The 60,948-nt window shown below is 31.5% G+C and overlaps 4 protein-coding genes and 1 long non-coding RNA gene across 5 annotated transcripts; 1 reads left to right on the top strand and 4 right to left on the bottom strand.

The window, feature by feature from the left end:
• Window positions 1–3,540: 3,540 nt before the first annotated feature.
• On the top strand, window positions 3,541–5,236 carry LOC107606850 (uncharacterized). Its single transcript, XM_016308863.2, has 2 exons — window positions 3,541–4,688; window positions 4,888–5,236. The coding sequence occupies exons 1-2, from the start codon at window positions 3,541–3,543 to the stop codon at window positions 5,234–5,236; spliced, it is 1,497 nt and encodes a 498-aa protein (XP_016164349.2).
• A 5,445-nt stretch (window positions 5,237–10,681) lies between these two features.
• On the bottom strand, window positions 10,682–17,436 carry LOC148550522 (uncharacterized). Its single transcript, XM_088494526.1, has 13 exons — window positions 17,322–17,436; window positions 16,555–16,644; window positions 16,237–16,407; window positions 16,030–16,132; window positions 15,766–15,938; window positions 15,577–15,654; window positions 15,035–15,473; window positions 14,258–14,950; window positions 14,022–14,215; window positions 13,372–13,943; window positions 13,053–13,287; window positions 12,439–12,765; window positions 10,682–12,348 (listed from the first exon to the last, which is right to left on the bottom strand). The coding sequence occupies exons 1-13, from the start codon at window positions 17,434–17,436 to the stop codon at window positions 10,682–10,684; spliced, it is 4,857 nt and encodes a 1,618-aa protein (XP_088350652.1).
• Window positions 17,437–20,887: 3,451 nt separating this feature from the next.
• Window positions 20,888–23,140, bottom strand: LOC148550521 (replication protein A 70 kDa DNA-binding subunit D-like). Its single transcript, XM_088494525.1, has 7 exons — window positions 22,882–23,140; window positions 22,674–22,770; window positions 22,463–22,584; window positions 21,805–21,889; window positions 21,601–21,715; window positions 21,370–21,524; window positions 20,888–20,975 (listed from the first exon to the last, which is right to left on the bottom strand). Exons 1-7 carry the CDS (start codon window positions 23,138–23,140, stop codon window positions 20,888–20,890), a joined length of 921 nt encoding a protein of 306 aa, XP_088350651.1.
• A 1,822-nt stretch (window positions 23,141–24,962) lies between these two features.
• Window positions 24,963–26,487, bottom strand: LOC110264894 (uncharacterized). Its single transcript, XR_015892103.1, has 3 exons — window positions 26,279–26,487; window positions 25,920–26,045; window positions 24,963–25,108 (listed from the first exon to the last, which is right to left on the bottom strand). It is a non-coding gene; the product is annotated as an uncharacterized LOC110264894 (long non-coding RNA).
• A 775-nt stretch (window positions 26,488–27,262) lies between these two features.
• On the bottom strand, window positions 27,263–33,061 carry LOC107606844 (replication protein A 70 kDa DNA-binding subunit D-like). The gene is made up of 14 exons (XM_088493935.1): window positions 32,827–33,061; window positions 32,512–32,641; window positions 31,361–31,447; window positions 31,049–31,193; window positions 30,688–30,955; window positions 30,011–30,107; window positions 29,784–29,911; window positions 29,604–29,688; window positions 29,368–29,500; window positions 29,089–29,246; window positions 28,204–28,327; window positions 27,918–28,100; window positions 27,750–27,815; window positions 27,263–27,636 (listed from the first exon to the last, which is right to left on the bottom strand). Exons 4-14 carry the CDS (start codon window positions 31,085–31,087, stop codon window positions 27,487–27,489), a joined length of 1,431 nt encoding a protein of 476 aa, XP_088350061.1. The 5' UTR covers window positions 31,088–31,193; window positions 31,361–31,447; window positions 32,512–32,641; window positions 32,827–33,061; the 3' UTR covers window positions 27,263–27,486.
• Between the last annotated feature and the right edge of the window lie 27,887 nt (window positions 33,062–60,948).

The following is a 60,948-nucleotide window of genomic DNA, read 5'->3' as shown; positions in this document are numbered from 1 at the left end:
TTCAAACCACCATAACTTTTGATCTAGAGCTCCGATTGCCGCTCCGTTTGCGGCCACGCGTTCACCGCGGAGAGCTCTACAAAACCCATACAACTAATCTTGAGGTAAGCCACGTGCTTCTGTTCGAAATTCCAGCCCTTATTTTCGAGTTTCATGGGTAAAATGTTGAGATTTTGGGTTCTTTGATGTTATAGGACCCAACTCCCTTGAAGGAGAAGGTTAATGTTGTCTCCTTGGACCTTGGGTGTGGTAAGATTCTCAACCCTAGTGTGATTTTTTTGTTCTATGATGTTTGGGTTTTGAGATGTTGTGTATGGGTATGATGATTGTGGCTTAGGTTGTGTATATGTGAATATTGGAGCTTGATTGGTGATTTTGGAAAGCTTGGAAGAGGGTTTTGTGTGATAAAATCTGTTCTTGGAGGTGTTGATACCTTGAGAGCTTGTGGACAAGTGGTTTGGAAGTGCTCCGGTTGAGCTTGGGGAATCGGCTAAGGTATGGTTTTAGTTTCCCGTATCTAATATGTAATGTGGTAGGAAATACTTAGGCTAGAGGCCCTAAGATAGGCATTGAATTGTTGGTGTTGTTGAATGGTTGAAATATATGATGTGTTCATATATGTGATTATGAATATTGATGCCTTGATTGTGTGAAATATGAGAAATGCATGTTGTGATATATGCTTGATGGATGATTGAGGTTGAATTGATGGGTGGTACCATGTTGATGGTGAGTATGATGTTGATTATGTATAATGATGGTTAATTGGAAATGGTATTATTGGAAATTGGGATGAGGAAGGATGTATGACATGATATTGTGTTTGTCCTTTAGCCATTTGATTGAGAAGTGTTAAAATGGTTGGATGTGGTTTTGGAAACCTTGGTAAAGTGTCAATGTGTGAGTTGAGGATGGCTTGTTGTTGATTTTGGTACATTTTGAATGATTTCAAAAAGAAGGATTGAAATTGGCATGTTTGATTGATTTTGAAAAGAGTTGAAAGTGGCTTGTTTTGAAAATGGCACCTTGTGGTTTTGTATGAAAACATGGTTTTTGGGCATACTTTGACGGGACGTAACTTGGACTACGGATCTCTGATTTGTGCCAAATCTGTTTAGAAATGAAATTGGATCCAGGATGTCCATGCCGTTCGAAGAACGAGTGAAAAACGATTTAAAATGAGGAAGTTATGTCCGTCGGAAGATTGGGGTTTGAATCTGTAAATTCTGCAGCTTTTAACTTAGAAAATTTTTAGCAGAATGACCCCTCGCGCATAGGCGCACTTGGTGCGTACGCGCCGTTCTTCGAGAAAGCGCCATCCACGCGTGCGCGTGGAGTGCGCGTACGCGTGGACCTGTTTTCATCCCAAAGTTGATTTTTGAGTTTTAAAAGCCAAATTTCATACTTCTAAGCCTCCGATCTCACCACTTATGTCTTAAATCATTATGATATGCCTAGCATGAGAAAAAGGGCTAGTGAATGTGGTAACTTGCGAGTGAAGCAAGGGAAAAAATGAATGATCATTGAGGATCAAAGATGATTATGTGAGATGCGGAGAATGGCGGTGGAAGTGCTTGTTGTGCCATGGGCCGAAGGGCCGTAATTGTTAATGAATTGGCTGGTTATGGATTTAACCGTGAGCCGGATGGCTAGATTATTGCCGTGTTACGGCGGAGCCATGTTTATGGCCAAGTATAAATGCATATATGATGTTGATTGAATTGTGAAGGTTTGCACTTCCACCATTGGAGATGAGGGTTTCCCTGGGTAGTAGCAATGGCTAGCCACCATGTGCTCCAGGTTGAGACTCGAAGCTCTTTTGACCCTATGTCGTAAGTGTGGCCGGGCACTGTGAAAGGCCCGGATGAGCTCGCCCCCATAAATATTCACCAGTGATGGTGATGGATAAATATTCACCAGTGATGGTGATGGATAAATATTCACCAGTGAGGGTGATGGATATGGATCATGATTATGATCAAGTTTATGATGAGTATAACTCGAGTTGGGGATGCACGACAGAGAGACAGTCCAATGGTTAACTACCAGGACTTGTCGGGTTGGCTCTATAACCGACAGATGATATCATCAGCCACTAGGGACAGGCATTCATCATATGCATACTATGTGAATTGTTTGAGATTGCCTATTTGACTGCATATTACTTGCTAATTGTCTAAATGTCTTAACTGCTCCTATTTGTATATTCTTTGTCTGATATAACTGTGTTTGCTATAATATACTCCTGCTGGTAGTTGGGAGGTTTGAAGGAATTGGAAAGGGAAGTATTAGTTAGACTGAAGAATCTTTAGTCAGATACCCTTATATGGTTTAGCTTGTTTATAAGCTTTGATATTATCTAGAGGAAGTTCTAGGATTGCCTTTGGCTTTCCTCTATTATTATGTATTATATATGTGGAAGCTGTTACCGTGCTGGGGACCTCTGGTTCTCACCCATGCGGATTTTGTGGTTTTCAGATGCAGGACGCGAGGCTTCTCGTTGAGGCATGCTGGAGACTTCTGGATTAGCGAAGATCCTTTGTTCTTGGGACTCTGTTTTGGTTTATATATCTTGTTTAGATACTTTTATCTCCATTAAATAATACAAACTGTGATGACTCCTTCTAGAGGGGATTTTGGAGAATAGGTTGTATGTATTTGTGTCCCTTTGGGTTTCCTTTGGGGTTTCCTTATTTTATTATATGTATATATTATTATGCTCGGACCGGTTATCTTCGCAGCCGGATTTTGAGTCTTGATATTCCCGTTTTTGACACTCTTTATATATATGATCTTGCGTTAGCTTATCCTTTGCTCGTTACGTTATCGATCGGAGTGTTGCGCGTTTGAGTTACGGTTTTTGTTTACCCCTTTTTCTTCAAAGGCTCCTAGTTATAATCAATCATTCATACTATATACGTACTAAATTTTTGTTTTAGAGGTCGTAATACCTTGCCATCTCTGAATTATGACTTAAGCATAAGTCTCTGTATGGTAGGGTGTTACAGCTTCAAACTACACTACCTACTCCAAAGACATGTACCCACTGTGACGCATGTCTATTTGTAACAGCCCAGACCATCCACTAGCATGATATTGCCTGCTTTGACACACAAGGCCTCACGGTTTTTCCTTTGACGATAGGGATGATAGCCGAAGCCCCCCCACACTCACTCGTCAAAATGCGTCATGCTAGGGAGAGGTATCCACACCCTTATAAGGCATGCTTCGGCTATCATCCCTATCGTCAAAGGCAAAACCGTGAGGCATTGTGTGCCAAAGCGGACAATATCGTGCTAGCGGGTGGTCTGAACTGTTACAGATGGTATCAGAGTCGGAGCCCGGATTGATGTGCCAGCCAGGGCACTGGGCTCCCTTAGGGTTAAAACTCCACAGGATCGTCTGGATCTAACAACTAGGATTTTCAGTGCCGAATTCGAACAATTAAAGGAGGATGTAATTACCAAGGGTGTATTGGAAAAGGTGAAAAGTTATATTTATGTCACCGAGTTTCAGAAAAGAGGATTGCCACACGTACATATGTTGCTAATCCTAGAAAACAATGACAAGTTGAGTGATCCTGACCAATATGATAGTTTGGTTCGAGCGGAAATACCATGTAAAGAAGCAGAACCACACTTACATGAGGCAGTGCTAAGGCATATGGTCCATGGTTCTTGCAAAACACTTAATCAATCTTCACCACGCATGAAAAATGGTCAATGTAAACGCAACTATCCAAAAGAGTTTGTAGCAGAGACACGACGAGGTGATGACTCGTATCCTCAATATTGGAGGCAATTTGATACTCCAATCCCTATAAACCAAAATGTCACAATTGATTATAGATGGGTAGTTTCGTACAACCCTTGGCTACTACTGAAGTATGATTGCCATATCAATGTAGAGATATGTAGCAGTATCAAGAGTATAAAGTATCTATACAAGTATTGCTATAAGGGACCAGATTGTGTTGCAATGGAGGTTCACAGAAGTTCTCATTATGATGAGGTGAAACAGTTTATTGATGCAAGATGGATTGCTGCTCCAGAGGCATGCTGGAGAATATTCAAATTCAACCTTTACCGAATGTACCCATCAGTTGAAAGGTTGCAGGTTCGTTTGCCAAATCAACATCAAGTGAGCTTTTATGAGCACCAAACTATTTCTGAAATAGTTAATGATGAATATTTTTCAAGAACAATGCTCACTGAATTCTTTGCACTTAATCGGGTCGATGACCAACAATCTAGGCATCTTTTGTATAGGGAAATCTCAGAATATTACAGTTGGCACAACAAGGAAAAAGAATGGCGTCGACGCAGGTCACAAAAGAGGGCTATCGGTCGGGTCTATACTGTTTCACCAACAGAAGGAGAAAAATTCTATTTGTGTATTCTATTGTCAAATGTAAGAGGACCAACTGGTTGGGATGATTTGCTAACGGTGAATGGTGTCCAATATTCGTCCTTTAAGCAATCCGCTCAGTATCGAAGACTGTTAGAGAGTGATAGCAGTATAAGATCATGTTTGGTTGAGGCTTCCATGTTAAGAATACCATGTGCTTTAAGAAGGTTGTTTGCCACGATCTTAATTTTTTGTGAGCCAACAGATGTAAGAAGGTTGTGGGACGAGTTTCTTTCATACATGGTAGATGATTATCCATCAACAAGCACTACAGACAAATCGTTTGCTTAGAGATTTAAATGACATCCTCCTACAACATGGAAAACATATTGCACAATACAATTAACCAGCTCTAACCTCGGACAACGACAATAACAACTTGATGTCTAGAATTATTCAAGAAGAGATGTCCATCAAAGTTCCTCGAGAAGATCTGTATTCTATAGAAAGATTGAATCATGACTAGTCTGTCGCTTTCAGGTGCATTATGAATACAATTGATCGAAGAAAAAGTGGAGTGTTTTTCGTTGATGGACCAGGCGGAGCAGGTAAAACATTTCTTTACAGAGTTATAATTGCAGACTTAAGAAGTAAAGGACATATTGCCTTGGTAACTACGTCATCAGGAATAGCTGCAACTTTATTGCCTGGTGGTCGAACAGCTCATTCTAGATTTAAGATCACAATCAATATAGAGCCATCCTCCATGTGCAATATAAGTAAACAATCTAATCTCGCAAAACTGATTAAGCAAACGACAGCGATAATTTGGGATGAAGCGCCAATGGCTAATAAAGAGACAATGGAATCATTGAACCGCACATTGTGAGACATCTTAGAAAACAATAATCCATTTGGAGGGAAGGTGATGGTTATGGGAGGGGATTTCCGCCAAGTACTACCTGTTGTGCAGAAAGGAAGTAAGTCGCAAATGATTTCAGGCTTCTATTGTTAAATCACATTTGTGGGCATTCACCAAAATTCTCCACTTGCGACAAAATATGCGATCTCTTAATGATCATAATTTTGCGGAGTATCTTATGCGCATAGGGGATGGGATTGAGCCTACCATATGTGAGGACTTGGTACAAACAGAAGCACACATGGCAATACCATGGGAAGGTGAGGCAACATTATACAAATTAATAGAAGAAACCTTTCCAAATTTGCAATCTCATGGGTGGGATGCATCTTATATGGTGGAGAGAGTGATATTGACACCCAAAAATCATGATGTGCAATAGCTTAATGATATAGTCATCAACCAATTTCCGGGTGACGAACAAATTTTAGCATCCTTTGATGAAGTAGAAGGAGATACAAATAATCTGTATCAACAAGAATATCTTAACTCGATCTCCATAGGTGGATTGCCACCTCATATGTTGAAGGTAAAAAAAGGTGCTCCTTTGATGTTACGGAGAAACATAGATCCTAAGGCAGGCTTATGCAATGGCACAAGGCTACCGTGTCGAGGAACTTTTCAAAACATGTTAGATGTGAAAATTTTAACAGGCCATCACTTTGGACAAAGAGCTTTTCTGCCTCGGATAAAACACAAAACAACTGAGAACACAGGATTACCCTTTGTGCTTATTAGGAAGCAATTTCCTGTAAGGTTGAATTTTGCCTTAACGATAAAAAAATCACAAGGGCAAACTATCCCTAAGATAGGGATCTATCTCCCTAAACATGTGTTCAGCCATGGTCAATTATACGTTGCTCTATCTCGAAATGTTTCTTAGTCAACCACAAAAATCTTAGTCAAAGAAGGAACAATAGATGGAAAAAGCGGACAATTCACAAAGAATGTAGTGTTAAAAGAAATTTTGTTACCTGCACCTCAGGTAATTTATGTGCTTAGCAAATACGTGAGCCTTTTTACAAATATAATCGTGTATTATGTAATTTTATCATTACAATATCAATATTGGAATAGATAGTTTTGTTCACTAATTTTAACAACTAATGACTAAGATTTTTAACAGATAAATTGATATCAAGAGAGCTCATCGGCATATTAAAAGAGATAAGCGAAAGGAACTAGAACCTCTACTTTACCCAACAGGTATGCACCAACTACGATTCACATAAATTATAAAAATTATATCATACATCCTTAAAATATATCATTATTGGTTTTTTAAGAAATTATAGTTTACAATGTTTATATTTACTTTGAAAAAAATTCAAAATTTGATTTCATTAAATGTTGCAATCAATTTTATAATTTTAGCAATAAAATTATAAAAACTAAAATTTTAAAACCAATAAAAGGTAGAAGTATGTCTTATTTGGAATGTATCATTACTTAATTCTAAAGTAATATATAAAACACTACTGAAATACATTGTGATACATATATGCAATAAATTACAGGGAACAAGATTCCAATCGTTATGGAGTACATGGAAGGATGAGCAATCAATTGCATCAATGAGACCAATCGACAATAAAGTAAGGTTTGCAACATTAATGACAGTGACAATTGCATTGATGATACATATTTTTGTTTTAGTGTTATTGATCAAACGTGAAATTGACTCAGGTTCATCCACTCAAAATTTATTCTATTGGTTGGGGAGGTACAGTTAAAGCAGACAAAACTCAATTATGGAAGATGGTAAAAAGAGAAATATTGGATCAAAAGAATAAAAGGTAATGCAATAAACTTTTATTACATAATAAATATTTCCGTCTATTTCGTCATATATGCCAATTATGTTAAAACTTTAATTTTTTTTTCAGCCATGAACTTAGAAGAACACAACTAACTCATTTCGATACAAAACAATATCATTGCAGGTAATTGTTATTAACAAAAAAATACTTAACAAAAAAAGATGTAATATCATTTAATTTACTTTTTGTCAATGATAAACAAGGATTAAAGTAATTTCTTTTGTCCTTTCAGAAAGTTCAATACAAAACAAGATATCACAATTCTACAGGTTTCAATTGAATTCTTCTCTATAATAAGGAATCAATTTAATTGAATAAAGCTGAAGTGTTTATATAGTTATTTTTATGATAAACAAAATCTGACAGTTTTTCAATATGCAAGAAGTTATTGACAAGGAGATGTATGATGAATTACGAAGAATTTTTTTCAGGTACACAATCTTTGTATTCTCCTAATTTTTTCATTAATTCTCTTATAGTTTGATATTTAAAAACGAAAAAAATAAGCATATTCATTTCTTCTATCTTTCCACTATTTGTAGAAAAATGAAGGCCTCTTCAGATTCAGAATCATATTTTGGCCTATCACTTAAAAAAGAAGAAGACAAACATGAATATCCATGATATTTAGGCAAAATTAATCTTTTGTAAATAACTAACATGCATTTTAGTCTATACATATACTCTTTTTAAATTAGGATAACATTTTTGTCGTTATTTCTTGAACTATACATTTTTCTGATAATATATACATGTATCTTTATTGTGTGCTTTTATAATTTAGCATTTTAAAGGTTTTTTATAGTAATTTTACTCTCAACAAAATATCATATAAATAAAGCTACGTTAATTTTAAAATGATAAAAAAATATTTATCTGACAAATTTAAATGGTGAATGATATATTAACACCAACACTAAAATATGATATAAATAAGATCACGTCAATATTAAAATAAAAAAAAAGGTGATCTAATAAATTTGAAAAACGAATAATATATTTTAAAAATAAAATTAATTTCTTCAAAACAATAAAAAAGCGGCTGAAAGTACCTATTGAACCGTTATTCTCTCATAACGACGTTAAATACGTTTTTTTATATCATTTTAGTCAGATACACCACTACAAACCCAATATTAAAAAAAAAAAAAAGGTTTCATCTTATGTTACTCATTAATAATTTGAAAAGAATAACGATAATTATAAAATCTCATATTATCTAATAAAAACTCGATCATTTTTATAAATATAAGACAATCACCACTTCTTACATTAGATTTTTGTAAGAATTATATTTATTCGTCCACTTATTCTAGAGACCTAGTAGTAGATATTAGATAGTATGAATTTCCCTCTTTATTAATGTGTAGCACATGTTCTTATTATTACATTTGTTGTGACATAATCGTGTTTAATTAATACTATTGTAGCTTTTCTTCTGTATACACCAATTTGAAAGTTAACTTATGCATGACATTTAATCATTTTTGTTCGGATCCAGAAAAATACCATAAAAATGTAACAAAGTAGACTGAACCAAAAAGAAAAAATGGAAAAAGTAGGGAAAAGTTGTAATCAATAAACACCTACATACCATTTTGGTGGGAAACGGTCAACGGTCAACAATGAAATAATCAATTTGACAATAATATCACTTCAATGTATAATCACTATAGTGAATGGCTGAGTGCCAACTAATTGCATAGTATATATAATTATATATTGCTTCTAGAGTCAGTACACCCATTTTTTTCTTTGTTTTCCAGTTAAGATCATTGATTAAATTATTGAAGGCTAAGTCCATATGTAATAAACTGGTGAACATAACAGGTTTTTTTTTTTTTTTTTTTTGGCAGGGTTGAACATAACAGCTTAACCCTACAAGAAAATTACAATTATAATCAATTGAAAACTATTTTATTAAAATCATCACTTATATGAAAATGCCTTTATGTAAAAATGATAAAGCAATATATGATGAACACATGTTATAATAGTAGTTAAATATATTAAATAATCTAATAGTTTTTAATTATTATTTTTATATACTATTTTTATGTAAATAATTACCTTCTATCAAAACCTAAATCATTAGAATTGACGAGTGAAGATCCTCCCTACGTAGTATAAACACTATAAACTATAAATAAAGGAAATATTTGAAAAAAAAATTGGTCTTCGAAAATTTTGAATTTTAAGACTACGTTTGTTTTCGAGAACAGAATAGAATAAGACACTGAAAACAGGATAGAATAAATTATAAAAATTATAAAAATTAACAAAAATATTGAAAGAAAAAATAAAAAATAAGTTGTGTTCCTTGTTAGTATCTTCGTGTCCTTCCTGTCAGAATGAACACAAAATATATTAATTCAGTATCTCTAGACACATTATCTTTATCTATGTTTTCTCTATTAAACATAATTTTATGTCTCTATATTCATGTCTCAATATCCTATTTCTGCAAATAAATACAGCCTAAAATACAAGGGACTGAGTGAGCTGATAAATTTTACTCTCTTTTTGTGTTTGGTTGGTCTTGGTCAATTTTTTCCCCTTGAGAGTCAATTATAGAAGTTGTGAAGTTGGACTTGTTGTTGACTTGTATGACTAGTCCAAAATCAAAGTAGGCTCAGATTCATTCATATTCAGCTCCCCCTTCCTTGTCAAGTCCCATTCATTTCAATATCATAATTCTCCTAATCAATCTTCAAGGCAAAACATGATTACTCATTAGATCATATATCATATGGATGGAATAAAGGAATCTCATACAATGTTTATTTCATTCTATCATATATAGTTTAAGATATTTTTTCTTGATCAATATTAAATTTATTTTTATTGAAATGATGGTAATGAAATGGTCACAATAAAATGATTTATTTTGAAAGGGAACTATGAGCTCTTTTTTTTTTTTAAATAAAAGTCTCAATATATATTTATTATTATACAAATATAAGCAATTATTTTTAGTCCTAAAATTGTCCCAAACACAGTTGGTCAATGATTTTATTTAAATAGTCAATTAAGATTAACTTTCTTATTGAAGATTTGACTAGTTTGCCTAACAAAAACTGTGCATTCATGACGGTCCAAACAGAAAACAACACTGAGAGTGATTGGGTCTTAAAAAGGAAAAAGGACAATAAATAATGATAGGAGATTTCCCGGAAGCTAGCCTACAGTAATTTGCATTCATATTATCAAATTCTACTAGCTAAATCATGATGATGATTATTATTATTATTATTATTTTATGCAATGTTAATTTATCACATTTTTTTTTACCAGCTGTGTCGCCTCACAGCCCTTATTTAAAACATATGATGCCTTTATTCCATGTAGTATTATTAATTACTAGTGTATAAACCCGTGTTCAGCACGGAAAATTTATAAAAGTAAGAAAAAAATTTATATGCTTCGATACTTAAAACAAAAATACGAAATAATTATTATTTTAAGATATTTATAAAATTATTATCAAAATCAAAGTTTAACTTAAAAAAGGAAGTAATAATTATTTTATATATTTTAAAATAAAATAATTATACACTGATACAGAATTTAAAATAAAATTAAAATATTTACATTAGAATACTATTTTTTCAAAGACTTCTCTATAAACAACATTGATAGTTGAATTTGCAGACATTCCTACGTGATTCATAAGTAAAACTTTTAAACCTCTCTTACTCTTAACTCTTGAAAGTGCCACATATAGTTGGCCATGTGTAAAAACTGGTCCGGGCAAGTACAATCCAACATGAGATAAAGTTTGTCCCTGAGACTTATTAATTGTCATGGCAAACGATACTATTATGGGAAACTGTCTTCGTTGGAATCTAACTGGGACAGTTTCATTTGTTGGTACCATATTCATTCTTGGAATCAAAGCAATATGACCAACATTATTACCCGTTAAGACTTCGCATTCTATGACATGATTTCCAAGCTTCCTAACTTGTAGCCTTGTACCATTACAAAGACCACTGGATTGGTCAATATTCCTCAGTAACATCACCGGAACACCAACCTTGAGTATTAATTTATGTGGAGGTAAACCAGAGCAATTTATGCTATTCAGTAATTCAGGACCATAGAGATCTAGTTGACTCTCCATATTCCCTTCATCCATACATATGGAATCCGAACTAAGATATAATTTTTCTCCTCCAGGAATGATAGCCATCAGATGGTTGTTGACCTCTTCAACGATGTCTAGTGTGGGAGCCAGTATAGTTCTTGTTTTGAAAAAATCCTTTGAGGATATGTTTTCCAGAATATTTGGATAAGAAAAATGAACTAACTCATCAAATGCCTGGTCCGAAGAAGGAATAACAATATCTCCTGGAAGACATATCTCAGATTCACCATCCATATTGTCACCTATTAGACCATCACCAACTTTCAATAACCACTCACCAAATTGCTCTGTCTCGTCTTGATCTGAAGCAGTCGTCCCTACAGAGAGTCTCATGTTTTTTGTTAGTTTGAGCACCTGGCAAAACTTCCAAAGGTAAGACGAATTCACTGTTGAATGAACGATATCTTGTCTCGATCCTCGTGGAATGACAGGAAGAATTTGTCTAAAGTCTCCACCTAGTACAACTACTTTTCCTCCAAAGGGCAAATCTTTGTTATATGTTGGAGAACACCTCATGATGTCACCCAAGCATTTGTCAAGCGCTTCATAGCAGTACCTACTAACCATTGGGGCCTCATCCCAAATTATAAGTTTGGCTTTCAACAGTAACATTGCTTGAGGGGAACCAGGTTTGATGTTACATACAGAATCCTCAGTTATATTCAGCGGTATTTTGAACCTTGAGTGTGCCGTTCTTCCATTGGGAAGAAGTAAAGATGCAATACTACTCGAAGCAACGTTTAACACTATATCACCCCTTGAGCGAATCTCAGCAGACATAAGGTTCCAGAGAAATGTTTTTCCAGTACCTCCATGACCATACACAAAGAAAAAACCCCCTTCATCATAATACACAGCTGTAACAATTTTATCGAATGCATATCTCTGCTCAGGTGTTGCGATGGCTAACATATCTGAGGCATTTTTCTTTAAATCATCCCTGTTAAAGTTTAGCTCTTCCCTTATAACCCTTTCGGTTAACAAAGAATTATCAACTTCAGTTGCTAAAGGCATAGGAGGATAGTCTTTCAAGGTCTTACCATAGGAATGTAAGATCTTGTCTATATCCATTAAGCACAACTGCTTAATCTCATCATCTGACATTGTTAACTCTGCATATTATACGATACCATAAAAATTCAATCAAACTAAAAATGATCAATAAGAAAGAACTTTTATCATTGTAATTAATAGAAACTCACCACTCATGTTCATCACGACTCTCTGTTGATACAAAATATCATCTGAGAGTTCATGCCAACATCTATCCCAAACATGTTCTGGTCTTGAGATATTGTTGGATGTTAATAGAATGACAAATAACCTCCTAACATATGATCCTGAGGCCCATGAGCTTGCTTCCTTAATTGCATCAATGAATTCTTTGTCATCTTGCAAGAGTCCAAGGGCGAAGCATGCATCTCTATACGTAGCATAAATTATTCCTCCAACTGTTCTTATATCTCGAAAACTCGTACATCCTCCTTGAGTATTCAAGAGAAGTCGTTGGTAATATTCTTCGGTATTTGCTGCAAAAAACTTAGTTAAAATCCCACTTTTAAGTTGTTAAATGGATTAAGCTACGCTATTTTAATTATTATGTAGCTTCACATCCGCTTAAGAATAATTTTTCTAAAAAATATTGAAAAATAAAAAATCGTATAATCTACAAATTATAACTGTTGAAAGTTATATGAACATTTATTTTCTAGTGTAGATAAATTGAATAAAATGGATATGGGGTACAGGCTGTTAAGATTTTAAATTTAAATCCTTAAATAAGTAAGATCAAAATTGAATGTAAACTCGTCATTACCTGCAGGTACATGAGTCAACCTTCCAATTGCGAAGCCTTTCTTTCGAGGAAACCACTTTGAAGAATCGTCCTTCCAAACAAACTTGGTTGGAAACTCAGCATAAGTCAGACTTTGAGCATAAGGATATGACATGTTCGCTTCCATCCATCCCAAAAACATGGACCTATGAGATATTGCTCTTTCGACGATATCATTCACATTAGAAGTTTCACCATAAACCACAGGTTGCTCATCCTCCAAATGGAATGGAAGTCTAATCACAAATGGTTCTTTCTCTTGGATTTCGTATCCAAATAGACGCTAGACTGCCTCACATGCCGAAATATATCTACAATCATAGTAATTCCTAATTTCGTCAACAACTTGTGTGGCTTCTGACGGATCACCAGCATTGTATAGAGTAGCTGTTACGCGGTCATTACCCTTGTGTACATACTTAAACAGATACTTAATAGGACTTGTTTGGCATGTGTATTCCACATTTATGTGGCACCCGAACTTGAGCAACAATTCTGGATTATACGGAACAATGAACTTATTGTCTAGTACACATTCCCTTTTCTTCACTGTTCGACCGTTATCAGTACGCCTATATTTGGGAAATCCGGCCTCATCAATGAGTGTTCGCTGTCTAAACTCTTTAGGATAGAACTTTGAACAGGATCCATTCTTCATGCAAGGTGAATTCTTGTTGTATGGACCACATGGACCATGTACCATGTAATTTTGAACAGCTCTATGTAGATTTGGCCTTTCATTTTCATCAGGAATCTCAGCTGTTATATGTTTGTCTATGTCATCTGGTGTTTGTGGCTTGAACTCGTTACTCATGAATAAAAGGATATGTGCATGCGGAAGCCCTCTCTTTTGAAACTCTACAGTACAAACGTCTGAAAATTGAAAAAGACAAATGAGCAAAGCATTACAACATAGGATTTTAATAAAGCGTTGCATAAACACAGACTTACATCCCAAAATTTTGCCAAAGATTTTTCCCTCTTTGAGGTCATCTATCAAACCATCAAGCTTGATCTTGAAAACTCGACACAATATATCAGGACGGTCTTCTGCCTTCAATCCAATGGAAGTCACTTCTCTTCTTATCTCATCCCATTCAGGGTTACAGGTCATGGTGATAAAATAGCTAGGATATCCTGCATATCTGCAAATTGCAAACGCATCTTTACAATTATTCATCATATACCTAGGTCCACCGGTAAAAGTACTGGGAAGTATTATTCTTTTCCCAAGCCTTGCAGCATCTACATCCCCGTTTATAAGACTTTCATGCAGACATTTGTATTTATCAACCCTCAACTGTGGTTGTTTACACCTAAAGAATTTTAACCTCTCTGATTCCACCATTGTGTAGGCATCTACCAGAAACTGTTGGAATAATCTCTTTGATCTCAGAATTAACGGAGATTCACCCGTCCTTTTCTGTAGTCGAAAAGCAAAGAATTGTCGCAAAGTGATTGTTTTGTTTTTCTTTGTAGGTCTAGCGGAGATAGAATCTGATGTTGCAATACCCAAACGAAATCCATCCTCCCCATACGGAAACAACAATGGATATTGCAAGGCTAAATAAGATGGATGAAAAACATCAATCCGCTGGAGCTTTCTAGATTGACTCTCTATAATAATATCTCTATCATTACTAAGTTGTTCGACATCGCCAACAATCAATGCAGCCACTTCAGATGCAGATGGCAAGTTGTATGTCCTGCCATCTGTAGTCCTTTTACTAATCAACTTAAGCTTTATGTTTGTGCAATTTTCCTGTTGGTATCTATCTCTTGCATAGCGAAAACTCTTTGCCAAACTATTATATCTATCTAGCATGTTTCTTAATATTGCCACAATTTTCCTATCTCGCTCATTTATAGCTTCATTGGAACTGCGAAAAAAAAATAAAATTTATGTTATTTTCTCTCACAGATAAGAAATAACTAAAAAATTTGACTGATTGCATGAAAATTACCGAAGTGTGCCTATTCGATTATCAATCTCATTTTCTGTGTCATAGATATATAGCTGGACAAATGTTAGTCGCAAACTATCAGGAGGAAGTAAGCTACCAATGCTATGGTAGTTTTGACCCCCAAGCTTAAAAATTGGAGGAGCAGTCCCATTGTTCACCCCACGGTCAATTTTTCCAGCCATTGATGTAAAACAAAACATTGAATTAAATGTCCTTATATTTTTTAGGAAATGAATACTTCTTTGATCTCCTCCAGTATGAAGCTGAATGAGCTCATCAGGAGGCACAAAAAGTAGAGGAAGCTCAATCTTTCCTTCCATACAACATAATGAAAACTTTGGTTGGGGTGACTGTTTGGATTTAGCAAGCCTTTCTCCAGACCACATCCATGCTTTACAGTGTTGACATTGATAAATAGGATTTCCTATATCCCATACATCTGTCGAATGAACTCTCTTTAGCTACTCAGTTGTCATACCGATACAATTTAGTCCATGATGTACACAGATGCAAATAAGCATACAGATAAAAATTTTACATACCGTCTAAGATTTCTGAGGACGGTATAAAATTATCTTCCATATCCACATCCAACATTGAATCATCATAACCATTCAAAACTACAGTAAAAAAATTATAAAAAATGCAAACATAATCATTTTGATGTATTACTAATAATTCATATATCTTGTAAACTACAAACTTAAATTCTTGATATAGTGAGAAATTACCTTCATCATCAACTAAAGGGTCAACACGTTGGCCACTGTGTGTGTCAGCACTTGGTAGATGTGTCTTAACAGTCGATAAATTTACATCTTCATAAAGTTGTGCCAAATTAATAGACACCGAAGCAACAACAGAGGAAGATTGTCCTTTTTGCACCCCAATCATAGTAGAACTTCTTTTCAAAAAAGTTAAATTTCATTCAAATAAACCATAGAAACTATAGAAAAAAAAGAATATAATAATGACGACTATCTTTTCTAAATTACCTTTCTATTAGGCACGATCGGTGGAAACCGGAGTGTGATGGAAGCTGATTTTGTGAAACGACTTCGGTTAGATTATTGACGGGTCCTTGTACACTGGAGTATGCTAGAATTGTAATAAATCTATGTTATATAAATGATTTCCGATGAAGTATAATTTTTGTTAAATATTGGTGTATGAATCATTTGGCAATCATTCACTATACGTACTATTTGTTAACACGGACAGTGGAGTTCTTGTCAATGAAGGATCCGTCTGTAGAGTTAAAGATTTAGATCTTATCTCTGATGTAGAAGGTCTTACATAATTAGGAGGAGTATTTTCCTGTCCAAAAATTTCATGCGAGGCACAGTGTATACCATGCATAGATAGTTGCTTCCCTATGAATGAGTAATGAGAAATATATAGAAAATTTTCATCATTAAACCGATATAAATTAAATTTAGATAAATATGAGTCAATTACAGTGAAAAAAATGTCACATTTATCTTTACTGGATTGTAAACTGAGAATATTAGATGAGGTACCAATTTCTCGACACACTGTTCTTTGACTTGTAGTAATATGATGCACATTTTTATGTACGTCAAAATTTGTATTATTGTTGTTCTTCGACACTGTTAAGTCAAAAAAATAAATGAAACACAAATAATAATTATTCAATTAACTAATCTCGTATTTGATTTTATATAATTTTAGTAGTATACTTTCGTAGTTAAAATTTTTTTTGTATTGGTTTAGCTTTATTGAATTATTTTTTAAATTATTAAACTAAATCAATGAGTATTCATATCATATTATTCAAAATATAACCAATCATCAGTTAAAAATAAATACAATGCAATTTAAATAACAAATAAAACTCTAAATTTAAATATAATTTTAAAATTTCAATTTATTTAAATCGAGTTAAATAGATATACACAAAAGCATCAAATTTTATATTTTCCCAATTAATATAGAGTTTTATGTATTAATTTAGGATAAATAGTATATTATTTTAAATTATGATAGAGTATATTTTAAATAATATTAAATAATTAATTAACCTAAATAGTATATGAAGATTTGAAGATTGCATAGTTTTTATGTAATTTATAGCTTATTAAATATGAGTTTAAAAAAAATTATAAAGATGAATAGTTATTTTTAGTTTTTAAATCACTAAACTAAAATATTTAAAAAAATTATGTATAGTACAAACTACTTCGCTAATATTCTCAACAATAATAATAGTTTAAACTGTAATTCCCATAAAAAATAGAAATTAAAGAAGTTTTAGAAGAACACCTACCAAAAGCACCAAAGAAAGCAGACTCATTATCATCAAGTCTTTTTCGTTTTCTTGCCAAAATTATCTTTCGTCTTAACCTTGCAACCTTCGATTGTGTGATTGGAGTGGGATACATTATCGTTGTTAAGTCACTTATCTACAATATACTTCTTCCGCAACAATGAGCTACGAATACAAATTTTCAAATTTTAATACTTATTTTGAAATTAAATTTTGAATATCCATTAACTCACAATACTGATTATTTATTGATTAATTTATGAGGTATCAATTTTTACTTAAAAAATAAAAAACTTAATTTTTAAATATGTAAAAATATATTAACAGTGACTTTTAATTCACAAATTAATAATCTAATTAAAATGGATATATATATATATATATATATATATATATATATATATATATATATAACATTATATATTATTAAATAATTGATTGAAAATATACACTCCTGCACGACAATTTTTAAATTTGAATTTAGAAGTATTCAATAAATCACATTTTTTAATCAACCTATAACACAAAAATTAGTTAAAGACAAAATATTCAACACAGAATAATTTTAGTCATTTAAAATTTAAATATTAAAAATTAGATTACGTATTAAAAATTAAATACAACTTTGTGGTATGCTTCAATAATAATAATAATAATAATAATAATAATAATAATAATAATATACTTTTAAAAGGTGGTACTGCATGTTCTCCGTGATATGTAATTTTTAAATTTATTTTATAAATAATAAAATATATAATTTTGGATAATTACATTGAGTGAATAATAAAAATTAGTATCCAAATTAACAAACTTTAACCTATCTGATAAAAGAAAATGAAACTTACATAAAACATATAAAAATTACATAAAACATAGTGTATTATGTAGTAACAGTATTTTTAGAGAGTGTATAATAATCTTTTTTTTTTCAAATATTTAACAATTAAGCTATATTATATTAATTCTTTTCAATTACTAAACTAATAAGTTTATAACACGTGAACAGTAAAAAAATAAAATTGTAAAGAAGTTGAACAAAATAAAACCAAAACACTAATCAATAGAAGACTAATCAACACTTAAAAAATTTATTTGAAATGAAAAAAAATAAATAAAACTTACATAAAGATGTGGTGCAATGTGCAACAGTAACACCTTCAAAAGGATATCTAATAATCAAATATTGAATATGAAAGATTATATGTAATTGTAGAGTTCTTATATAGAGCTATTGTATTTTGGGCTGGGCTAAAATATTAATGTGTATATGTTATAATTTGTTGGAAAGAATCAAAGATATTATTTTATTTTAAATTAATAGTTTTCTTTTTTGAACGAAATAAAAAGTTTCTATTTACGGAGTCATAAATATAATATAACATACTTTAATGAGTCACAACAGCATACAACACCAACACCCTAACAATCACTCTCATTCAGTAATTTCTCTCATTTAATAATATGTTTTATTTGATAATTATACGTTCAATGATTAACTAATAATAAATTAAAAGCACTTTTTATTAATGTTATTATTTTATTTCGAAAAAATTCATATACTAATTTTTATTTGCAGATTTTGAGTTTAGGTTGAAGAATTTAGAATATAATTAATATATATCGGTCCCATGTCATAATTGCTTAAAACTTGTGCCATTTTCTTCGTGAACCACTCCTATTTCTGAATATTTTTCTGATCTCTAAACAACTTCATGAATCAAAATTTTTCTCTAAATCTCGATTTTAAGCGGGGGGGAGAGGAGGGAGAGTGGAGGGTCACTGTTGTCAAAATAGAGACAACGGGCAGCAACTCTCCCACATCATCTAACTGTGTGTTACCAGGAGAAAGAAGAGAGTTTTTATCAACAGAGAGAAAAAAAAATTTTAAGTAATAATATAATTGGAATAATTCCACAAAATTATATAATTTATTTAATTAATTTTATTAAAAATCAAGACAATTAAACATAAGTCACCTAATATAAAATTAATAGTTCAGTATTAGAATCTTAAAATAATGCTACATGAGAATATAATCGAATATTGAAATTTTATTATTCTTAAAATTGATAATGAAACCTTTTTATTTCATTATTTTATTTTTCATAAAATTATTTCATTATTTTATTTTTCATAAAATTTTTTTCTAAGAATAAGTTGAAAATAGCATATAATAAATAAGTGACTCTATTAATTAGAAGTTGGTAAAATCGCTATCCTTCGAGTTAATTCTAAATTATAAAATTGGAAGAAAAAAAAGTGTTAAGTGTAGTGGAATTTTGGAATCCATGTTGAACATTTAAAAAAAAAAAAAACACCACCAAGAAGCTTAAATGATTGTATCTTCTTTAAAATACGATGATTGATCCCACCCAAATAATAATAACTTGAGGAGTAAGGTCGCTGAACGCCAATGACTATTGTTTGATATACAGGTCAATTAGTCAATTACTTTCTTGTTCTTTTTAGTCAATTACAGAAATAGCAGATATAATCATATAGTCAAAAAATCTGTATTCTAAAAGTATTCAATAAATTTTAATAAAAAAAATAACATCTAAAATAATAATTATATATATATATATATATATATATATACACGCTAACAATACCCATAATTATCTAATTATATATTAGAGTCATGTTTGACTTGTATCAAAATAAAAAGAAAGTATTTTCAATGTCATTAGCATGTCCCAAAAAACATAGATAATTAAATAAAACAAAACAACAATTATTTAATATAAAATATTTTAAAATTTGAATAGTATCTATTCTCTCAATAAACATTAGTCATAGCCAAGACTCTACCAAACCTTTAAAACATGCTCCTTTATCTCCATTACATGAAAAACCTCATGTTTCACAGCAGCTACTTTTTAATGGAAGGAGCACCAGACATGTTGAACTCATCCAACAGACGTTTCAAACAAAATAAAACAAAAAAGTATAATTAAGATTTTAACCAAAAAATAAATTCCAAAAATATAAAAGAGGCCATATAAGTGAAGACTAAATGAATACCCTCACAACAGGTTTTTTAATAACAGACAAATTTTCCACAATTGGATCAGGTGACTCATCACAAACAGAACATCCATCTTCACCTCGAGGCTACATAAAAAAACAATGAAAAAAATAAATAAACAGAATCTCATATTTGGCAAATTAATCCTTAATATACATAGTCTAAAAATTAACAAAAAATAAAGAAGAAATCATACATGCATAGGGTTAATAGGACCAGCACGGGGTACACCAGATTTTACTGGGCCTTGAGTGTCCCTCCACCTCGGTAAATTGGAAGAATCAGAACGTATCACCGATACATCATAAGAATCGCACCATCCAGTAGTTTCTACTTCGACCTTGAATAGAAACTCCTTATCAAGGAAAAACTCATTAAAACCAGTAGGATCTTTGCTTGCTTTCCCTTTTTCCTACACCAAAAATTTTACATTTATATCGTTTTAAATAAACAAACATATCTTATTGACAATCATAACGTGTTCAACGAAATTGGTTTCACGTACATTCAACTCTTTCACCATCTCAGTACAGGTTCATCCGAATAGTGCTGCGACCTCTTTATCGAACACAACAAAGTTCGTTGTACCAGTACCATCAAAAACCAACAAATTCAATTTATACCTGTTTTTTTTTTAATTCAAAAACATCAATTAACACCTGGCCTATCACCCTTTAGTTACAACAAAATCATAAAAATGATATTCAACATAATTTAGATGCTCAAACACAATTTTTTTTTAGATTTATCAGTTTTCTAGATTTTAGCCTAGCAAAGGAGACTTTGGTATAAAAGTGTTGTAGTTATATGAATTTTTTTCTGTGCACTCTATCTTTGTTTGCCAGCTTTTTTTTGTGGCTAAACCAGATTTCCATCGACCAAAGCAGTTTTTGTTTTTAATAAATATTAGTATTAAGCCAGATATTGCTAAATCATTAAAAATCAACATAATCAATTAGTTAACTATATTGCATTTTTATGAAAAGATTGCACAAATAAATCTAATTAGAGTAATACCTGTCAACCACATTATTCACGTCCCTATTACAGCCATCGCAGAAGTATTCATCCGCATTAGCTTCTGCCTTCACGCTGCAAACACATGATTTATACCACCAACTTGGAACGGGTTCAACATCAAGAACAGTGGCCCGAACAACATAGAATCCAACCTATATAGGAACAGTTTGAAAGTTTTAAAAAAAAATTAACCAAACGAAAAAAAGTAGTTTTATATAAAGCACTCACATCCGCAGCAGCACGTAACTCCTTTATTGTCTTCCTCCCAATAGAATATAAAACTTCATCTTCATCAAGATATGCTGATTTGCCAGAAACCACAGACAGGTACTGCGAGATCTCTCTATAGTACACACTACTTATCAATCACGATGCCACAAAAATACAGCCAATATGCACAACCATAAATAATTCACAATATTGTTACAATACCTTTTTCGAAGCATCAAAGCCTCAGGAATATCTGGATTTATCAAGAGTCTAGTACCATACATAATGTTCTGCACAATATTGGTACCTATATATAACAATCATTGTTTAAATGAGTTGTACAATTATACATGACAGAAGAATTATCGAATGGAAGGTAACCAAAAGTGTACTTAGATTTAAAAAAATAACTATAACCTACCGTGAACCTAATTAATTATTAAAACTTTTTATTTTAGCAATGACATATTAAAAAAATATTCAATGCAAATATAAAATAATAAAAAGTATTATATAATAACAGAAATATAGTTTAAAATTATATATTGATTAATTAATTCTCGAGTAATTCAACATAGGATTTACAATCAACGAAGAAAAAAAAACTGCTGATACCTCGTTTATCCAATTTTATATAATAATAGTTTGTATCACTTCAACCAATTAAATTTTAGAAATTAAAAACAAAAAAGAGAATTTCCAATGATATTTAAAAAAATCTCTACTTATCTCAACTGTTTTTACTATATGAAAATATTGATGGCATAATCTTCCTTCTAATGACAACCTTTCATGAGCCACCCATTTTGCATCTCAATAATTAGTAGAAATAGTTACAATAAGAATATAATTATTTGATAGTAATCAAATACTCACGTACCTCCAGCATTTTTTACTCTTACAAATTGAAAAATAACTATTGGCAGTTGTTGATCGCCCGATGCTAGAAAATCCTTGATCCGGTCCACTATCTCTCCAAGAACAACAATATTAAGCCGTAAACTGTATAGAAATGCAAATTATTTAGAAAATAAAAGATTACTTATTTAAACATATTAAGTGGTGAGTAAGGATTGTTGGAAAAAACGCACCCGTCATTCTCAATATGAATGACCATCATGTTAATAAGTTTACCATCGTTCATGTATTTCCTCTCACCCTCCACGCCGGCCATAACTCCAGCAACGTCTTAAATAAATATCAAACAGAAAAATGTACCCAAATCACACCTTTTAGTGATATTTTGTCATAATTAAAAAAAAAATCAACTTGTGTACTTGCCATAAATTATACACTTACCAACCAAAAAAGGATGATGAGGAGAGTATCCCATAATTTCCCTAAAAGGAACTAACTTAATACCATATAACGGTATTGCATCACAGAAAGAGGGTAAGACAGTAGTTCTATCTTGAAAAAATAACCGAAATTGATGCGATGTTGTGCGATACAACCCACAGTTGTTGTTAACTCCAAAATATGTAAAAACATACACAGTTCCTTCCGATATCAATGACTCGAACACAGATATCAAATCCTCACCTACAGAAGCATGCATAGTTGTTCCCTATTTTTTCACAAAGAAAAAAATTTTATTATTCACTTTCTATAGGATCTCATTGTGGCATGACTTCATCATATTGAAGATAAAGTTGCTTCATATATATTAAAAATAAAAATATAAAATACTGTTAATAAATAGTTATGGCCTAGAATTAATATATATCGGTCCCATGTCATAATTGTTTAAAACTTGTGCCATCTTCTTCGTGAACCACTCCTATTTTTGAATATTTTTCTGATCTCTAAACAACTTCATGAATCAAAATTTTTCTCTAAATCTCGATCTTAAGGGGGGGAGGAGGGAAAGTGGAGAGTCACTGTTGTCAAAGTAGAGACAACGGCAGCAACTCTCCCACATCATCTAACTGTGTGTTACCAGGAGAAAGAAGAGAGTTTTTATCAACAGAGAAAAAAAAAATTTTTAAGTAATAATATAATTGGAATAATTCCACAAAAATATATAATTTATTTAATTAATTTTATTAAAAATCAAGACAATTAAACATAAGTCACCTTTAATAAAATTAATAGTTCAGTATTAGAATCTTAAAATAATGCTACATGAGAATATAATCGAATATTGAAATTTTATTATTCTTAAAATTGATAATGAAACCTTTTTATTTGATTATTTTATTTTTCATAAAATTTTTTTCATTAAGAATAAGTTGAAAATAGCATATAATAAATAAGTGACTCTATTAATTAGAAGTTGGTAAAATCGCTATCCTTCGAGTTAATACTAAATTATAAAATTGGAAGAAAAAAAAAGTGTTAAGTGTACTGGTATTTTGGAATCCACGTTGAACATTTAAAAAAAAAAAAACACCACCAAGAAGCTTAAATGATTGTATCTTCTTTAAAATACGATGATTGATCCCCACCCAAATAATAATAACTTGAGGAGTAAGGTCGCTGAACGCCAATGACTATTGTTTGATATACAGGTCAATTAGTCAATTACTTTCTTGTTCTTTTAGTCAATTACAGAAATAGCAGATATAATCATATAGTCAAAAAATCTGTATTCTAAAAGTATTCAATAAATTTTAATAAAAAAAATAACATCTAAAATAATATATATATATATATATATATATATTATACGCTAACAATACCCATAATTATCTAATTATATATTAGAGTTATGTTTGACTTGTATCAAAATAAAAAGAAAGTACTTTCAATGTCATTAGCATGTACCAAAAAACATAGATAATTAAAAAAAAAACAAAACAGAGCCAATAACAAATTGAAGAAAAATTTTACTAAATAATACAATTTTTTTTAGTCCTATACCTATAACAAAAAATGACGCATCAGCCAATTCAAATGAAACACACTAAATATAAACATATTATGTAATACAATCATATTGATAAATTATTTTGGCTTATAAAATTATATTTCCTTAATAAAATTCTTTAATGCAGAATTTAAACCAAAATAAGACACATTAATTTTTAAAGCATTATTTAATTATTATAGGACATTATAAGGATAATAATTAAAATTATATAAATTTTCTTATGAAACAAAATTTAAATGAAACAATATTTAACAGAGTTAAAATTTAAATCTTTTTTTACTGTAAAATATTCTTTTATAAAAAATTTTCTTGCTTTTCTTGCAAAGAAATATATAATTGGGTTTTATTCTTGTTCAGTTTTTAATTGAATGGTCACAAGAAAATCTTAAAATTGTTGAGATTGAAATTGTAATAATTATGAGTGAGAAACATACAAATGTGGGACTATGTGTATAAAAATAGAGAAATAATTGTATGGATAAATAAATTAGAAGTACCTGCTCATCCATCAATACCATTTCAATAGAGCTACTGGACTTGGGGTCTTTGAATTTTGGTAAAGACCAGAGTCTGATTACTCTGACATGAATCTTCCAGCTCTCTTTTGGCGGTGCAATCATCTCTAACAAATCATATTGTCTATCCATTTTTTCTCTAGATAAAAAAATAAGAGCAAACGTAAATTATAGCAAGTATGTATGATAACAACATAAGACCATACTTCCTAGGCTTTTATAGCAACTAAGAAGAGGTATATTTTTTGGGTAAATCACTTTAAAATTAGACTGCATCCAAAATCATATTTTTTCCATAATCCAAAAGAAGAAAAAATCTGTCTTGATAATTTAAAAAATAAAAAAAGATTTGAATTGAAAATACCGCTCTTATTCTATATCATAAATACTGTTAATTAAAAGTAAATTGAGTAAAAAAAGATATGAAAATAACAGCTGAATTCATGTCTTCCTTTAAGAAAATATATATATATATATATATATAATAATACCCATAATATATGTATCAGAAAAATCAATAATATATACGTGTACAGTAATACATATAAAGAAAGATATTGTATTATTTTATTTCGAAAAAAATCTCATAATTTTATTGTTATTTTCTAAACCATGTATCATACGTAGCAAATTTAAGATAATTTTATCCAAATCATATGCCTTTTTTATGAGCTTAAATTATTAGAAAAAATAATTTTATAACATAGTATCATATTTTTTATAATTTAAAATTTGAGGTATTGATTTTTATTGAATCCAAAAAAAATATTGCAACATAAGACAAATAAAAAAAATAATATATAAGATTTAAACAAAATAAAAAAATTACGTGAAAAGACGTATTAAAAGAGGAATCAATTGTATGATAAATTTAATTATATATGGGTCGCATGCAATTTGGGATTAGGGTTTTAAATTACATATATTAATGAATTAGTTCAGAGACTTACCATGGTTACAACCAAGGTTCTGAGAACAGGGAAAGGACCCAAGAAAGGATCCATCGGGAAGCTGTTGTTAGGACTGGGCATGTTTGTGTGCAAGTGTTTCAAGTTATTGGTTTTTTTCTCTATAATCTAAAACACAAAACATACAACGGTGAGCTGAATAATCAAATAATAATCTACAAATTTTACAAAAACACAAAGCAGCAGCAGTACAACAGATCCAGAACCCCAAAATCAAATAATCATTCAACGATTTCAACAAAACAAAATCCTATAATCATTCAATAATTTGTTGATTTTAGAAGAGAGATCCAGAGAATAAAATGAAAATCGAAGAATAGGTGCACACCAAAGCCACTGACCTTTGAGATAATGACGCCGAGACGACAGCGACAAGACGACCGCGAGCAACAGGAAGAATCCGACGGAGGATGGGCGCCGAGTGATGAAGAAGACATCAAATAGGGGATCTGACCTGGAAAAACACCGACAGTACAAAGAGAAACTCTTCGGACAGCCACGGACGGCGGCAACCGGTCACTCCGTTTGGCGGCAGTGGAGGCTAGCTAGGGTTTTCTCTTCTTGTTATCTTTGAATGAAAGAATGAATAAAGGTAACAAAAGAGAGGAGGGAGACCAGCATGCAGTAAGTGTTATTCCTTTTTTGTTTTCTTTTGTTTTATTTATCTATTCTAATTTATAAAAGTAACAAAAGAGAGGAGGGAGACCAGCTAACGTGTTCTTGTTTTCTTTTGTTTTCTTTATTTATTCTAATTCCCTTTCTGTTTTCTTTATTCTAATTCCCTTTTTATTTTCTTTTGTTTTCTCTATTCATTCTAATTTATAAAGAGACTACTTGTGATTGATCAGATTCTCTACACTTATTTTGATAAACGAAAAAATTGATTAAAAAAAGTTCTCATTTCTGTTCATTGAATAGATTCTATCTATTTTAAAATAATTGTTGTTTTAATTTTAATTTTTAGATTCATTAAAAAATTAAAATATGCATTTTAAATTAAAATAAAAGCCATACCTATTTTAAAACTGAAGAAGTATATGATAATGATAATAATAATGATGATGAATGAGCAAATAATTTCAGTAATGCATGATTTATTCCCAAGTTCTCAAAGTAATAATCATATCCATGAGAGAGGGGATTCCAATGCAAGGTTCAAGATATTCCAAAACCAAACATGTTGTGCATAGTTGAATCTCACTCAACTCTCCTTGCAATTGCCAACATATTATCACCACCACCAATATTACACTTATTTCTTCAACGGACTTTCATTTTTTTATATAATTATTTAAATACTAATAATAACAATAACTATTTATTAAAAGAAAACACACTCAAAATCTTGGATTAAATAAACAAATATACGAAACAACTCTTGTATCAAGTTATAAGAGATAAATTAATGTCAACACAAAAATTCTGAAAAATAAACTGCTCATATATTGTAGATCCTAATAACTCTCAAACAACCATAGTTCATTCAAATAATAGTTTAAATAAATTATTCTCCTATATTTTAAATCGAACTGTGTAGAGGCGTGTTGATTTAGTCCTCCCCCACAACCCACTTCCCTTTCTTAGATTTGGATGAAACTGACTCCTCTCCAATCTCTTCAATATGTTTCTTAGCTCCGAGAATCTTAGAATTATGTTTCTCATCAACTGCAGGAGATGGAGTTGGCTCACTCTCACAAGCCTGGGATATGCCATCATGTACCAATAAATATAAGAATAATAATATTTTAATTACTATGTAAAAATTAATAACATCACTGTAACAATTTAAATTGGAAATCATTTGACACAAACCTTAGAAGTGTTGTATGGACCAGTAGACAAACTCAATAGTTCAGAATTTTCATGGGACAAAAGGCCCTACAAAACAATTGATTCAATAAAAAGATATCATCAAAATCTAGTTGATCTGTTTTTCTAATACAAAAACAAAAGAAAAAGTTATTAGACAGAGGGGATTACAGTGTCGGGATTGTATTTATCCAAGAAGGCAGAGACCAGAGAATTCTCATTAGTCATTCTCAGCACATGAATCGCATATGGTTCATAAGAGTTCAGATTCCTCATCTTGAGTTGCACTTTGAAGATGAACTTAATATCCCTAAGCTTATTAATCTCTTCGGGACAGGAATTTTTCTCAACACCCTTCACAGTTAGGGAAAAAAAACTTCATTCATGCTCTCATAAGTAATAAAAATTAAGGTATAGTCCAGACTATTAACACAAAAAAATGAATATGACATCAAACCTTAGTCACACAAGACTGCCTAAGGTCCTTAGCAGAAACTCCAAGAAACTTTGCAGCTTCTCCATCGAACAAAACAAAAGAGGCAGCATCGGTGTGGTCTATCACCCTTATGTGGATGATGTACCTATTATTCACCAAAAAATATATAATCCAAGAACAACACACTACATAAATCTTACCAATAATCAGTGTCTATACTATGCTATTACTGAATTGGATGCAAATAATTTTTTAATAGCTTACCCAAGAGTCTCCATCCCACAAGGAAGAATAAAACGTATCAAATGGAATTAAAAAAATCTAAAAGCAAGTGACCCCGTGAACAAATCAAAGCTAAATAAACCAGTAGCCAATAAATTTTTTTATATTTCCCTTGTGAATCAGAATCCAAAAACACAGAAATAGCAAGCCACAAAAGTAACTTTGCAATGTGATTTCAATAATAGTTAATCTAAATCTCCAACCCCACATTCACACAATTATCACCGACTGACCATAACAAAAGCAAAAATTATGAGCAGTGCCTTTTAATTAAAAAAAAATTACTAATCAAGTAGAATTTTACAACATGTAATCAAGAAAAAAATAATAATCATGAACAGTGTAAAACTTCACATCAAACTCAAAAACAACACATAAGATTCTATATTCGATCTGGAAACTCAGAAAGGGGAATTATCCAAGAGTCTTCATCCCACAAGCGAGAATAGTTTAAAATAATCCTTATTATATATAATTCATAAAAAATGTTATAAAAATACCTATTAGAATAATAATAATTTAATAGTGTATGAGCAAATAATACAAATGCATAGATTACACCATTATCTTCGAGGACAAAGAGTATATAATGTGTGAATGTTAAAGAAGTATCGTGAGTCATACCTTGGCTCATAGAACCCGTAGTCTCTAATGCAATTGGGACAAAAATATTTTTTATCAAGTTCCTTCAAGCCACGACGACACTTCTTACATCCTTTGTACCACCAACCAAATTCAGTCTCAACTTCTTTAATCGTCCCGGCTGTAACAAATACAGCATCCTAAAATCGATGGATGGGAGGGTACAACACATCAATTGAGATTATGATCCAACAAACATTAGAACTAATACAATAAAAAAATACAATAAAAAAAGGAAAACTAATAAAGAAAGAATTTTACCTGATTATGCTCCTTTATCTCTGCAATTGTTTTGTAGACTGACAGACGCAAAAAATCCTCCTCATCTGAAACAGGTTGACCACAGACCAGCGGCATTATGCCTTGTCCGTCAACAGGATCCAATTTGTTCACCCTTGCATTTTTAAATCAGAAATTATGAAATTTGTCAATAGTTTAATAATCAAAAGCATTGTATAAATAATCTGCTGACCACAATACTGATCTATACACTGTACCTCGCAAAGAAATCCCTGGCAGCTGGAAACTCAACATTGATAAACAGTTTTGAATTGTAGTTTGTGTTAGATACACCCATGACCCCTACAAAAGACATAACAAAACAAAGAAAATACCATAAGCATATGATGACAGAAAACATGCATTTAAATACCAGTAAAATAAACAAATAAACAAACCACTATAAAATTTCATCTTGCCCATTTGGAGAATAACCACATAGGTAAGACACGGGTGTTCCTCTAGATATTTGAGCAATTCAAAAGCAAAAGACTGCCACAACGTTACCCTTAATTTCTGTCCACCCCTATAAGAAATAGCAATTCTTGTAGATTAAAGAGAGACACAAAATTCCAAAATAAGATTTTAAAACAAAAGCCACTATCAAAAAGATATTAAGTATTACTCAAGATCATCAAGTTCTATGGTGATATAACTTGACGGCTTCCCGTCCCGTGTGAATTCGACCAAGTTACCCTTAGAAGCAAGCTGACCTATCACATCTACAAAATAAAAGCACCAATCTATTGATTAACAAAACTCTATATGCCCAAATTTTTCTCTTTGGAATCAACGCATTTTATTCATGTTGAAATCAGATCCCTTTAATTCTCTTAAAAATAAAAATAATAAAAACTGTTAATAAATAGTTAGGGCCTAGAAATCGAAGTTCCTGAAGAAACAAAATTATAGGACATTATAAAGATAATACACAAAATTATATAAATATTTTTATTAAACAAAATTCAAATGAAACAATATTTAACTGAGTTACAAATTATATTATTTCTTAATATAAAATTACAGCAAGGGAATATTTGTTACAGAAAGGGAATAATAAAAAAATTCTTCCTTAATATAATATCTCAATGAAACAAATTTTAGATTAATATTATATGAATCTACAATAGTTGAGACTTGAGAGGAATAGTAACAACCATCAATTGAATCCATATCTGTCCACTATATGCTCATAATAAAAAAAGACAGCAAATGGTGCAAAACAATATATAGGATTAAAAAATTAGACTTTAAAGAATTAAACAACACATGCATCATAGATTAATCTAACAAAGTACTTACCAACTAAATAACCATCTTCTTTAGACTCTGATTGAATTGTTTTGAACAGAACAAAATTAAATCCGTTCAATGGAACTGAAGAATCTTGTACCGGACGCACAATCGTGTCCCTCTTGAAATGGATCCTAAATTCGTGTCTAGTAGGCTTGAACTTGATGGTATTCAAAGCAACTCCAAAATTAGTGACCACGTACACGTTGCCCTCAGCGAGTAAGCCCTCGAAGATAGGAACAAATATGTCTTTTACAGTGCATTGAATTGTATCTCCCTGAATGCATTAATTTTATAGAGTCATAAATAAATGAGGTTTATTGCTCAGTCATTACCAAAATAAATCTGAAATGAAAAGAGAAAATTTTACCTCTTCATCAAGGACAACCATCTCAATAGGTGCCTTCATCCCAGATCTTGCAAATTGAGAAACGGTCCAAAGTCTAATGACACGTACTTTGAGCTTCCACACCTTATGCGCTGGACCAGCATTGATACACTTGATGAGATCATACCTAAAAATCAAAGACCTCATATTTAGTGAAAGATAAAAAAAAACTTATTGTGAAACAATCCACATGGCAGTAAACAGTCTCACCTAGCTGCCATTGCTACCTGCCACTACAAAATTACTTAAATAAACTGAATTTCAGTGTAGATAAAGAACAAATGTGGTGATCACCTATGCCAAATTTATAGAGTCACAGCACTGTTCAGCCCCAGTATTGGTAAGGATTGCAAGAATCTTTACGTTCCTATCAAAATCCAGCTAAAAAAAGGGAAAGTGTTTAGACTATTCAGGATTAAAGAATCTGAATCATATCAATAAAATCAATAAATCAATAAATCAATAAATAAAATAAAATTCAAAATTAGGTTAGAAATCAACGGCCAACATTTAATGTGTTCCATTTACATGGCAAACTGGAGTTTAATTCTGAAAAATCAAAATAAGAAGCAATATATGCTGAAGAGGAAATCACCATATTTACATACATTAGTAATGTAAAAATGAATTTTCTACTTAATATACTAAAACTGAATAAGTAATGTAAAAATGAATTTTTTTAAATTATATTAAGTAAAAAATTCTGAATAAAATATATTATATATTAGTAATGTAAAAATGAATTTTTTTAAAATTAATTTTTTATTTAAAATTAATTTGGCTTATTAACCTAAACAAAATTTTTTTTAATTAAACTTAGATTTATTTTTTTTGTTAATCTTAACCATATGTATTCCTACATATTAATAATAAATTTAAAAATAAAATAATTATATTTATAAATTTTATTTTAATATAAATACTAATATATTTTTTTATTAAATTTTTTTGCCTCTTCAAATATTTTTTTCAAGTTCCGTCTGTACTCCTACGTACTCTCATTTTTTATTATATTAATTTGTATTTAATATAGAAAATTTGGAATCATAAGCTATTTTAATTTCAAGAGGTACAGACTAAAGGCGTTATGAGAATTAAATTTGATATATAGCACCAATTTTTTGTTTCCTAATCTGATATAATTTCCAAAAGATTTGTTATCAGTACCTTCCATATATGACCAAAGATTGTGTTGAGAGGATAGTATCATATTTTCTATAATTTAAAATCTGAGGAATTGATTTTTATTGACTCCAAAAAAAATATTGCAACATAAGACAAATAAAAAAAATATATAAGATTTAGACAAAACAAAAAAAATTAAGTGAAAAGACGTATTAAAAATAGGATCAATTGTATGATAAAATTAGTTACATATGGGTCGCATGCAATTTGGGATTAGGGTTTTAAATTACATACATTGATTAATTAGTTTAGAGACTTACCATGATTACAGCCAAGGTTCTGAGAACAGGGGAAGGACCCAACCAAGGATTCATTGGGAAGCTGCTGTTAGGACTGGGCATGTTTGTGTGCAAGTGTTCCAAGTAATTGGTTTTTTTTGTTCCGTGTAATCTAAAACACAAAACACACAAAGCAGCATCAGTACAACAGAGCCAGAACTCATAAATCAAATAATCGTTCAAAGATTTCAGCAAAACGCAAAACCCTATAATCATTCAATAAATTGTTGATTTCAGAACAGAAATTCAGAGAATAAAATGAAAATCGAAGAACAGGTGCACACCAAAGCCACTGACCTTCGAGATAATGACGCCGAGACGACGGCGACAAAGCGACCACGAGCAACAGGAAGAATCAGACCCAGGATGGGCGCCGAGTGATGAAGAAGACATCAAATAGGGGATCTGACTTGGAAAACACCGACAGTACATAAGAAAGACTCCTCGGACAGCCACGGACGGCGGCAACCAGTCACTCCGTTCGGCGGCGGAGGCTAGCTAGGGTTTTTCCTTTTTGTTTTCTTTGAATGAAGAAATGACTGAAAGTAAGAAAAGAGAAGAGGAAGACCAGCAATCAGTAACGCACCGACATCGCATTAGGCAAACCGAATGTATACCGGTCCGGTCCAATTAATGTATTTAAGTCAAAGGATTATAAATTAATGTATTATAAATTAATGTATTATAAATTAATGTTAATTGATATGTAGTAGATAAACCAATTTAATTAGAATAAATAACAATTTATTTATTTTATTTTAAACTTTTATTTTACTTTAGACTTTATAAATAAAAAGATTAATTCACTAATAGAACGAATTATAATTAATGTAGTATAATTAATTAAATAATATAAATGATAATAAATTATCTAAATTATATTAATTATAATATTTAAATATATAATTAAATCAAATCAAATCAAATAAATTAAATCGGGAAACACTCTCAGAAGCATGCCACATCAGCTTCATCATTAAGTGCAGATATCCGATTTTTATATAATAGAATAGATGTTACATATTTGTGAAAATCTCTTGAATTTTTATGATTTTATTTAATAAAAACAAATATTTAAATATTATGATAAAAAATTAGAAAATAAATAAATAATTAAATTCTAAAAATATTTAAAATTAGTATTTAAAAATATCTAGATTATTAACTAAAAATATTTAAGATATATAATATTTAAAAAGAATAATTTAAAAATTATGATGTATCAACTCTATAAATAAATTATCATAAAACTCATTATAATCAAGTGAACAAATATTCAAGTTTCACAATATTTTTGTACTTTTTCTTTATTAACTTATTAATAACATAATTTTTAAAATTTTCTAATTATTCATCAAAACTATTCAATCATCAAAACTATATATCATTTCTACTCTTGTTATAACATTCAAATTCCTAATCCACTAAACTAATTTTAAACTATTTCATAAAATTAACCACTATTATATATTTAATTATTTTTTGTTTTGGTCGTAATAATTTAATTACTTATAGTTACAAGTTTTGATATCCCAGGAGCTACATGTTCGTGCGGAAACATATGAATATTTTTTTCTTCGTTGCTTGTATTATATCGAATGAATAATTTTATATTTAATGAAATCAAAACACACTTATTTCTTTTGACTTCTCATTAAAATAATTATCAAGATTTTATTTATAATCATAATAATATAACCCGGGGGCTAGTGGGAGATTATTTTAATTTGAGCCTATTACCGCTGCTTAAATTACCTAGCTAGACTCTATCGATCAACCCTGGTGCGTTAAACAGTTTAAACTTCATAAATAATTAATTAGTTTAATAATTTCAAATTTTCAATTATATTTGTGCCATACATAGTAGTATAGTGCATTAGTACCTAGCTATTTGTCTTGAATAGCTAGGTTGCTAGATAAAACCAACTAGATTTACTAAAAGGTCTCGTCAGAAAAAGCATGAGTGATATATATACCAAATGATTTAGTTAAGGCACATACCAATACTCGATTGTTGGCTTGAATTTTGACAAAAAACTTGCAAAAAAACAATTATTAAATAAATAAAAGGAAGCAGCTGATTCACGGAACTTTTCGTTTCCTATAAATAAATATTTTGGTGTACTTGGTTTCGTACCAACATTTTTGTTGTTGTTCCAATTAATTCCATGTTCCATACTAAGGTTAAACATGCTGTCAAAATGTAGCTTCTCATGTTTCATGTGTTACAATCTATGATACACGAATACTGGCACGGATACAGAATACGATATAATACGAGATACGTTAACATGCGAATTTTAAAATCTTATAAGCACGGAGACACGCATACATATAAAATATAAAGTATTTTTTAGATAAATCGTAATGATATTTTGATATTTTATTGATGTTTTATTTTAAATAAATCGTAATGATATTTTATTGATATTTTGATATTTTATTGATATTAAAATATACACACCGGTGAAGAATTTTTTATTTTTGATTAAGACACGGTTTGGACACAACAGACATGCGTGTCGGATGAATATCGATGAGTGTCGTGTCCAAAATATGTCCAACACACGGACACGGCAACTCAGCGAAGTGTCCATACTTCATAGGCCACAAGCTATGACGATGCACGGACACTGATAAGCAGTGACGAATCCAGAAAATTTTGATAGTGGGGGCAAATTAATATATATATATAAAATAAAAATATTATGTATACATAAAAATTAGTTATCAAATTATTTATTAATCATTATATATTCGTATATAAATATATGTATTATTTAATTTACTTTTAATGTATATTTTTTATTTCAATATATATACACAGATAATTATTTTGATGTAAATATAACATGGTTAGTTTTTATAATATCTAATTTTACAAATTAAAACACTAAAATAATCATTTATAAATAGGGTAAAGTATATTTTTTGTCTTTAAAGTTTGACAAAAGTTTTAAAAATATCCCTAAGTTTTATTTTGTTTCAATTTTGTCCCAGAAGTTTTCGATTTGCATCAAATATACCCCCTGACGGCTAATTTTTCAAAAAATTTAAGATCGATTCAACAACAATTTCATAAGAACAACCCCTCAATACAAGCAAGTCAAGCATAATTTTCATGCATTATTGTTATATTGGTCTTAAATATTTTGAAAATTTAGCCTCCGGGGGTATATTTGATGCAAATCAAAAACTTCTGGAACAAAATTGAAGCAAAATAAAACTTAGGGGTATTTTTAAAACTTTTGCCAAACTTCAGGGACAAAAAATATACTTTACCCTTATAAATATCTGTCTTTTTATATAGGATAATGCTACATATTCATATTTTTTTGTTAATCAAGTCCAATCAAATTTGTCTAAGACAACAAAAATCAGTTATGACTAATATTATTTTAAGTTTTATTGTTTAACTTGGTTAGACTTAGTTTATAAAAAGAGTTGGATGTGTAGTCTTTTTTTACATATATATAAGTAAATACTTATTTAAAAATTTACTTCTTATACAATTAGAAGTCAATTCTTATTGAGATTCATAGTTAAAAAAGTTCTTTCAATTAATGTAGTTATAGAAAAAAAATTAAAACTAATATAAAAAAAAGATAAATAACACTCTTTCGAGTTGATTTCTAAGAAAAAATACAAATTTTATTTAAATTGAGAATTGATCATTCTAATGACATCTAATATGAAATTTTTAAATTGACTATGAAATACCAAAAGTTGGGTAAAAAATTATTGTGGATCAAATTTAATAATTTAGTGGGGGCGAATAAATATTATTATCATATACTACTCAAAAAAATTTCAAATCGTAGTGGGGGCGATTGCCCCCACACTCATATACATGCATCCATCCCTGCTGATAAGGATACGGAACACAATACGATATAGAACACGCCTAAAATCTTATAAGATACAGGGACACGTATACATATAAAATATAAAATATTTTTTAAATAAATTGTAATGATATTTTGATATTTTATTGATATTAAAATATAAATTAATTTTTTAATTATTTTTAATGTCTTATTTTAATTATATTAAGTATTTAAATTTTTTTTCTTTTAATAAATAATAATATATAATTATATACTATATCTAAATTTATTTCAAGAATATATGTTAAGAATAAGATTGGACATACTAACACGTGATTATATTTATGTTACAATAGTACAAAGGGTTTAGGAAAGAAAAGAAAAAGAATATTTTAGAATAGTATCATATTGATTTCTTATATTATTTGATTACAAGGTTCTACCCAATATATAGACTATGAGTACGCTAATTATAGAATAATATCCTAATAAATTACATTGATTTTTTTTTCTATCCTCTTCCTTATTATTTGATATTTTCTTATTTTGTTCCCTATATAATTATGATATTCTAATAATTTAGGTGTGTCCAAACGTGTTTGAAAATTTTTTTTAATTTTTTATTAAGACACAGTTGGACACAATAGATACCTGTGTCGGACGAGTGTTGGTAAGTGTTGTGTCCGAAATGCGTCCGATACGCAAACACGACAACTCAGCAAAGTGTCCGTACTTCATAGGTCACAATATAATAGTCTTTTTGAGTTGAAAACAAATATAGACGTTATATTAAAAATAATATTTTTTTGACAAATTATTATTGAACTCTTCGATAAATTAGTATTCGATAAATAATAAATAGGATAAACTACTAATTCTACTCATTAATATTTATAATAATGACAAATATATTCACACACAAAAAAAAAAAGTAAAATTAACCTTGTACCCATAAATAATTAGATTCTATTGGCCAAATTACCTAAATTCTAAAAAATATTAAAAATTTTTATATTATTGCTCTCTAATCTCATATTCACTTTAATCATATTCTCCTCCTAATATCTAATCCTCCTTCTCTTTCACTACCACTACCACTCATACTCAAACTAATCTAGCTATTGCATAACAACAACTACTTTGTGAGACAGTGATTCTTGAAAAAATAATTTATAGCTATGAATTTGTGAACGCTGACAAAAGTATCCATAAAAAAAAGAAACTAACATTATACCCATAAAAGATGGGTTTCGTGTGACAAAAGTACCCAAATCTTAAGTTTTTGTTGACTTTTTAATAAAATTTTCAAATTATTCCCACTATTTATCTCCAACCTCAACTACTCCACCCCCTATCTCTTCTTTTTCAAATCTCAAATTTTCATAATCTTCCATTGCCATCACCTTAACCACCTTCTCCTTCTCTACTACTCCACCACTGCATCACTATAACGATATTGATATCAACTATCTCAATCCTTCCACCCCCATCAACCCCATCTTCTTCCTTCTCTACTGTCACAATCATAATCACATCATCCTTCAAAAAAAAAATATCAAGGGAAGGATGATGAAGAGATATGGAGGAATTTTGGGTACCTTGGAGAAGGTGGCGCCATTGACGATATTGGAGTTAATGGAGGAGAGATCGATGCCAATTATGCTGCGGAGAGCAAGGATAGTGATCAAGCCACAAAGATTAGGGGTGATGAGGTACCACTATTACCACATTTCTCTCTCTCTCTCTCTCTCGTTGTTTCTTTTTTTTTTATGATTTTATCTATTTCTAACTTTAATTTGCTTCTCTTTCATCTCATTGTTGTTGTTAGAGAATGTGTGTGGATTCTGACAGTGGTGAGGTAGTGTGGTGGGTAGTGAAGTACAATGTTAGAGTTGATGTAGAGGTGGGTGTGATGGGAAGTGATGAAAAAAGGGTGATGAGGACAGGTTGCATAGTGTGATGGAAAGGGAATGGAGTTTCGCTAGGGGATGAGGGATAAGATTTGGAGCTCTCAGTAAAATTAGAGAAAGAAGATTTCGTGTGTTACCTTATAGGAACTCGAGTTGAGGAAGTTGAAATCGCCATAAGGAAAGAGTACATCATTCTCTCTAGCAAGATTTGAGAAGGTGACAAACCAAAGTCAGAGTATTAGGATAAAGGGCGGAGTAGTAGAGAAGAGAAAAGGTGATTAAGATGGTGGTAAGAGGGATGTGAAATTTTGAAATTTGAAAAAAAAAAAGAAAAAGAAAAGAGATGGTGGTAGAGTTAAGGTTGAAGATAAAGGGTGAAGGTAATTGAAAAATTTATTAAAAAGCTAACAAAAATCTAGATTTCGGGTACTTTTATCACACATAACCCATCTTTTATGGGTATAACATTAATTTTCTTCTTTGATGGATACTTTTGTCAGCGTTCGCAAAGTTTATAGATACAAATGGTTATTTTTCTATGATTCTAAGGTGAAACTTTGAAATGCTATTAGCAATGAAACGCTATTAACAATGAGTATAAAAAGCAATAATTAAGGCAACGATTTGAGACCTTTTTAACAAACTTGTGAATATCTTCTTCTAACATAGGAGATTGAAGAGAAGAAATAGGAATGCATTGTTGTTGTGAAAGGGAGAGAGTGGAGATATTGAGAATGAGGATCTTGTATTTGGTGTCAAATTTTTCAATGACTTCCCCTCCAAAACCACTCTCCAATTTGACAGAGAAAGGGTCTCTGGTACCGAAATTGCTCAAGAACTCGTTAGTGTAAAAAACGTGAGTGGTTACTTGGGAAGAGGAAGAATAATAACTCATTTGGAGAGAGAATGAAGTGTTGTGGTGAGGGGTGTGAAGGAAACATGGGTTGATTGGGTGGAGAGGAAAGACAATGTTTGTAATGGTCATATATGTATCTACAAATTTGACTCAGTTTTGTGCTTAATTTCATTAGGGGATTGAAAGATCTATATGTTGTTCATGATGTATTTTGTTGATTTTTGAGATGCCCTAGTGTCACTAGAAAGACTGTTTGTATACCCATTATTCTGATAGTGGAAGATTTTACTGGATTAGGTCCCGTGAGTTTTTTGCCCCTCTTTTCGGGGTTTTTCCAGATTAAAATTCTGGTATCTGATTATTTAATTTCTGCCATTATATTTGTTGCTTGGAGTATCTTTGGTATTGCCTATTTAATCGCACAGGTTGTGGGAAAATTATTTCTAGTGCTTCCGCTATTAGACAGGTTCTTGTTTTAAACCTGTGTTGAGTTTTTCCAACAAAGTAGTATCTAGAGCTTTGGTTGTTTATCTCTATGCTGATTAAATGGAGGAATATACTCATGGACCAAATATGGTCAAATTGAATTCCCAAAATTATTCAATTTGGAAGACCCTCATAGGAGATATGTTGTATAGTAAGGACTTGTATGATCCTGTGGAGGGAGATAAATCCAAAGGTACTAAATCCGATGCTGAATGGAAGAAGCTAAATCGGAAGGCAGTTGCTTTGATTAGGCAATGGCTTGATCTTAGCATGTATCCACATGTTGACATCGAAATGAATGCCGAGAAGATGTGGAACAAATTGAAAGAGTTATATGAGAGGAAGAATGTGCAAAACAAAGCATTCTTGATTAGGAAGCTTGTCAATATGAAGTACACTGAAGGTAAATCAATGCCGGAGTACTTGAGCATTTTTCAGGAGATGGTGAACCAACTGACAAATAATGAAATCACTTTGAATGATGAGTTGCAAGCCTTGTTGTTGTTGAGTTCGTTGCCTGATAGTTGGGAAGTTCTGGTTGTGACACTGACTAACTCAGCTCCAGATGGAAAGTTGACGTTGGCAATGATTAAAGAGAGTATGTTGAATGAAGAATCCAGAAGAAAAAGTGAGGTTTGACTAATGCCTCCTCTCAGTCAGAAGCACTTGTTTCAGAATCACGGAGGAGAACTCAAAGTAGAAAACCTCACACTTCTGATAAGTCAGAGAGTCGAAGCAAGTCAAGAGGAAAGTACAAGCCAAGAAAGGAGTTCATTTTTCACCATTGTGACAAGTCGGGGCATATCAAGAGGTATTATAGGTTCTTGAAAAGAGAACAATCATGGGAAAGAAACGAAGACAAATGTAAAGATAGTGGTAAAGAGACTGCTGCTATTGTTTATGAAGATGTTCTTATCACATATGATGAAACTTATGTGAATCTTGTCTGTGATGATTCCACGTGGATTATGGACTTTGGTGCCTCATGTCATGTTACTCCAAAACGTGAAGTTTTCACTTCTTATACTGCTGGAAATTTTGGTAAGATCAAATTGGGAGATAAAGGAGTGTGTGATATCATTGGTATGGGTAATATGTGGCTTGAAACTAACATGGGATGCAAGTTACAGTTGAAGAATGTTAGGCATGCACCAGATATGTGGTTCAATCTTATTTCTGTGAAGGCATTGGATCAAGAGGGGTATTGCATTTCCTTTGGTAGTGGAAAATGCAAGATTACCAAAGGGGCTCTCATTGTTGCTAAAGAAGACAATAGTCTCACTACTCTCTACTCGTTGCAAGCAAAGTTATGCAAAGAAGAGGTGAATATAACTGATGATTCCTCTTTTGATTTGTGGCATATACGTCTTGGTCACTTGAGCGAGAAAGGACTAGGCGTCTTAGCCAAGAAGCACTCACTTCCCGTGAAAGGTACAACTTTAAATACTTGCACTCATTGTTTTGTTGAAAAGCATGCTAGAGTATCATTTCATAATTCTGGACCTCATAGGAGATCACATGTTCTAGATTTAGTTCACACTGATGTTTGCACTATGGATGCTAAGAGACTAGGTGGTCATCATATTTTGTTATTTTTATTGATGATTATTCTCGAAAAGTGTGGGCTTTTGTTTTGAAATGTAAAGACCAGGTGCTCGGTACCTTCAAACACTTTCATGCAAGTGTTGAAAGAGAAACAAGAAGGAAATTGAAATGTGTTCGAGCAGATAATGGTGGTGAATACAGGGGTCCGTTTAAAGAGTATTGTAAATGACATGGGATAAAGCTTGAGAAGACGGTTCCTAAGACTCTTCAACATGATGGAGTTGCTAAGAGAATGAATCGTACTATCAATGATAGAAGCAGGTGTATGCTTTCTCATGCAAAGTTACCTAAATCCTTTTGGGGTGAAGCGATGAGGACTGCAGCAGATCTGATCAACCTTTCTCCTTCAGTTCCACTTAATGGTGATGTTCTAGAGAAAGTTTGGAGAGGAAAAGATGTCTCCTATAGTCACTTGAGATTGTTCGGCTGCAGAGCTTTTGTTCACATTCCAAGAGATGAAACGTCCAAATTGGATGGAAAGTCAAAGCAGTGTATCTTCATGGGTTATGGTCACGAAGACTTTGGTTACAGATTATGGGATCTGGTGAGCAAGAAGATAATTAGAAGCCGAGATATGATTTTTCTTGAAGACCAAACTATTGAAGATCTTGAGAAGACAAATAAGCCAACAATAACTGTTAGACGTTCTGCTAATGATAAACCTGGTCCTTCCAATAGACCTCCTATTGACGGGGAAGATGTACAAGTTGATAATGATGGTGATGATTTGCATGATGAACCTACACCTCAACCTGAGGTGCTAGATGTTGAAGACTTGAAGTTCCACTTGAACTACCAGTTGAGCCTCAATTGAGAAGATCTACTAGAGAGCGTCATCCTTCTCAGAAATATTCTCCTCATGAGAATGTGATGAACACTGAGACTGGGGAGCCAGAGAGCTACTAGGAGGCTATGTCTGATGAGCATAAGGAAGATTGGTTGAAGGCCATGGAAGAAGAAATGAAATCCTTGCATGAGAATCATACGTTTGAATTGGTGAAGTTACAGAAGGGTAAGAGAGCATTCAAGAATAAATGGGTATTCAAATTAAAAGCTGATAAAAATGTCTCACATCCAAGGTACAAAGCTCGATTGGTTGTGAAAGGCTTTGAGCAAAAGAAAGATATTGATTTTAAGGAGATTTTCTCTCCAGTTGTGAAGATGTCCTCTATTCGAGTCGTTCTTGGATTGGCAGCTAGCTTGAATTTAGAGGTTGAGCAGCTTGATGTGAAGACTGCATTCCTTCACGGTGACATAGATAAAGAAATTTATATGGAGCAACCAGAGAGTTTCAAGGTTAAAGAAAAGGAGCACCTTGTATGCAAGTTGAAGAAGAGCTTATATGGGCTGAAGCAAGTGCCAAGGCAGTGGTACACGAAGTTTGATTCCTTCATGGAAGGTCATGGGTATAGTAAGACTTCTTCTGATCATTGTGTGTATGTTAAGAAATTCTCTGATGGTGATTTTATAATTCTCTTGCTTTATGTTGATGATATGTTGATTGTTGGTCATGACACTAAGAAGATTGAAAGTATCAAAAAAGACTTGAACAGATCTTTTGTTATGAAGGATTTGGGTCCTGCAAAGAAAATTCTCAGATACCTTAATGGTGCTTTCAGAGTTTGTTTATGTTTTAGGAGTGGGCAACCTGTATTGGATGGTTACACAAATGCGGATATGGCTGGGGATCTTGATTCAAGAAAGTCTACTTTTGGTTATATGATGACTTTTGCAGAGGGAGTTGTGTCGTGGCAATCTCAACTTCAGAAATATATTACTTTGTCTACTAATTTATTGGTGGGTCCCCAACCAAGTGGGACCCACAAGTTTTAAAAACAAATAAATAAATGAAGAAAGTGGCTAATAGCCACGGGGGTGAGAGAGATAAGCTTTCTTTAATTTTTGAAAGAAAGCAAAGAAGCAAACAGAGAGCGGCGCCGAAGAGAAGAAGAAAATTGGGGGAAAAGGACAAGCTATTTTTTATCTGATTAAACTGGGTTTATGTTGATTCCATCAATTTTGATGATGTATTTTGTTGATTGTTGAGATGCCCTAGTGTCACTAGGAAGACTATTTGTATACCCATTATTCTGATAGTGGAATATTTTACTAGACTAGGTCCCGTAGATTTTTTGTCCCTCTTTTGGAAAATTTTTTCACGTTAAAATTCTGGTGTCTAATTATTTAATTTCTGCTATTATATTTGCTGCTTGGAGTATCTTTGGTATTGCTTATTTAATTGCACAGGTTGTGAAAAAATTATTTCTGGTACTTCCGCTGTTAGACAAATTCTTGTTTTAAATCTGTGTTGAGTTTTTCCAACAGTTCAAGGAGTTAAGGTGAGGTTGGACTGGTAGTGGTATTGGTGGTAGTGGTGGTAGTGGTGGTGAAAGTGGAGGTAATGGTGGTGGTGGTGAAAGTGGAGGTAATGGTGGTGGTCGTAGAATTAGAGTTGAGGTTAGATTAGACTAGAAAGTAATTTAAAGATTTTTAATAATTTTTAGGTTTTGAATAGTTTTGTCAAGAGAATATGATCTTTTATGGGTAGAATATGATCTTTTAGGTTTTGAAGATTAGTTTTTTTTTTATTTGTGAATAGATTTGTCAGTATTCTGAATATTTATGAGTAGAAATGATAATTTATCATAATAAGTAAAGTAAAGTTGTTTGAACTTCTATCGAACTCCAACTGCAAAAAATATTGATTTGTCAATCAAGTTTCAAGTGTAGATTAGAATTAACCTTAAAAGCATTTATGTATTCAGAATTTTAAGTGCATATTGAAACCAACTTTAGAAACAGTTACGTATTCAATTACGTACTCTTTTATATTGAAGTTATAACTCTCTGAGTCTACAAAAACAAATATTGAAAAAAAAACTACAAAAAATATTTCAACAAGCGATATTTAGCCATTATTAGATATAATTATAATTTTTAATTATTAGAATTGTCTATAAATACACGTTTTAAGATTAGAATAAAAAGTGAAAACTATTTAACAAATACTCTAAACTTCCTAACACAAATGGATTCATAGAGAAAAAACTAAATGTTCCTTCCACATCTTCTTTTAGTTTCATTTACGTCTTTTATTTTTTCTTTCAATTTTTTTATTACTTTTTCTCCTTCTACTTTTATTGTAATATATTTATTTATATTTCAATGCTATTTCTTCTTTTTTTTTTTCTATTTTTTATTTTTTATTAATATTATCTTTGACTTGACAATCCACAATATTTGATAATCGAACAAATTGCAAACAAATAAGTAAAATAATATGTTAAATTATTCTATCAATTTTTATAATTTCATCAAATTTATAATTAAATTTTTATAATTTAAAAGCTTTCAATTGAACTCTTACACTGTTTTAAAATTTATAATTCGCTCATTTCCAAACAAAAAACGTTAGAGTTAATAAAAATTTTTAAAAAGAAGATAATATTTAAATTTAGGGATTTAACTTTTAAGTGTCGATACTTTTAATTTGAAAAAGAATATTTTGTTAATTTTAATATTTTTAGTAAAAAAATTTAATTATAAAATTTAAAATAACATAGGAATCAAATTAAAAAAATTTAAATTATAAAAATTTAAGTATAAATTTATTAAAATTATAAAAACTGAAAAAATAATTTCATAAATATATGAGCGACTCTAAAAATATCAAACTAGCTAGAGCGTAGTTCCTTACCTAGCTATCATTAATTATGTAATAGGCCACATAGATTTACTTGAGATTCTTAAAATTAAATTAGAGTATAATTAGACTATTGAAGAAGATCAAGTCAAGCAAGCCCCATTGAAAAGAGGTTAATGATGTTATGTTTATACAAAGTAAGATTTAAAGAGAATCAAGTGAAGAAAATTTACATATATTTTATAAGTATGTTTACAATTTGACAGTTTTTGAAGGGAAGAAGAGACAATACCTTGTTCCTTATTAGGTGTTAATTTGTTGTTGTCTATATTTATTAGAGATATAGATATAGGGGTGGCATAGGGTAGGGTAGGGTAGGGTTTGGATCCAATTCTAAATCTACCCACGAGTTGAGATTTTTATATAAATTCAACCCTACCCTACTCGCGGGTTGAGAATATCCCAACCCTAATCCTACCCGCTCTTAACCTGCGGGAACCCGACTCTATCCGCGGGTTACAAAAAATATACAACATTATTATATAATTTGATGATAATTTAAAATAAAACTGATTTTTATGCAAAAAAAAAATATTAAATTATCAATTAATGGTTTTCTTTTAGTGGTTAAAATTTTTTTGCATTTAGTGAGATATCTTTGATTCAACATCCACTTAAAATATATTTTATATAAGTATATAACATTAAAATATATAGAGTACAGGTTGGTCGGGTAGGGTGGAGGCTCAACCCGCACCCTACCCGACCCGCACTAGAACCCTATCCGCACCCTAACCTACCCGCCACGGATCGGATTGACAATCCTACCCGATCGAGTGGAGTCGGGTTGAGTACCCGCAGGTAGGGTACATATTGCCACCCCTATATAAATGAAAAATGTTTGGTAAGCAAAGAAAATCAGCCAAAAACAGTCATAACTTGTCTTATTTAGCATTCATTAATTATTACAATAATTAATTAATGTTAAATAAGGCAAGTTCTGATTATTTTTTTTGTCTACCTAACATTACCCTATATAAATATGGTGTTATATGTTTATAATTTGTTCAGTAAATACAAATGATTTTATATTTCAAAAGGACCGTTATATATAATGACATATATATTAAATCAATCATGTTAGGTGACATTAAAATCAGTTATTAATATAAAATATATATACATTAAAAATAAATTAAATAACATATGTATTATGATTGATTTTATTGTATAAATAATATTTTTGCTATTAAATATGAAACGAGATTTAGTTACAATTTTGTCGCTCTAAAATTTCTAAAATTTTATTCTTTATCCAAAAATTCTTACAAATAATTCTTTTTTGAAAGAAATAATGACAGAAAAATATTAGAAGGCTAATATTTTTAGTAAAAGTATAGGCTAAAAATGAATTAATATTGGTGCAAATACAGGACCAAAAAAATCATTAGATATTACTAAAATTAATATAAATAGTAATACATTATGTATTCTAACAAAATATGTTCAATGTCAAAAAAGGTTTTTTTTTTTTTTTTTTTTGCTTTATCTGGATAGTCTTCTGTTCTTTTTTCCTATCAATGATTTTGTTCTTTATACTTCTACACATCATCATCATTTCCACACTCACATCCCCAATTTTTATGAGTTTACTTGTATGATTTTAAAGAGAAAATTATTAAGATTTAAAGAGTTTTTTTTGCATTATAATGAATAAAAATTTTTTTGAAATTTATGTTTCTCTTCATGTTCACTAATATCATAACTTAAAGGATTATCTTCTTTAACATTATTTATCGCCGCTATTTTTTATTATCACTTTTTAAATATAATTTCTTTTTTTGGAGTAATTTAAGATTAATTCAGAAATTCCAGTTACATATATAATTGTGATTGAAAAGTACTAGAAATTAGTGAGTAAGAGAGAAAGAAGGGTGAAATAAAATGAAAGAGATAAAATAATATTAAGATGTAAGAGTTTGCATTTTCATTGTAAACCAAAAAATTAATTACACAAGTCTTCAATTGTAGTATACATGTAGGCATAATGGAAAGAAAACTATTTAAAAGAAATTATGTAACTAATTTGACTGCTCATCATACCTAAAACAGAAATTCTAACTACTTTTTTTTCTTTATTTTTTTTGTTTTTTTTTATTTATTTATTTTTTATTCACTCTATCATACTCCTTCAAACTCAAAGGAAGTTGAATTTGATAAATTCTACAGCTTCAGTTTGTCTTGAAGTTGAATGAAAGCAGTTGAGAGCCTTTATTAAAAGTATTTGCTATTTAGATAGAACTTAGTACATGACTTACTTAAATCACCTTCTTTGACACATAATCTCTTACAAAGTACAAGTTTATTTTGAAATGCTTTGATTTCGAATGCAAAATGAGATTGATAGTTGACGGTACTGCACTTTGATTGTCACAGTAAACCATAGGTACCTCTATTACTTTCCATTTCAATTAACCTATGAGACCCTTGATCCAAATCAGTTTGGCTACTAGATATGCTAGGACTCTATATTATGCCTTCATACTGAATCTTGCTACTGTCCTTTGTTTTATTTGATTGCCAAGACACCAAATTTCTTTTCAAAAAGACACAGAAGTCTCCAATTGACTGTCTATCATTTGAATCATCTCCCCAGTTAGAATCACAGTAAAATGTGATCTTCAGTGAGGGATCTCGATGAAACTTGAATCCATATGATGTTGTTCTACTCACATACCTCATAATCCTCTTAACTAACTTCCAGTGGCTTTCTAGATGAGCCTACATGAACTAAGCTACTTTATTGATACTGTATGTTAGATCAAGTCTTGTGATAGTCAAGTCTTAAAGACTGCCTACTACTAATCATACAAGTGAGGATTAACAAATATTGGACCTCCTGTGGCTTCAATTTTTACAGTGGATGGAAGTGGTGTGTGGCATAGATTGCAGCTAGGGATGGCAAATAGGAAAGCCCGTCCACCTTTTTTGGCGGGTTACGCGGGTCGGCCCGGCGAGTTTTGGCCTGTATACCACCCCTATTTGCAACCACTCATGTTGGATTTTATCAACAAGTCTTGAACATATTTCTCTTGAGTTATCATCAGACCTCCATCATCCAGTTTGGTCACCTGAATTCCCAAAAAATAGTGCAGATCACCCATATCTTTTAATGCAAAAGTTGAATTCAGTTTTCGAGTGACTTTAGAGATAATTTTAGGAGAGCTTCCAATCATTATGATGTCATCCACATAGATTAAGACATAGGTAATTAAAGAGAAATCATGCTTCACAAAGACTGAAATATCTGATTTAGTGGTTTGGAATCCCAAATTTCAAAGTGTTGTGGACAGCTTGTAGGGGTGGGTGAATTGTTTATCATGGGAGGTGGAATATATGAGGTTGGGGGAATTGAAGAGGCAAAGATAATTAGAGTTTGGTATGATGATGAAGCTAGATGTACTGGTTGAGATGTTTGATTTATAACTTGAATGGATGACAGGGTTGTCAGGTTCAGATTGATTGTTGGATGTGTTGGAAGTATTGGTAATGGTGATAGTGGTGTATAGTTGTTTGTTTGCTACTTATCTTGATTTGTAGCACTAAATTCTGAGTCTGGATCTTTGAATAAAGCTAGGGTCCTGATCGAGCAACTAGGAATCCTATTTATCCACCTCTCCAGACACAATATCTTGAGTACCTATGATGGTGACCACATCTGCTGGCATGTGATGTTTGGACATAGAATCGAGTCCTTGTGAATGGGCAGAGCCGGGTGCTCTTATTTTACGACGGTAGGGACGATTGCTTTCATTACTAACAAGAAAGACATCGAATTCTCCTTTAGGTGCTTCAACTGCGGTATAGGTGGAAGGAGCTGGTATGGAAAACTTTTCTGCATAAAGTTCGAAATGGTGAATTAAGGTAGAGTAGACCGATGATTCTATAGTCATTTTGCCGGCTATTGAAAGAAAAAGCTTGCATCTGTTCTCCCTATTATATTAGAAAATAGGTCCGATCTCTCTCCAAACCTAACGTGATAGTGTTCTATCATAGGGCTTTCTATCTATAGATTGAGCTATTACCAAGGAGTTAATTCGTTTAGAACTCAGTTGACTGCTTCTATAGATAAGGCAGAGAGACTGATTCTCCATCCCCTTGATAAACCCATATTTTATGATATATTTTGTACTTAATTTGAGTGATTTATTCAATCCTTCACCCACTTATTCATATTAATTGCATGGTTTTACTTCTCCTTCCTTATTATGTGATGTATGTGAAAAACATGTTTCCTATGCTTTAAAATTAATTATTTTAATTACCTTTATTTCCATTCGATGCCGTGATTAGTGTGTTGAGTAGTTTCAGATCTTCTAAGGCAGGAATGACTCAAAGGATGGAAAGGAAACATACAAAAATGGAAGGAAAGCACAAAACGGAGTCCTTGAAGAAAATGGCATCCACGCGATCGCGTGGGCGACGCGATCGCATGCCAAGCGCGAAGAAGCGGCAACGCGGCCGCATGACTGACGTGACCGCATGACAAGAAAAGCTCCGAATGACGCGACCGCGTGACCCACGCGGACGCGTGATAGAGGCCACGCACCAGAAATTGCAGAAAACGCTCATAGCGAATTCTGAAGCCCTTTTTGGCCCAAATCCAAGTCCAGAAGGCATAGGCCAGAGGTTATGAAGTGAGGGAATGCATCCATTCAAGGAGAGCTCTCGCCAATTTTTACTTCCCATGAATTAGAATTAGTTTTGAGGGAGGCTCTCTCCTCTCTCTTTAGGATTAGGATTTAGACTTAGGATTTTTATTCGCTTTCAGGATTATCTCTTTTGATCAGGTTCAATATTCCTTTTGTTTACTTTTGCAAGTTACTTTATGAATCCTTTCATGTTACGGATTACTCTTTTATTAATGTTATTTGAGGTATTTCAGTTTAATATTGATTTCCTTTATTTATGCTATTGTTGTTTTTACTCTGAAGACATTTTTATTCCAGTAGATTTACTTCTCCTTTTAATTTTGGTTAAGAAATCAGTAACTCTGGAGTTATCAAACTCAAACATGATTGATAATTGTTATCTTTATTCATTGAATTGAACTTCAATAATCCCAATCTTTTCTTAGGAAATAAATAGGATCCGAAGATTAACCCAATTAATCTCTTGACCTTCCTTTATATTAGTAAAGGCTAACGAAGTGGAATTAAGATTCAATTATTATCATCATTGATAAGGATAGCCAGGATAGGACCTCTAATTTCTCATACCTTGTCAAAAGTTTATTTACAGTTATTTATTTATTTTTAATTGCCATTTAAATTATTTGTCATATTCGTTCCTCATTCTTGAAACCCCAAATCTACAATCTCCATAACCAATAATAAGAACATACTTCCCTGCAGTTCCTTGAGAAGATGACCCAAGGTTTGAATACTTCGGTTATCAATTTATTTAAGGGGTTTGTTACTTGTGACAACCAAAACGTTTGTATGAAAGGACTTTTGAAGGTTTAGAGACTATATTTGCAATGAGGATTTATCTGCAAATTTCTAGACCACGCAAAAGTTCCTCTCATCAAAATGGCGCCGTTGCAACATAGGGAGAGACAGAGCAGGCAGGCACAGAGCAGGTTGCACCACAGGCAGAGGTTCCACATCAGATTCAGGCTGCAGATCCTGAGATCCCTATCCAGATAGCACCTCCTCTACAGCAGCCAGATCCTCAGCCCACCACCACAGAGACTTCAGCTACCATTCCTTCCAGTGATGACACCCCTTCACACCCTGCTTGATTGAGCATCAGGGACGATGCTTCATTTTAAGTGTGGGGAGGTCGCCATCTCTGGCGTATTATCTTGGTGAACCACTACAGACTCTTTTTCTTTTATTTTGGATATTTTTCTGTATTTTTCTCTCTATTTTTATTTTTATTTTCTGAGTATTTATACATTGCTACTTTTATGTATTTTTACTCTATTCCTGCATTTTACATTTTTAGTTCATATTTTAGTTATTTAGTTTAGTTTGCAATTCTAATTTATTAGTGGATTAATTAGTATAGTTTACCCTTTTTAGCATAAGATAGCTTAGTTTAAATTGAAAAATATAAAAAAGAAGTAAGCTAGGAACTTGAACATAATAGAATCAAATCCATAAACCTTGTATATGTAGCATTACATCATGTAGTTAAACTAACAACATTTCATCAAGAAGAAACATTAAAACCTTAAAGGCCACCCTAAATAATTTTTTTTATGAGAATAATGAGAATTTTTAACTAAACCTGCATAACATATATGAATGATATATGATGTTTGAGTTAGAGAACACACAGCCTGTGAGTCTTGAGCTTAATTGTATGGTTGCATTCAAACCATAATTTCATCCCTGTGTGTTTCGCTTCTTTTTATTCTGATGTTCTTTACTTTGTTTTAATATATATGTCCAGTTGTAGAATATAGATACATACCAAGAAAGTGATTGAGGCCATTATTTGATTTTAACCCACTTGTCCCAAAAATAGCCTACCTTTTACATCACCTTTGTTAGCTCCCTTGAGCCTTTAAATCCCCCTTTTTTTTTAATAACCACATTACTAGCCTTAAGCAGAAAAATAAAATAAAAATCCCAAGTTGAATTCTTGGTTAGCTTAAGATAGAAATTGTTTATTGTTTAAGTGTGGGGAAACCTATTGGGAACATAGAAAGAAAGGGTAGGAAGTTGAAAGAAATAAAATTAATCAAAATAAAATTTTTGGGAAACATGCTCATGTGAGATTAAAATAATTAATTTACCATGTGCATTAAAAAAAATAATAAAATAATTTATTATAATATTTTAATTTTCAGCATTTGAATAAAGGGGATACAAAAGAATTCCTCAAAATGCAAAATAAAAACAATGCATATGAAAGTATGTATGTTAGGTGAAATCTTAGACTAATCAAGGATTCACTTAATTAGCTCACTTAGCCTTATACATATACCCTTACCTTTACTTTGGCCCCATTACAACCTTACTTAAGACCTCATGATTTTTGGTATGACTATATTCTATAATTGTTGATTGGTTAGATGAAGAACAAAGTTATAGAAAGTATGAATAAAAAGAAGAATAGAGTGATTAACCCAATAAACACTGAGTGACTAGAGAGTAAACACAAAATCCAGTGAGGGTTCAATAACTCATCAACATATATCTATGCGTAATTTACTAATTGTTTTGCAAGTTTATAAAATATTTTTCTTTCCCATCTCATTTGCAAAGGTGCTTTATTATTTAAGGGTTGACTATGTATATATATGATTCCTTGAGAATGTGAATTAATTTAACTACATGTAAGCTTTATATATGAGTGAATAAATTAGAATTGCATGACTCGTTTAGGTAGTTGCATTTAGAATAGGTTGCATTGCATAACATTCCACCACTTTAATCTTACCTTACTCTTTACCTTGGATTTAGCATGAGGACATGCTATTGTTTAAGTGTGGGGAGGTTGATAAACCCATATTTTATGATATATTTTGTGCTTAATTTGAGTGATTTATTCAATCCTTCACCCACTTATTCATATTAATTGCATGGTTTTACTTCTCCTTCCTTATTATGTGATGTATGTGAAAAACATGTTTTCTATGCTTTAAAATTAATTATTTTAATTACCTTTATTTCCATTCGATGCCGTGATTAGTGTGTTGAGTAGTTTCAGATCTTCTAAGGCAGGAATGACTCAAAGGATGGAAAGGAAACATACAAAAATGGAAGGAAAGCACAAAACGGAGTCCTTGAAGAAACTGGCATCCACGCGATCGCGGGGCGACGCGATCGCATGCCAAGCGCGAAGAAGCGGCGACGCGGCCGCATGACTGACGCGACTGCGCGCCTTAAGCATAACACATATGACGCGGCCGCATGACTGACGCGACCGCATGACAAGAAAAGCTCCGAATGACGCGACCGCGTGACCCACGCGGACGCGTGATAGAGGCCACGCACCAGAAATTGCAGAAAACGCTCATAGCGAATTCTGAAGCCCTTTTTGGCCCAAATCTAAGTCCAGAAGGCATAGGCCAGAGGTTATGAAGTGAGGGAATGCATCCATTCAAGGAGAGCTCTCGCCAATTTTTACTTCCCATGAATTAGAATTAGTTTTGAGGGAGGCTCTCTCCTCTCTCTTTAGAATTAGGATTTAGACTTAGGATTTTTATTCGCTTTCAGGATTATCTCTTTTGATCAGGTTCAATATTCCTTTTGTTTACTTTTGCAAGTTACTTTATGAATCCTTTCATGTTACGGATTACTCTTTTATTAATGTTATTTGAGGTATTTCAGTTTAATATTGATTTCTTTTATTTATGCTATTGTTGTTTTTACTCTGAAGACATTTTTATTCCAATAGATTTACTTCTCCTTTTAATTTTGGTTAAGAAATCAGTAACTCTGGAGTTATCAAACTCAAACATGATTGATAATTGTTATCTTTATTAATTGAATTGAACTTCAATAATCCCAATCTTTTCTTAGGAAACAAATAGGATCCGAAGATCAACCCAATTAATCTCTTGACCTTCCTTTATATTAGTAAAGGCTAACGAAGTGGAATTAAGATTCAATTATTATCATCATTGATAAGGATAGCCAGGATAGGACTTCTAATTTCTCATACCTTGTCAAAAGTTTATTTACAGTTATTTATTTATTTTTAATTGCCATTTAAATTATTTGTCATATTCATTCCTCATTCTTGAAACCCCAAATCTACAATCTCCATAAACAATAATAAGAACATACTTCCCTGCAGTTCCTTGAGAAGACGACCCGAGGTTTGAATACTTCGGTTATCAATTTATTTAAGGGGTTTGTTACTTGTGACAACCAAAACGTTTGTATGAAAGGACTTTTGAAAGTTCAGAGACTATACTTGCAACGAGGATTTATCCGCAAATTTCTAGACCACGCAAAAGTTCCTCTCATCACCCCTTCTTTGTATACCACCCTTTCCCTTTGTAGACTGACTTCTATTTCTCTTATTTAGCCCTTAGGCAAGCGAAGTGCTTTTCAAGTGAGGACTTTCTCTTAAGAAGGCTTGCTCTTATTGTTCCCGGGAGAACGGTGCCTTACTCGACTTCTAGAGGAAGGTGCTGCTCTCCCCATAGATAGTCTTTACTTTTGGCTTGAAGTAGCGTCTAAAGATAAATGCCCACGAGAACCCATGGTGGCTTGGGCATTGGGAGTAGATGTGAATACGTTTTCAGAGGCAGAAAGCGGGGCAAAGCCAAAGGCTGAAGTCTAGTCCAACGTTGATACAACTCTTCGATAAGCCTACCCATCATCAAAGCAAGTCTATGCAAGAAGGCCAAGATCCTGTCCTCCGGATCTATCCAAATTCAAAGAGTTGGGCTACATAAAAGATCTTATTCTAAAATGGATATAGGCTTAACTAAGGCCCAATGCCAAGCAAAGCCCTAGACTACAAGAAGAAATTGGGTTCCACTTACCTAACTGTAACTTATTTTTATCAAATATTACATTTCTTATAATAATCACTCTATCTGATGGTGTCAAGCATTTATACTCTCTGTGATTTGTTTCATATCTAATGAACACACTAAGTGTATATCTGAAATCAAACTTGTTCTTGTTATATGGTCCAAGATGAGAAAAACATAAGTAGCCATACATTTTCAAGTTCTCATATGAAGGTTACTTATTGAACAATTTTTTAGTTTGTGGCATGCCACTTAACACTGGAATTGAAGGAACATTGATTAACTGAGCTGTTGTTGTGAATGCCTCTTCCTAAAATTTGATAGGCATGGAAGCTGCTACTAGCATAGTTAACCCCATCTTAATGCCTTTCAATTATACCATTTTGCTGATGAATGTGAGGACAAGAGAATTTGTGGATGATACCTTTCACTTGCATTTTTTTGAAAGACTAATATATTCTACAACATTATCACTTTGAAACATTTTTATCTTTGTATTAAACTGTAATTCAGCTATTTGTTGAAGCTGTAAAAAAGCTTATTTCAATTGAGCTCTATTTCTAGTCAAATATAACCATGTAAACCTAGAATAAGCATCAACAAAGTTAACAAAGTAGTTATTTCTATTAGAATTAGAAATTGGAGTAGGGCCCCAAATATCAAAGCGGACAAGTTCTAAAAGAGCACTATATACTATTTTTGACTCAAAAAATGGTAAGGAATGAGACTTTCTAATACAGCATGAACTATAGATGGATTTATTTAAAGAAAAATATTACAATGCTTTAGAATATTGGAGACAACAACAGCTGAGGCATGACAAAACCTAGCATGCCAAAACATGTAATTATTGGATTCAAACTACACTAAACTGATTAATGCGTATGGTGAATAGGTTAGATAAAAATTGAGCAAGCTATACATCCTTTTCGCAACATCTCCCTTTAGGACTATTTTTTTAGTATCCCGGGATTTAACATAGTAGCTATAAGAGTGAAACTTAAAATAGACATTATTGTCACAGCAAAATTGGTAGACACTAAGCAAGTTCTTAGTAATATCAGGTACTAGTAATAATTTATGCATGATTAGATTTTTAGAGCCCAAATTAGTTTTAAAATAAGTTTTTCCAACACAGTTTATGGCCAAACCTGTTCCATTACCAACGACCACTTGATTAGTGCCTTCATAGTTCTCCTTTTCAGCTACAATTTCTAGATCTGAGGTCATATGATGTGTTGCTCTTGAGTCAAGATACCACACTAAATCATGAATTATTGTAAGGTTGGCCAGTACATTGCTGAAGTTTGCTTTTGGCTGCTGCTCACCTGGTTGAGCTCTCTCTGAGTACCGTTTTATGTGTTGATCTTGCGATGGTGATGATTCTTCTTCATACCTATATCAATATAACCTTATCATATGGCCATGCTTATTGCATAGTTGACATTGAGGTCGATTTTGCAATCTTTCATAGCCTTGTCTCTCATAATTATGTGTTCTTTCATAGTTTTGCGCTTCATAGCCTTGTGCCTTATAGTTTTGTGATTTTTTATAGCCCTGAGCTCTTGGTTTATCAATATACTATGATTGGCCTCTACCATAATCTTGTGGTTTCCTTCCTCCTTTTATAAACCTTCTTCTATCTCTGAAGCCTCCTTTAAACATTTCTTGTTGAGCAAAATTTTTCTGAAATCTCTCTTGGGACTTTTCTTGATCAAAATGACTTGCATAGCTAGATTCAGCAACATTAGCTTGCAGCAATTGACCTAGTTTTTGCTTTCTAAACCTCTCTAGCGTGGTTTTATGTACAAATAACACTGCCTCCAACTTTTCTACTGTAATTTCTTGAGATCTTGTCAAGAGTGAAGTGAGTAATGGTGCATAATCTTCTGTTAAGTCATGTAGTAGTGCATTCACATGATCACTCTCACTCACTGCTTTTTCTACTGATACTAGTTCATCAATTGTACTTTTAATTGTTAAGATATAGTCACTCACAAAAGCACCAATTCATGTATTGCTCAATTTATTTTTCAACTACATTACTCTAGCTCAAATTTGTGAAGTAAAATGACTCTCTAACTTGTCCTAGATTTGATAGGTAAAGATGCATCCAACCATTCGAGTTGTGTATGGTTTTGACATTGAATCTAATAGCCAATATTTTAACAATACATCTTTCTTCTTCTATTTTTGGAATTCTTGATTCACTTTAATATTTTCAAAAAACTGCTAAGAAATTCTCTGTAAAGTAATATGATCTAACAGATCATTGTCTTTAATCATTACTTCTACTTGATTCTACCATTGTAGAAAATTATCACTATTAAGTTCGATATAAATTGGATTTGCTGTGAAACCAAGAGCGCTTGCTGTTTGTGTTGAGTTTTGATCGTTTAGAGTAACGTTAGCTGAGTTATTTATAGCAGTCATTGCTATGGTGAGATCTTAGCTCTGATACCATAAAAGGTACCAAAGACTAGTGAGAGAAAAGAAAGGTGAAATCAAATGAGACAAATGAAATAGTGTTGAGATGTAAGAATTTATATTTTCATTGTACATTAGAAAATTAGTCACACAAGTCTACAACTGTAGTATATATAGACATAATGAAAAGGGAATTATCTAAAAGAAACTATGTAACTAACTTGACGACAGCTGAACATACTTACAACAGAAACTCTAACTAACTTCTCTTCGCTTTTTTTTTTTGCTTCTCTCTATCTTTTTTTTCTATATATTCTCTGCCAGTGATCAAATTTTTAACTTTTTTCGTTATTAATTAAACGTTCATCATTTTTAAATCTCTCTTATTAAAACTAAAAGACAAGTTGCATAATTATTTTTAATTAATAACAATAATTACTTTTTTATTATTTTATTAATTTACTTTCTATCATTAATTCATTTTAAGGTATAACTGAATAAAAAAATTTATGTTACATTAATTTACTAATTAAGTACACATAAAAAATAAAATTTTGAAAAAGAAAACACTTAATTAAAAACAGTGGATAATCATTATTCTAACTTTCAAATAACCGTCAAAGAATATATTTCTAATGTAATGGAAGGAACTTTTTAGACATAAGTGACCTTAAAAATAAAAATTATAAAAAAAATTTGTTTTCATAATATTTTTTAGTCCGATAAATTAAAGACTAATTCATTGCGAATTTGAACTCTATTTAAAAAGTTTATCACTTGTTAATAAATTACTATATACAAAAAATAAGATTCAAGCCTCTAATAACTGTTTAAATAAATAAGTGAACTAACTCAGTTGATCAACTCAAATTAATTATACAAAAAAAAAAAACAAATTTGATGTGGATTGTACTAGTCCATCAACCCAAATTAGCTATAGAGTAAAGTATCGTTTTTGTCCCCAATATTTGGGGTAAGTCATATTTATGTCCCTACCGTTTAAATCGTCCTATTTGTATCCCTAACGTTTATAAAAGTGATTCAGTGTTATCTTACTATCAATTATACTAACAAATCAGATTATATTTTTCAATTATTCTCACTTAGATGTATTCATTCTCAATTAGGCCTCACTTGGATGTGTTCGATTTTAATATTATACCCACTATTTGTGTTTAGATTCAATTATGTTCTTAGAAAAGTGAATTATGTAAATGTTGTAGGAATTAGTTTTAACTTTTGATGAGCTATTTTTCGGAATGGATCATCAATTCTACCCCAGATATTTGTATTCTAACTTCAAGAAGAGATTTTTAAAACTCAAACTAAAGCGTTCATGACGTGTAATTGACGGCAGGATAACATTGAATCACTTTTACAAACCTTAGGGATACAAATAGGACAATTTAAACGTTAGGGACACAAATAGAATTTACCCAAACGTTGGGGACAAAAATGATACTTTACTCTTAGCTATAAAAAAAAAAAAAAAAAACATAAATTTGGCGTGAATTGTACTGGTTGCAATGGTTGAAACTTTGTCACCGATTCAAAGACTCATTATTAATCCAGCATCAAATCGAATACTCATAATTAATGTAGAGTTGGGCTGCGGCTGTTAATTTGAAAAAAAGAAAATATATAGCTAGTGGGGGACCTTACATTATACACACCCCGAAGCAATGTATGTTCTAATTTCAAAGAATTGAATTGAATCCTATATTGATTGGATTGAGAACTTAGGCTGCATTGTGAACTTATCATACTATTTTTTTTTTCAACATTCATTATTTGTCTTAATGATACAGCTAAATGAAAAATTTAAGCGACTCAACGATAAATATTTTATTTGATTTTTGGTCAAGTAATTAAACATTGAACTGAAAGTGTTATGAATTATTTTGGATTTTAGAACATTATGACAAGTGGATGGTAATTATTACCATGTGAAATGTGACTGACTTATGGCAAGTCTATCAATTATGTCTCTTCTTTATGATGTCCCTTCATTGCCTTGTGTAACTTTAGTATATATTCAACAATAGTAGCAAGTAGCAACCTTATTTTCTGTGACCCATGTGATACAAGTTATGGGCACCCTAGTTATTGCTAATCTTTTAGGGTGCTCTTAAGAGTCTCCGAGAGATATCGTAAGATATGATTGTACTATTAATACTATACCTGCCCTCTTTTGCTGGGAGTCCCCCCCTACAATCAAAACTAGAGAAGGGGAGGGAGAGGGTATTAGGGTTTTATTTTAGGCCAATTTTATGGTGTCTATGAGTTGGTGCCTAAATTTTGTCTAACTTACCTTTTGTAGTAAGTTTTGATTTTTTAAAAATTATTTATTGTTATATTTTTTAAATTAAATACTATTTTTTAACCTTTTTTAGTAAATAGGCACCACTTTTTAGACACCATAGCATTCACCTTTATTTTATTTTATTTTATTTTACCTTATTTGCAAATGTTTTCGTTAATGTCAAATTGCAAGGTTGGGAATGGATATATATATATATATATATATATATATATATATATATATATATATATATATATATATATATGTTCATATTTTTTTGACATTTATAAAGATAAATTATAAGTTTTCAACTACCAAAACGTGTTAGAATTTTCGGTAGTGATTTCCATTGATTGTTTATAGATAGAATATTTAAGTATGATATTTTGAGAAGTTTATAAAGTAACTGAACTATTCACTTTTGAGTTTTAAATTTGATCGTTAGTATACATGATAAGATAAGATAATTGTGTAAATTTTTTTGTAATTTAAATTTTTAATAATTAAGACCTGATCGTGATATATATGTTATGGAAAAAAGATTCAATTTGTACTCTTATTTAATTTTATTGATGGCTAATGAATCTATCGCGCATCATTTCTAAAAAGATTAGAGAGAATATATGTTATCGAGTACTAACATTCATACAGGTGTATACTTTTTGAGATCACCTAGTAAATATGAGTTTCTCCTACAAATACAATTGTTATTAATCTATATTCCTATTGTTGGTGACAAAAGATAAAATTAATATTATTTAAATATAATTATTATAATATTTTATATCTACATATATATTATATGTCTACTGTTAAACATTTTAATTACATGAAAATGTACATCACATTATTCAATGGTAGAAGAGTATTGTATAGGATATATATAAAATTACTTTCATGTAATTATGAATTGTTGGCTCCTATCTTATTTTCTAATTAACATTTCTTGTTATAAAGCAAGTGCATGGAAACATGTCACCGCAAAGATTAATCATAGCTCACAGCTGCCTCAGGTATGATTTTGGGCCTAGCTGCCTCCTTCTAGATAGTAATAATGCATGAATAATCAAGTGAGAGATATATTAATTAAAATGAGGGAAGAAAGAATGAAATTAAAGGTCCCTTACTCCCTTTTCTACATACATACACCCTCTTACAAAAAGGCTAATGAGAGAAGATTGAGATGAATAGGAAAAGTTACAAGAAAAGATAAATTATTAAAGGAGAAAAATCAATGGCCTAAATTGGTTTTAAAGTTAGGCTCAATTTTATGGTTATGAAAATCTTGTATGTAATGTGTCCAGATATGAATTTATGGGGTACAAGATAAATTTGTGGGACAACTTTTTGTGAGTGTCAAGATGTAGAACTCGGATCCTACGAGTTGCTTGATTTAAAAATTTTGCAGAACAAATCGGATGGTCCGATTTAAAATTGAAAAAATTTGAATTTCGGAAGAAGGAATTTGGACCCTCCGTGTTCTTTGCCTTTAACAACTCGGACTGTCCGTTTACCATGAAGAAACTCACATGGTCCGAGTTCTGTTACTCTGACACCACACGGATATAAAACACCTGTGTTCTTCATATCCCAATCCAATCCAATTGTTACCTTCATATTCAAATTAAAAAAGCGTTTAAAGTTAAAGTTTACAAAACAAAAATAAAATAATATAATTGTCCTCGTATTGCTACATTTATGACAGTAAAATTAAGCTCTAGGAGTTAATTAAGAAGTAAGTCTTGACTATTGAAAATAAACTTTGGCAATTTGCTTTGATGTATATTTTTAGTTAGGTTTTTTTTTTTTTTAATTAGTGTAACATCTATGATTTGATGGATTCTAACATTTTAGTGCATTG

Source organism: Arachis ipaensis, chromosome B7 (assembly GCF_059453495.1).
Source record: "Arachis ipaensis isolate K30076 ecotype BB chromosome B7, ASM5945349v1, whole genome shotgun sequence".
Taxonomy (NCBI): domain Eukaryota; kingdom Viridiplantae; phylum Streptophyta; class Magnoliopsida; order Fabales; family Fabaceae; genus Arachis; species Arachis ipaensis.
Note: the sequence above shows the minus strand (reverse complement) of the source record. Positions and strands in the feature narration are given on the sequence as shown.

Coding starts and splice junctions, on each gene's coding strand:
- LOC107606850 (XM_016308863.2), top strand. CDS start 3,541: ATGTTGCTAATCCTAGAAAACAATGACAAGTTGAGTGATCCTGACCAA. Junction 4,689..4,887: donor ACAAGCACTACAGACAAATC/GTTTGCTTAGAG, acceptor TGTCGCTTTCAG/GTGCATTATGAATACAATTG.
- LOC148550522 (XM_088494526.1), bottom strand. CDS start 17,436: ATGTATCCCACTCCAATCACACAATCGAAGGTTGCAAGGTTAAGACGA. Junction 13,944..14,021: donor CTTTGGCAAAATTTTGGGAT/GTAAGTCTGTGT, acceptor TTCAATTTTCAG/ACGTTTGTACTGTAGAGTTT. Junction 12,766..13,052: donor GTTGACTCATGTACCTGCAG/GTAATGACGAGT, acceptor AGTTTTTTGCAG/CAAATACCGAAGAATATTAC.
- LOC148550521 (XM_088494525.1), bottom strand. CDS start 23,140: ATGCATGCTTCTGTAGGTGAGGATTTGATATCTGTGTTCGAGTCATTG. Junction 22,771..22,881: donor TCATCATCCTTTTTTGGTTG/GTAAGTGTATAA, acceptor TATTTATTTAAG/ACGTTGCTGGAGTTATGGCC. Junction 20,976..21,369: donor GTGAATAATGTGGTTGACAG/GTATTACTCTAA, acceptor AAAAAAAAACAG/GTATAAATTGAATTTGTTGG.
- LOC107606844 (XM_088493935.1), bottom strand. CDS start 31,087: ATGAAGGCACCTATTGAGATGGTTGTCCTTGATGAAGAG. Junction 30,956..31,048: donor TGGTTGTCCTTGATGAAGAG/GTAAAATTTTCT, acceptor TAATGCATTCAG/GGAGATACAATTCAATGCAC. Junction 28,101..28,203: donor GGCAGTCTTGTGTGACTAAG/GTTTGATGTCAT, acceptor CTAACTGTGAAG/GGTGTTGAGAAAAATTCCTG.